This window comes from Peromyscus californicus, unplaced genomic scaffold, assembly GCF_007827085.1.
Source record: "Peromyscus californicus insignis strain IS unplaced genomic scaffold, ASM782708v3 Scaffold_10__1_contigs__length_136768540, whole genome shotgun sequence".
In the NCBI taxonomy this organism is placed as follows: domain Eukaryota; kingdom Metazoa; phylum Chordata; class Mammalia; order Rodentia; family Cricetidae; genus Peromyscus; species Peromyscus californicus.
The window spans coordinates 109,665,785-109,737,873 of record NW_026294391.1 but is presented as its reverse complement, the minus strand read 5'-3'; the positions used below and the strand labels follow the sequence as shown (position 1 = coordinate 109,737,873).

The window sequence follows — 72,089 nt, the reverse complement described above, 5'->3', positions numbered from 1 at the left end:
GAATGATTTGCTAGCTAGATCTGTTTTCTACTCTGATATATACCACTCCTGAGTCAATAAGCAAAGAGTCACTTAATTGAATGAAGGAGAAGGAGAAACTTATAAAGAAAAAGAATTTTCCCTCAACCCATAGAGTATTTTTAAAAAATATTATGATAGCCAAAGCAAAACCCTAAGAGAATAAAGGCTGTGGAAGAGATCACATCTGAAGGTAGCTGAAAACAACTAATGTTCTTACTGGCTCCAGAGATTTCTTTAGGAACAGTATTAGAATGACTTTCATGGTGTGTGTGTGTGTGTGTGTGTGTGTGTGTGTGTGTGTGTGTGTGTTTCACACACACATAGTGGAATGCAATTAAGCTATGAAAAGTAAGAAATCCTGTTATTTACAAAAGTATAGATGGAATTGGAAGTTATATGTTAAGTGAAATAATTTAGTTATCCAGGCACAGAAACACAAGTACCTCATAAGATCCTGCTCATGTATAGAATCTGAAAAATACTGATCACATAGATATTGAGAGTAGGGAGAAGATGGGTTAGGGAAAGCATGACCAGTCACTACTACGTAAAGTAGAACAATATAGTTAATGGTAATGCACTGTATATTTCAAAATAGCTAGATAAGGGCATTTTAAATGCTTCATCACAAAGAATTGATGAATGAATGAGGTGATAGATATGTTTAACTTCCCTGACCTCATCAATGTATGACATAAAAGTATATGTACAAAAACATCGCATTTTACCTCTTATATACACATGTACACATATGTGCATATACATAATTTTTATATGTCAGTTAAAATATTTTTAAAAGAAGAAAGGATAATCTTTTATCCAATTATCCACTTTAGGGGAGAATTCAGGAAAATCTTGTGTCTAGATTTAGAAAGTGCATTTAGCATTTAGTTACTTCAAAGATGCCCATTTATTACCTTCATTCATTGGCTATTTATAATAATTTATATTTTGGCTTTGTGTGTGTGTGTGTGTGTGTGTGTGTGTGTGTGTGTGTGTGTGCATGTGCACATACCACAGCAAATATGTAGAAATCAGAAGACAGTTGATGGAGTTGATTCTCTTCTTGTACCATGGGGGTTTCCAGAATTGAACTCAGGCTGTCAGGCTTGGTGGCAAGAGCCTTTGCTGGCTGACTGAGTTGCTTTGCAGGCCCTAAGTAGTTTTGTTCCTAGAGGAGGTGGCAGAAAAGAAAAGGAAGATTTCTGGTTGTTGGTAATGTTTTAAGAAAATAAATAAATCAGTGTTTCCCCTTCACTTATCCAGTGAAGTGATGCAGGGGGCGGGGGGGGGGGGACGATGAGCGTTGAGACACTTCTGACTTATAGGGGCTATCTCTTCTCCTCTCTCCCCTCTCTCTTTTCTCCTCCCCTTCCTCCTCCCTCCCCCCTCTGCTTGCTTATTGCCAGACTGTAACTATAAAGATAAGATACCAACGCCTGAGATGACAACAGGTACAAAAGATAGACAGAAAAAAGAGAGGACTTACTTTTGCTTCAAGTTTTAAAAAAGAGTACTGGGGATGGAGCACGGGGTCTTGTAACTATCACTATGCTACACCCCAGCACTTTTGTTTTGTACTCATACTTTGGGAGAATGGTGGATTTTAGATCCATAGTGGAGGGGAACAGGTAATTGAAGACAAATCATGTGGAGCAAGAGAAGAGCATGTAGCAAGAGTGATGGATAGGAAGTGAGTCCCATGAAGAGTTTGTGAGAATATAGACACCTACTTGGCAGTGGACCCCAGCAGTGCATAGTAAATCACTTATCACTTAAAAGATACTTCTGAATACCAGATAATGTTACATTCTACAATATCAGTGATAAACTGAAAGTTAATGAAAAACAAACAAACAAACAAAAAACCAAAAAAAACAACTCATCCAACCTCAAGGCAGTGAGGCTGTACCTGTAGATCCAAAAATATGTGGTGAGAGATTCAAGGACATTTAGAAAAGTGAAGTTGTTGGCTGACTAAAGTATGTTTTGTAATTGTCTTCTCTGTGTAGCTTTGCGCCTTTCCTGGAACTCACTCTGTAGCCCATGCTGGCCTCGAACTCACAGAGATCTGCCTGCCTTTGCCTCCTGAGTGCTGGTATTAAAGGCGTGCACCACCATCACCCAGCATTGTAATTGTCTTAGTTAAGGTTTCTATTGCTGTGAAAAAATGCCATGACCAAAGGAAACTTGGAGGGGAAAGGGTTTTGTTTCATCTTATACTTCCAAGTAACAGTCTATCACTCATGCTACTTCCTGGCTTGTTCAGCCTGCTCTCTTATAGTACCCAGGACCACCAGGCCAGGGGTGGCACCACTCACAGTGAACTGGGCCCTGTTACATCCTATATCCTAATTAAGAAAATGCTCTACAGGCTTGCCTACAAGTCAATCTTATGGAGGCATTTTCTCAATTGAGAATCCTTCTTTCCTAATGACTCTAGCTTGTGTCAAGTTGACATAAGACTAGCCAGCACAACAACTTTTTTTCAAAAACCCTCAGAAAACCATTCCTATCAGTCAGTCTATATTTTATTCTTTATTCCAAAATATGAACATAGACAGCATTTTACTAGATACATTTAAAAAATTGAGAGAGCATTTTGGAAGTCTATAGTACCATTTGTGAACATATTACTTGTTCTAAAAAATAAAGAATAAAGGCATAAAGCCAGTATCACAGGGATGGCATAACAGCAAAATTGAGAAAGCTCCTTTAGAAACTCCTGGCCCACCATGTGGAGAGTAACATTCAGACAGGCTTAATAGTCCAAAATTCTATTAAAGTCACAAGCATGCACCCTGTGTTTAGTAATTATGGAGTACACTTATGCTAATGAGCCCAGATTTACAGATTAGCAATGCATTTTAATGATTTAATTATAACCCTAAAGTGATATATATGGTACAAAATCGTACACCGGAATGCTGTTACTGAATAGAGCTGCTTTGTTTTCTTATTATTTCTAAAGGTGTGCATTCACAGATGGGGGAAAGGGAGATTTCTATGAGTTCCAGGAATGATTATGTAATAGATCCCTGGTTTGTAAGAAACTAAGTGGAGCAGAGCAACTGCAGCACTGTACAGTCAGCAGAAGGGATTTCCAAGAAGGGTTCCGTCTCTGAAAAGATAAGCTGAGCAAAGGGCCACCTATCTGCAAATGCCACCCCCCACTAAAAGACCATCATTGAAGGACTTCATTGAAATTAGTATTTAACCTGTAAGCCACTTGGAGTCATAGAAATTCACTTACACCACTTGCTTATTTAGCACCCACTGTCATTTAGTTGAGAGCAGAGTCTCCAGAGGAGATTGAAAGAAAACTTGACAGGTGTTTAGCAGAGAGGAAAAGATAAAGAGTTGGCAATATGAAGTCCTGTTTAGGCCTTCCTTGGACTTGGAAATCACAGCAGAAGGGTATCAGGGCCAGGAGAGAGAGGATTACAGACAAACTCTACCTCCTTCCTTCCAAATTTAGCCCTAGTTAGTCTATCATTCACTCCACCAGGAAACCTGGAGCTAGAGAGATAAGCCACTACATTTTTATAACGCTTTCTAGCTTTGTAATGAGCTCTGCTCATTATCACTTTTGATTTTCACAAGACCCTATGAAGGTTAGCAGAGTCAGGTTTTATTCTATCCACTTGGCAAATAGCCTCCTGCGTTTTTCTCCTCTTCTCTTTTGTGGCAGATCATTCTTAAGCAGGGAAAACGCTCAAAGACCTAGGTAAGTACTTAAAGAAATAAGCTGCCAACTTGAAACAAAAAGAATGTTTACTGTTCTACCTCAATTATGTTTAAAATTTTTCCCAACTAAGGTGTTATAGCATTCAAAATATAATCACACATACTGAACATGTCCTCTTTGTTAAGTTTCACACACACACACACACACACACACACACACACACACACACACACACGCATGCACATGCACACACACATTTGCAAAATCATCATGTAGCCAAGGTGTTGAATCTATCTAACACTACAAAAGTACTTTTGTATCCCTTTGTAATCCCTTTCTGTTTGTCATCCCTACTCTAATTCCTTTGTTTTTTTTCCTAATTTGGGTAACATACATATGTTATTCTTATAATTTCTTAAGGTAGAAGCTGAGGTCATTCATTTTAAATGTCTCTTTTTTCCATCTAGTTAAAATGCTATGTAATGTTCCTTTTGAATTCATCCTGATCCATGGGTTACTTAAAAAGGAAGTATGCTGTATGATTTCCAGATTTTAGAGATCTTTTTCCTAGATAATTTAATTTTCCACTACAGTAGTCCTTCTTTATCCATGGCTTTGCTCTTTGAAACTTCATTTAATCCTGGCCAAGCACATTTGGAAGATATTACATTAAAAATCACACAAATTAGTTTTAAGATTCACACCATTCATTGTAATGTGGTAAAACCCCACATGAGGCTACTTTGGATATGAATAATCTCTTTGTTTAGCATATTTACACTATATGTATGCTACTCAAACTGTTAATCAAGGCTGACTCAGTTATCAGATAAACTGTAATGGTATCATAATGTTTATGTTTATATAATACTTATTTGAACCTAAAGTATAAGATTAGTGATCCCAGAAATTTAAATATACAAAACAGTAACCATAAGGTACTCCCTTTAAGTGAAAGAGTAAAAACATGTGTGTGTATGTTCAAAGTTTCAAGTACCTAACTTTGGTCATGGAATGTATACTCAGCAGGAAATAGAGTTCTAGTGCACCAGTTTATCATTTAATTGCATTGCAAAGAAAGACTGTGCTTTCTATTACTTGAATCTATTGAGATATGCTGAGTCCCCATGGGAGGCCATACCTTGTTGAAGGAGGGAATGGAGGGGGGTAGGTTGTATATTGAAGCTCTGATATTAGCTCATATTTGTATTTATCATATCATCTTGATGGTGTGAGCCCTTTTTCATTATAAAATGACTTTATTCATGGTAATATGAAATCTAATATTTTTATATTAATGTGACTAATGCTATCATGATATACATTTTCTTATTTTTGTACTTTTGACATTTTTATTTTGATATATGACATATATTTCTTAATAGGCAGCATGGCATTAGGCCTTTTCTATTTGGTGTGAAAATCTGCCATTTAATTCATATGTTTACAGAATTTACATGCAATGCAAGTATTGATATGGTTAGGTTTAAGTCTGTTATCTGAAATTCACTTTCCATATTTTTCCCATCTTTTCTCAGTCCTCATTTCTTGTTTCTCTGCATTCATTTAAATTAATTGAATACCCTTATAATTTATCTTTATTTCTTTTGGTGGCCTGTTAGCTGATTCATTGTTTCGTTAAAAAAGTCACATTAGTGCTTATAGTCATAGTCTTTAACTTTTCAGGTACAGTGTAGAGAAACTTGCTGTGGATATTGCTCTATATGCTGTGAATGTGTTGCTCTGATTGATTGATAAATAAAGTGCTGATTGGCCAGTAGCCAGACAGGAAGCACAGACAGGATAAGCAGAGAAAAGAATTCTGGGAAGAGTCAGGAGTTGCCAGCCAGACACAGAGGATGCAAGATTGAAGGCAGAACTGGGAAAAGGTACCAAGCCACATTGCTAAAAATAAATAAGAATTATGGGTTAGTTTAAAGGTAAGAGCTAGTCAGTGGTAGGCCTGAGCTAATGGCCGAGCAGTTTAACTAATATAAGCCTCTGTGTATTTACTTGGGTCTGGGCGGCTGCAGGACTGGCGGGTGAGAGTGAGAGAGATTTGTCCTGACTGCGGGCCAGATGGGATACAGGAAAACTTCAGCTACAGAAACTTCACAATAATTTATTTCCATTTCTCTTGACCCAACTTTCTTTGTTCATTATCTCATACCTTTTGCTTGCATATAAACCTCTGATTACATTTTAATTTTTGTTTCATTAGTCCATTACCTTTTAATATATTACAGTTAAGACAAATATTTTACATCTTTCCATACATAGTTACCATTTCCACTGGTGTTTATCCATTTGTGTAGGTCCAGGTTTCTATATGTCATCATTTCCCTTTTTTCTAGTGGTAAAGTCTACCAGCCACAAATGAAGCCTCCTGAGAAGGAAAAGAGGAAATAATTGCTGATGCACATCTAAAACAATGTGGTTTGTTTTTAGGGTTCACTGTTTTTAGGACTGAGATCCTATATTTTTCAGGAAGCATGGAAGTGTCTGAGTTGTGTTTAGGGGCTCCAAATATAATCACCTTTGTGGTGCACAGAAAATAGCCTTGGATGCTTATGAGGGAAGCAATAACAAATAGATATATAGTGACAAGGTGCAAGGTTATCTTCTACTCCAAGACTTGGCCTGGAAGAGTTCATCAGTAAAAGATGATCTGTCTGGGAGCTATTCATCAGATTGTAATGTGGTAACCCAATTCCAGGAATATAATGCAAAGATTTGTATTAATTGATCCACTGTAGTAAGTATGTATGTGGTATATCTTGGGTATATGGTATTGTATAGAAAAAGACAGGAAAAATGGGAAAGATGCTCTGCTAACATCGTACAGGCTACTGCAATAGTCTGAATTATAGCTAGTGTGGTTTTAGAATGGCATTGGCTATAAAGAATATGGGCATTATTCTGATGAAGATAAAATTAAAATAACTTAGAGACAAACTGAAAAAATCTTTTATCACAACAATGATCTCTAGAAAAGCATAGGCTTCCACTGTGTTTATTTGTATTCATTAAAATTAAACCACCTCTTTGGCTTTCTATATAAACATAGTTATTCCCAATTTCAGTTATGCCATCTTCCATGGTAATAGGATTACCAATTTCCTGTTCAACTTACCCTCATCAACAAAAAGAACTGCTTTATTGTTAGATGTAGTCATAAAAGGCAAATTGAGTGACACTTTCTAAGATTCTTTGTGAAAAAAAAATTGGCATATCCCCTTCATTCCTTTTCTTTGTTTTCTCCTCTCTATTCAGTTGTGGGTAAATGTGAGGCCATTGAGCACTTGGTGAGTAAGAGCCAAATGCAAGTTTCAGATTGCTCACTTCAAGACTTTCTGTAATAAAGAACTGAGCTATGTTGTTTTAACTGCAAATATTTGGGATCTATCTTCTAACCTAGCAGCTTTAACTAATGTGCCTAGCTTTCTATCTATTAAGAATAGTCAATAGAACCTCTTATCATGTGAAACTCAAACCATCAGCCTGGAAAAAGAGAGCATCATCCTCCATACAGTGATCCTCCATATAGATCTCAACTTCATAATAACTTGGAAAGAAAAAAAATTTCCTGTTTAACATGAAAGTGTTCTTTGAAATCCTCCAAGATGAACATATAGAAAATGTTAAATAGTTTGGTGAAGTAATATACTAGCATTAATAGAAGCAGGGGCTTTAGGAAGGTTTTAGTGGGTTGCTCTGATAATTCCTATAACCCTAATATTTGATGTAATTGGATAAGTAACATTTTGGGAAAAATTATTCACTAGACACATGATGAATGTATTAGTTTTATTTTGCAGCATGTGGTAGGTAGCACAATGTGCCCTGTTACCCAGATGCCTGCATACTAATCTCCAATCATCTGTGTGAACTTGTTATGTGACAAAGTGGGCCTTAGTGATATGAGGGATTTGAAGATCTTGAGATGGGAAGATGATTTGAATTATCTGGTTAGACCTCATATAATTAATTACAAGGGTCTTGATAAGGCAGAAGTGGGAACATCAGAGTAAGTGAAGGAGGTATGATAAAGGAATCCAAGATTACTAGAGAGATAAAGGCTTGAAGAGTTTTTTTTTAACTTGTAGCCTTGAAGAGGATGAAGGGACATGAGCTAAAGAGGCCAAAGAAATAATGCAAGTTGCCTCAAGAAGCTAGAAGAGGCAAGAACAGATACCTTCCTAAAGCTTCCAAAAGAAGTATAATTCATCCAGTACATTGGTTTTAGGACTTACCAATTTTCAAATTGTGTGATAATAGATGTCAGATATTTCAAGTAATAGGTTCATGGTGATAAGTTAAAGGAGCAAAAGGAAATTAAATATACTATATAAAAATGATCCCAAGATTAGTGACATAAGTAGTATACATTTATTACAGATCTTGCAGACCAATAGTTTGGATATGGTTTAAATAGGTCCTTAACAAATTTCCTTTAGATGATCTTGGGCTGCCATGTGAAGAGTAGCATTCAGATAGACTTAATAGTCCAAAAGTCTATTAAAGTAACAAGCATGCAACCCCTGTTTAGTAATTATGGAGAGTTCTTATGCTAATAATCCCAGATTTACAGATTAACAATGCATTTTAATGATTTAATTATATTCTCAAAGTAACATATAAAGTATAAAATTGCATGCTTCAATGTTCTTACAAAGCTGCAACAAAGATGTCAGCTGCTCGCTGGGAGTGGTAGTACACACCTGTAATTCTAATAGTCAGGAGGGGAAGGTAGGGAAATGAGATATTCAAGGCCAGCCTCGGCTATGATAAGGAGTTTGAACAACCTAAGACCTCTCTTGAATTAAAAATAAATACAAGTCAGCACTTGTGTTCTTCTTCAGAGTCTTGATTAACAAGGATCTATTCACAAGGTCATTCACATTGCTGACAGACTTTGTCTCCTATATTCAGGCTCCCTGTTCCTTTCTGGTTATAGACTAGATGCTGTTTTTAGTAGCTATAGGTTAGTGCAGATCCTTGTCATATGATCTTCTCCATAAACCCTTTTTGTTTTGTGTTTTCATGTGTGTAGTGACGTCATATCAACATTGTGACATATAGCTATAATGTAGCTTAATCACAAGAGTGACAGCCATCAGCTTTGTTATCTTTGATTTAGATCCAAATTAGAGGTCACCCCCACACCAAGTAGAATGGATTTTTCAGGATGTGAGCATGGAAACTACCCTATGTTCTGTTCACCATCCTTGGTATTTAAAAAGCACAATAATTAATTAGTCCTGTCATCTGGTGTCTAGTGAGATTTGGAATCAAGCACAGCTTTGAGCTTGGCAGAGATCGAAAAATAAAGTCCATGAGAACATGCATATGTTCTTCATAATACATGTGCTAGAATGTTTGTAGCAATGCTATTTATGACAACTAATAATTGAGAATGTAAACATTTCTTCTCAATAATAGAATTGCTAAATGAATTATACCATTTTGTTTGAATGTAAAATAAGCAGAAGAATTAACATTGAAAAATTGTGTTTAACTATTTGAATGAACACCCAAAATGTAAGATTGATGAACATAAGAAATCTGAGTGCCTAGTTCTTGTCTTAGTTAGGGTTTTATTGCTGTGAAGAGACACCATGACCATGGCAACTCTTATAAGGGAAAGCATTGCATTGGGGCTGGCTTTCAGGTTCAGAAGTTTAGTCCGTTATCATCATGGTAGGAAGCATTTAGGCATGTAGACAGACATGGTGCTAGAGAAGGAGCTGAAGAGTTATACATTTAGATAGGCAGGCAGCAGGAAGAGAGAGTGACATTGGGCCTGACTTGAGCACTTGAAACCTCAAAGCCCACCCCCAGTGACACACTTCCTCCAAAAAGGTTACACCTACTCCAACAAGGCTACACCTCCTAATAATGCTACTCCCTTTAAGTCTATTTCATTCGATTTATGGGGGAAAAAAAGAACAGATAAATGTCAACCAATACTGGTACAAGTCAACATACTGATTGGCTTTGGGTGACAGAGATTGAATAGGAGCTGGTAAACTCCAGGGTATGGGGTGCTAGTAATGTTTTATTTTTGATCTGAGAATCAGGTACAGGGTATATTTAGTTTGTGAAAATGGAGTGAAGGTCACTTAGGATTTGTGCATTATCCCTCTCAATATTTTATGTTATAGTTGAAAGCTTTTAAGTCCCAGCATCCCCCCAAATAAAACAAAACAAAAAAGGCTTTGGCTGGCTTAGTGGGATCCAGTGAGATGTGCAATGTTGGCCTAAAGGCAACAAGCACTGTGGTTGAGTGGTTCTGCTGGATAATCTATTCAAGGAAGGGACCTGGAGTTACATCCAGAAGCTGCCTGGGGTTGACATTTGGCATATTGTCAGGAGATACACAGTACTTCCCAAGCCCTGAATTTAGTACCAAGTGGAGGTGGCCTTGAAAGCAATGCTGTTTATTATTTGCCCCCTTTTTACCAAGGACACTTTTGAAAAAGCAAACCACCCATGGATGAGAAAAATGGACCCCTTTTTACTCCTAGGGACTTAATAAACTAATAGTATGGAATCATAGAGTCTTCTGGGCCTATGTGAAACCCATCTTGCCTAAGTTCCTGAGGGGCCTGTCTTTTTGTGGGCTGGCCATAATCTGTCAGCTGATGCTAGGGGGAAGCAGCAGGGTCTAAAATGGAAGAAAAACCCACAAACACTCTCAGAGTCAATTAGGTGCCCCAATGGAGCATTCTGGTGTGTGGCTTCAAGTCACTGACTTCATTTTGGCCTTCATGGACCTTTTATTTACTTTTAGGATACCACTTCCCACTGGAGTCCAGAGAAAACAGCAAGCAAATGGCACAAAGCCAGAACCCTCCACTAGTGAGCTCTTTATCTTCCTTCTACAGAAGCTCAGTGCAGAAGCAGCAACTCAGCCTGTCCCTTAAACAGCTTCATTGTCAAAGGCTCAATAGAATTCTCCTTCTGAACAAAGGAAGATACATTTCTTTATCTTGCTAATTAATGCTTAGACTTTAAAAAAATGTGTTCAGTCTGCAGCCTAGAGGATGAGCTATCTGAAAAAAAGAAAAAGAGTATTTTCCTTTAGAAGGAAAAAAAAAGTTGCTGTCGTCTCCGCTGTATGGATTTTCACATCAGCCAGGGAGCTTGATAAATAGAGATTCAGAAAAAAAATTCCAGGGGGTGTAGTCTCCTCCAGCCCAGACATTCAGGCTCCATTTCCCATTATCTGGCAGTCCAGTGGGTTGAAATGGAGCAAATGCAGATCTTTGTGAGCTGCACTGAATGTGTGTTGCACCAACCACTGTTTAATATGTGCAATGCTTTCTGCCTTCACAGTTATGCGTTTTCCAGTCCTGTGCCAAAAGACCAATCATCAAAATATAGTGTGTTGGTGGGGAGCAGAAACAAGTACAGAATGCATTCAAACTTTCTGTCTCCCAGATCAATTCTAAATTGACCTTGCTGGCTTAGGGAACTTGGTACATGGATCTGCCAAAGCTTATATTCCTAAATAAATCTTTTCTCTTCCCCCTCCCTTCCATATCCCCTACCACATTCTGTCCTCACTCGTTTTTGCTGCTTCTTGTCTGGGTGCTAGTGATTTTCCACTACCTTCTGACTGACTCGGCCATGGAAATTTTCCTGACACATCTCAACTTATGATCATATCAATATCTCACAATAGCCACAAAACAGGAAAAGATAATACTACAGCACAATAAAAGGCATAATATTTAGTCTAGCAAAAAGGCATGGGATCTCTGTCACATACACTTGTGAAGAATCTAGAGCAGTGGTACTCAACTTTCCAAATGCTGCGACCCTTCAATACAGTTCCCCATGTTGTGGTGACCCCCCACCATAAAATCATTTCATTGCTACTTCAGAATTGTAATTTTGATACTGTTGTGATGTAATGTAAGTACCTGACATGCAGGGTATCTGATATATGACAATCCACAGGTTGAGAACTGCTGATCTAGAGCGTGAAGGAAATATGGGCTTATATTCTGTATTTATTATATAGAAGAACTTTGAGGGAGATTGTGAACATAAAGTGATAAACACAGAAGAAAAGAAGCCATATAGCAGAGCAAATTTTTCTGTTCTGCTCCCTTGGAAAACAGACATTAGTGTATTTGAAGTGAGGCCTGTATTCTGTAGACTTTTTGCTTCTGAGACCTAAGATGGTTCTTAGAGTCAACAAATACAGGCTATATCCATAAGGCATTATGCCTTGCCAAGGATTTCAGATCTGTCTCCATCTTCAGGTTCAAATTTCTTCTCACCAGGCTGCCTTTTCAAAGTCAGCCCTTCTGACCCATTGCTGGTTAGCTATTAGCAGACATTCCCCTGTGCACAGCTTTGGTTTAAGCTTTTCTATTGGTTTCCCTCACAAAAAGCCAATCTGGTCGAGGCATGGAGCTTTATGGTCAAGCACAGCCATGATGATTAACTTTCCAAAGAGGAAAGTTGAGAGGAATGAGGCACTGTGGAGGAGAAAAGCAGCAGTTTATCCACTGGAGAATCACCCAGAGCCTAAACACTTGGAGTCTACCACAGAGGTACTGTTCTGGGTTTACTCACTGCCTTGGGTCGAGTTTCTTTCTCTAGTTACTCATGAAAAGTTTTGGTTGCTCCCAAAGACTTTTTTTAAAACATAATTTCTTTATTGATTCTTTGGGAATTTCATATATTGTACCCTAATTCTAATCACCACCCAGTCCCCCCATGTCCTTCTCTCACCCCTGCAGCACCACCCCAAAATTAAATAAAACTAAAACCAAGCAAAACAAAGCAAGCAATTATCAAGCAAAACCAAGAACAAAAAAACTCTCTTCACTTCTCTTTCTTTCCCCCCTCCACAACACCTCTTCACTCATCCTTGTGGCGTTGGGAGTTGTGATATGGATGTGTCACACAGTATACCTTTTTGTCCAATAACTTTACTAGCAAATGTTTATTGCCGTGAGTCACTGGTCTGGTTCAAGGCTTCTGGTTTCTGGTACACCATCATCACTGGATCCTCATCAGAACTCCTCTGGGATATTTCATGGTTGTCCTGAGTCATGGAGATCCTGTGAGTATTGTTCCACAGGACCAGGCCCTTCACAAGCTCCAGCAGTTCCTTGATGGAGTAGATGTTAGGGTGGGCCAACCTAAGGCCCTGCAGCTATGGGCCTGGGTGGTAGCTGCCACCTGACTCAGATGAGAGGGCAGAGCTAGCTCCCCTACACCGATGCCATTAGGGTTGTTTCTGCCTCACCTGTAGTGAGGGGTAGGGCCATCTCTCCCAAATACTGGGACAGCTCTTCCATGAGGGTTGGGGCCAGCTCTCCTGCTGCAATGTCCAGTGAGAGGCAGGGCTAGTTTTCTGAGGGCCAGCAAAGGGTGGGACTGGCTCAGCATGGCCCTCTGATTTCCTCACACATGATTCCTATGGCCCCCTGAGGTGGCATGGGCCACAGACATCAACAGGGACTCTAGCTGCAGCTGGACCACAGACCCAGACATGGCCCTCAGTAGCAGCTCTTGGGCTGGAAGACATCTTGACTCAGATCAGGATGGCTTTGGTAACATGTTCCCCACCAGCACATGCACACACCACCAAAGCCTAGGGTTGCAGCCCCCAACCATGGGCTTCTGTGTGACCTTTGGTGGTAATATGGGACTCGGACATCAGCACAGACTCCAGCCGCCGTAGGACCACTGACCAAGACATGGTCCTCACCAGCAGCCAGTCTGGATGTTGCCCCAGATGGCAGTACAGGCCACTCAGATCAGCATGGTCCAGTGACAGCACTGCTCTTAAATACCAATATCGCCCCAGACCTCCAGCGTCCACATGGCCTTCGATAGTAACAGAAGCCTCTGGCGTCAACACAGACTCTGGCTGCAGTAGGGCCACGCAAAAGACTCTAATACTTACTCTAATACATACATGTAGATGAAATTCTAAATGGTCTTAAATCAGAAACACAGAGCCAAATACAGAGTTAAAGCCAAGAGATCAGAGCAAGAGCCACTACTACCTTATTTGACCACCTCACCACCATTGCTTCCCCCAGAGAGAGAGCTTCTTCCTGTGTGACTGTCTTTTTATTGCCTTTCTGTTCTGCCTTGTCATTGGCTCTAAACCCAACCACATGACATCCTCATCACTGCCTGTCTATACAGACCTCCTGGTCTCAATGGTTAGTATTGGGATTAAAAGTTCAGGTCATCTTGCTTGACTGTGTCCTTGACCACACAGAGACTCTGCCTGCCATGTGATCGGATTAAGGGCATGTGCTGCCACTGCCAAACTTCTGCTTAATGGCTATTACCTCTGATCTCCAGGCAACTTTATTAACATACAAATAAAATCACATTTCAGCACAAATAAAATATCACTGTGGTGGTATTTTGCTTGTACTGAAATGTGATTTTAATTATATGTTAATAAATAAAGTTGCCTGGGGGTCAGAGCTATTAGAGCCATAGCAAGTGCGTGGCAGTGGTGGTGCACGCCTTTAAGGACCTGGAGGGCGGTACATTCAGACAGTGACGAGGCAGTCACATGTTTGGGTTTACAACCAATGAGAAGGCAGAACAGCTAGACTATATAAAGACATACACACAGGAAGTAGGTCCCTTTTCAGAGAGCTCTCTTGGCTGAAGAGGATCCCTGAATCAGGAAGGGTGAGGCTCTTAGCTCTGACCTCTTTGCTTTCTTCTCTGAATCGGCTCTGTGTTTCTTATTTAATAAGACCGTTGGTTACATCTACATATCACCATACATACAGACCACTATAACAAAATATCACATGTTAAATGACATACTTCTACTTGTTTTGGTGTCTGGTAAGTTCCAGATAAAACGACCAGGAGATTTAGTGTCTAGTGAAGGCCTGATTACTGGTACATGGACTACCATCTTGCTGTGTTCTCATGTGGTATAAGGAGAGTAAAATAGAGGGGAGATGAGGGCAAAGAAGAGAAAAGGGATAGTTAAGAGACAATAGGGGAGAGAGTTTCTCCCTTCTGGTAAGGAAAGATAAAGTTCTGGGTTTTCTATCTGGGTACATCTTGAAGTGATCTCCTTTGCACTCCCAGAGTCCCTCTCTCCTGTACTTGTGTACACAGCAGTCTCACTTTGATTTACGTTTATTATATAGTGACATTCCAGAAAGTTGCATTTTCAATTCCTGTCTCTGACAAGCATCCAGGGGAGGAGAGCATACCTCCCTGGCCTCTCTGTCAGCTGGCATTGCTCCCATGAGGCCTCCTTCTGTCAGACATGTTCCAGCTACTCCCACTCAGATTTCTCTGCTCCACAGGTCCGGCCTTCTACTGGAATTCTCCTTTATATGTTCCTGTTAAAACAGTTTTCTAAATAAATAAAATTACAGAGAACCTCTATATGTCATTAGTCAACATTATTGTTCTCCCCTGTGTACTCATCCTTGCCCTCTGGAGTCTATAGTCATGTCCACCTGTAAAGAGAATTGGGAAGGACTTTAGGGACATGAATTTAGGGAGCTGGCACTATCCTACCATCATATAAGCATCACTTCATTGAAGTTATCCAATGTCCCTATGATGTAATACCATGAATTCTACTGCACAGGTAAGGAAACTGATATCCAGAAAGGTGAAGTACCCTAGCCAAGCTTTAAGTGACAGGGTCAATCATGAAAGCTAATGTGGCCTGACTGTAGATCCCTCATCTTAACCTCTTAACTAGCCTTTGCTGAAGGTGTTTGGTAAAATTTGGGGTGGGTAGCTCCATTTTTTATCCCTATTCCCTTGCGACGGCTTCTCAAGTTTTGGCCAAGTGAATGGCACTGTCAGATTTCTCCAGGGATTTCTTGCTACTGTAGGCAGAGGTTTTCATCTATTTTGCCTCATCTGGAGGAATATAAGAACTTGGAAAAGGTATCAGAAAAAGAAACTTCTGAGTGGGCTTCTTCAGGCTATAAAATTTCTGGGTCAGAGATGACCTCTAACCTTAAGGGTATTCTTTTCTCTACAATTAATAAGACAGAGAGACCAGAGCCTAATCTAGTCATGTGACAACTGTATTTTAGAACTTCCATCTTGGAGGAGGTATTATGAAGTGGCATGGGAGTACTGCTGCTTCCCCTCATGCTTCTCAGCACTCTGCCACTTGGCAATGCTCTAAATTCCCAGGGGAGACTTCTGGGCTCTCTCATGAGATGTCTATCCTGTCAAATCTTTTATTTCCTGATGGTTCTACTAGAATGCCCATTGCATTCCCTTGTGATTAAGTCTTGTCATTTTCTCACTTGCTTTCTCAATTTCTCTTAAAATCCAAAGACCACATCTGTCCTGCAGTCTAGCATGGTACCTCACTTTAATTAGATGTCCCCTACATTTTGTTAAATTGAAACGAAGTTAAATGGATGAATGCTCTTTGAAATTTCAGATTTTTCACACAGGTTACATGGAATCTATATTTGACACATGGTAGGCAGGCTTTAGTTACAAAAAAATATTGATTCTTCTTTCTTTATTATAACTCCCTGGTCCCTTGATTTTCCCACTCCAGACCAGAGCATTCTAATATGAGGTACAGAGTAGGCAAGAAAAGATAAAGAAATCCTAAAGTGAAACCTTGGCATGGAAGCAATGTGCTCTGAATTGGCTCTATACATTAATAACAGGAGCCAGTGAAAGGGCATCCTTCAGATTGAAAGGAAAGTCCTGAGATTAATAGCTCTTGGGTTCCTGATGGATACTACTTTCTCTATTTTGGCCTTGGAAAACAAACACTCTCTGGATTTGTCTGTGATCATGAGTCTGCAGATATCACATCACAAGAAAAAACACTGAGGAGCTGCCTTTGTGCAAGTATCTGGGACTCCAAAAGATTAGGGGTCATAGTAGTTAGAGACACCCTGAGGATTGCCAAAGCTGAAGATTAAACCTCTGCTAACTGCATGTTAGTCTCCAGGTACTCAGGGGATTGATAGGCTGCAGAGCTAAGAATGTGCCTTGGTTTTGTTTACATCTACAAGTTGAAAGCCTAGGGAAAAGCCTACTAGAATAATTGCTGCTTGGGCCTGAACATGCATATTTATTAAAACTTTGAAAGCCTAAAATGTAGTGGCAGCAAAAGGGCAACTGGAACCTGGCTGTTGACATTATGTACTCTTGAATTGGACTGATAAGCATTGCTTCAGCCACACTGAGGAAGCATGAGCGGATTTCTAGTTGGCATGTGCTTTAGAGGTTGAGTTGGACAATGTGGCTCACAAGATGCTGATGAAATGCATGTAATTCCGAGCACTGAATTTATTTTCTTTATGCACCACACTGAGCTTAATTTGATAGAGAATAGAAATCCCATTCAATGTCATTGTTATTCACTTCCTAGAAAATCTACCATTCTTGTTACTGCTAAATTAGAAGATAAAGGCCTAGATGTAAGCTCTCAAAAGACTTATGTATCATCTTAATGATTACTATTATCATTAATGCTATGATTATGAATAAAACTCTTGACTGTTAATCATGGAGAACTTTAGAGAGCTGGGAATAGCTCAGGCTATTTACCTTGTTTACCTTGAAAGCATTAGGACATGAGTTTGATACCCAGAAGCCAGGTTAAGAAAATCCAGATATGGTAGCACCTACTTTGAATCCTACAACTAGGAAGGATGATATAGGCAGATACATGGGGCTTGCCAACCTGCCAGACTTGCCTAATCAACTAGCCCAATGAAAAACTGTGTCCCAGACAAAAAGTGGACCTGATGAGGAGTGGTGCCTGAGAATGACCTCTTGCTTTCACACAGATATTCACATATGCATGTGCCCCTCCCAATATGCATACCCACATGAACTTTCACCCACACACAGATGCACATACTCCCACTTCCCCCTCAACAAAAAATTTAATCTTGAGAAGGAATGGTTATATATACCTGCTATTGGAGTACTTTGGAACTTGAGGCAGGAGTATAGGAGACCGTACTTACAAAGACAAAAAGAAAAGTCAAATATGTATGAAAAACTAACAATAAGCTAGGAAAGGGGTACAAAGGCTTTAACAAGCAGCCATTCCCTGAGTTCATAAACATTGCTCCCATCCCCAGTCTCTATCAGGATCCTAATTATGAGGAAGTCTTGAATAAACAACCATCCACCTGTAACTGCCTTTTGTTCCTTTTCTCCCTGTCTAATTGAACAAAAAAAATCTCTGTGCCATACACCCATAGTTTGGATTCCACTGCATCCCAAACAAGATAGGTGGGGAAAATTTGATTTATATTTCTCTAGCTTGACGAATAAAAGGTCTAGAATTTAGGATTTTTGATGTTTGGGGCAAGTGCAGAGTCCTGTCAGGTTTCATTTGAAATCTAACAGATGAAACAGGAACCACTCCTCCAAAGATGAAAAAGATGGTCTCAGAGACTGTAACGGACAAGATGTGTAGGATATGACACCAAGATAACTTATCCCAACTATTGTGGTTTCTTTCCTACCACTTCTTGGTCTGTTGTGTTTAGGAGGGGTGACATTTAGTGCAAGGGCACTGGAGAAATGAGGATTACGAAAGCTTTGGCAAAGCCTGAAATAGGTTTGAAGTGTGGCAGTTGACATTTTAATGAGGACTTTGCCACATGTCCACATTATTTTCATAGGTTTTCCTAGGTCAGTGTTGTCTAGTTCTGCTTTCACTTAATACCCTAGGACCTTAGATGCCAAGAATAGAAAGGCAATGAGTTCTGCTAGCTATGGTAAAATGAAATCTTCCTGAATCTTTACCACTTTTCTCATTATTGACTGACTTAATTTTGATCAATTCAAGCCAAGATTGGAGCGGAGATGACAAGGTAAGTAAAGTGTCAGAGTATTCACTAACTATTCACTCTTAGTATAGTGCTTGAAATGTCTGTGCTCTAGTTTGTGGTGCCCTGGGTTTGTTTTAGCTTACATGTAGTTATGATTTACAACATAATACTTTGATGAATAGACACATAGTAGAGTGATTACCAGGGTTAAATAAATCAACATAGTCCACATCTTATACAGAACTTGTGTATGTATGTAAAAATCAATGTATCCAATTCTACTCTCAGGAAATGTCTACTATTGAGTACATTATCAACTGTCATCATTATAATATATGCTGCATCTCTAGACTTATCCTTTGTACCTGGAATGGTTGGTCCTTTGATTACATCTACTTCTTTATGTCCAAATACCTGTCTCTGGTAACCAGCATCCTTTCCTCTGTTTCTGTGTATTTGACTTTCTTTTTCTTCCTTAAGGGGCCATTGGTAACTTTACCTTAAAGGTAAAATGTCTTTTGTCTGAATATAAACTATTTCCTCTTCAATTTTGGTCCCTATGCATTTATACTTTGCTTGTTATTCATAATGTGCTAGTCTTCACCAGTTTACCATAGTGATAAATGAGATTTAGGGCATTTCTTGACTGCCCAGAGTAGAAGTTTAATAAGATGCCTAATTACCTGATATACATGTAATCTGATATGGTAATATGTATTTTTTGCCATTAGTGTTGTCTGTACATAGATATTGCTTTGGATCTTTTAAATTACTGATTTATCAATAGGGAATTTTTATAAGGCACTAGTTTATCCACAACAGATGGTTTATTAAGTAAAAATCAGCTTTAAAACAAACATGTCACAATTATTTTATTCTGTGCAGCAGAATTTCTACTGTTGATGAACTCCTAATTGGAATTGGGTTCTGGCAAAGAGTGAAAAACAGAGACATACTGTGAGGACAAAATGCCAAAAATAGCACACTGATCAATATAAAGGACCAGAGCCTTCCCACCTTGTGAGTCCTTTAGGACCATTTTCTTTTCTTTCATATGGAAGAGACCATTTGACCTTAGTACAACCACATCTTGGAGACCATTAATTGGAAACACACAAGGCTTGCTCTAAGTCTCCATTGTGTAAAAAGATTAGGGATTTATGATGACTTCTACCCTGGGTGTGCTGGAATCAACACAATCCAAAAGCTCAACTGCCCTTATTGCTTGCCCTCCACACCAACCAGTACCCAGAAAGACCACTGCTGCCCTGTTTTTAGAACATCCCTGCTGAAAAGAGTGCTGGAGAGGAGTGCTGTAAGTGACAATGTTAAAAGCGTAAATGAGCTCTGATCTAAACAGTAGACATACATCATCTCAGTGAATACTGGAGAAAACCTGTGAACCTAGCTAAACACCTGGTTTGCAGATGAGAAAATGGAAGCACACAGTGGTTAAATGACTCATTCAAGTCAGGTAGCTAATAGGTAGGTGGTAGACCTAACTTAAGAACCCAGCTCTGATTGATTGTAAAGGTGATGCTACTGACTTCACATATGTGTGTGTGTGTGTGTGTGTGTGTGTGTGTGTGTGTGTGTGTGTGTGTGTATGTGTGTATGTGTGTGTGGCCACTAGGCTCCAGTGCTTATTATATTACATCAAACTAGTCTTAATTAGAAGATTAGCAATCTGTGTATATGACTTGATGGCACATAGGACAGAAGAGTTTTAGAATAAGGTTGTGTGTGTGTGTGTGTGTGTGTGTGTGTGTGTGTGTGTGTGTGTGTGTGTGTGTGATTTATTTATACATATAAAAATTATAAGTTCAGAGGGAGGTACCTATTTGCTGTGGGATGTTCTCTATGCTGTGAATGTATTGTTATGATTGATTGATAAATAAAATGCTGATTGGCCAGTAGCCAGGCAGGAAGTATAGGTGGGACTAGCAGAGAGGAGAATTGGGGGAACAGGAGGTAGAGTGAGGGAGATGTGGACAGCCACCATAAGGAGAAGCATAATGTAAGACACCGGTAAGCCACGAGCCATGTGGCAAGGTATAGATTTATAGAAATGGGTTAATTTAAGATATAAGAACAGATAGCAAGAAGCCTGACACGGCCATACAGTTTATAAGTAATGTAAGTCTGTGTGTGTTTACTTGGGAGACACTAATGGGAGAGATTTGCCCCGACTGCTGGCAGGCCGGGACACAGGAAAACTTCAGCTACACCTATTAGAGCATAATACTAGAAAATCTAAAGTAGTTTCATAGAGTTATATCAAGAGGGGCATCATGATAAATCTACAGAATTATGTTCTATTTGTGATGGTTTCTAATAAAGTGGCTTTAATGTCCCAGACAGCAATACAAACTCTTCCTTTTAAACATACTTCTTGGTTGTTGGTTCAACTGAAACATGTAGTTGGAATAATCCACTGAGGTTCGACACATCCACCAGCCCTTGCTGGGGGAAATGATGCAGTTTCCCATCCCAAGGAATGTCACAAGAAAAGAACCCCAGGTGGTTTGCGAAATTTTCAGCTTCTGAAAGGTAACCTTGTCTGTGAATTGAGGGTGCCAGGTATCTTTGGCTTCTAATTAAACATATGGTATGTGTTATTGGGTTGAGCTGCCTCTGCTCAGGCCCTGGTGTGATGTAGCACTTAATGCTGTGGAATTGTTTCCTTTCTCAATTAAAAATATCCTGCTCCATGTCCTCCTCTGTTTTTTCCCACAAGACCCCCTACCAGTAACCTAGGTACCTCATGTAGTTTCTGATGTGCTCCTTGCTTTTTTTTTCTTTTCTATTATAAATTTTTCTTCCACTCTGAGAATGGAACATTGTTGTACATTATGGGTGTGGATGCTCACAAAGCAACTAACACTTGAGATCCAGCTGTACTTTTTTTGATGAATGCCTTTTGAGTATTTCTTGCTTGCCATATTTGTTAAGATTCTACTTACATTCAAGTTCTTGGAGTCAATACAAGAACGAAAACCAAAACTGACGTTATTAAAACACTCACCGATTTTATTTCATAGCCCTTTGCTTTCTATTTAGTTCTCCTAAGTTTGCAGTCCTGTCTAGTTGTACTGTGTGTGTTCCTTAAGTAGCTTTCAAAGTTTTTACTGCATTGCTAACCTTGTCAAGAATGTCCAAGTCTATGAGTTCGCCTAAGCCTGGAAATATGCTCAGATCCCCAACTTTCTTCTGCATCTATTTCAGAGATTGACAATCTTAAAAATTCAATAATGTATCTATATGGCCCTAATGAGCCAATCAAGTGGTTCCTTGGATAAATTGTATATGAGCTTATGAACATTGAGCTATCTAAAGCTTATATCAGAATAATGTATGTATTTCTGGGTCTTACCTTAAATGTGCACAATTAAAATTTCATGGTAAAAAGGCAAGTATAAGAGCCACGAGTTTTCATTTCATAAATGTGCTTCTAACAATGTATACAAAAATTGAAAACTTGTATAAAATACTTGATCAAAAAGAGGCATGGTTAAATTTGTTTTACATGGTGATAATATGGTAATTTTCTGTCACAAAACAAGATTTGTGGAAAACATAACTTAAAAAGCTGATACAAAGGGAGCAATTACAGGGTCAGTTTTTACATGTTAGGGAAGAATTTAAAGGCATTGAATGAGTGGGTACAGTTTCTGAAACTCCATCTTCAAGCCTCTCTGCATTACTTCTATCCTATAAAGAATTTAGAAAATTATTTATTCCCCCTGTCCATTGTGGAATTTGTGCACTTGAATTGAAATTACCGAATCAAAAAGCCCAGGAGAAGCCACCAATACTCAGGGTAGCCCTGTTGTGCTTCAACTCTCATAGTAATATGTTTACGAAAAAGTGTTGAAGGTCATGTCAGAGCTGTTATCTAGCATGGAAAATGAGATGCAGTGATAGCCTTCTGAACAACTTTACATGGCTGAATGTTAGACTGACCTGCAATCTTTCCCTCTACTTTTGTCTGTAAGAACTCATATTCTGTTCTCACCATTTGTCTTAGTTACTTTTCTATTGCTATGACAAAATACAATGGCCAAGGAAACTTATAAAATAAAGCATTTAGCTTGGGGGCCTATAGTTCCAGAAAGCAAGAGAGTCCACAACTATCGTGGTGTTGAGTATGGCAGCAAGAAGTCAGGCATGGTGCTAGAGTTGTAGTTGAGAGGTTACATCCTTATCTGTAAGTAGGAGACAGAGCTAATTAGGAATGATGTGGGCTTTTGAAACCCCAAAGCCCACTCACAGTGACACACCTCCTCTAACAACCCACACCTCCTAATCCTTCCTAAACAGTTCCACCAACTGTGGAACAAACATTTAAATTTGCAAAACCTACGGAGGTCATTCTCATTCAAACCACACTGTCTTTTATCAGGATCTGCCAACACAGGCCTTGTTCACACCAAGATTATAAAGCAGGCTATCTCATACCTCATATGTCCAATGAAGTAGATTAGGAGAAGTCTTGGGAGAGACATCTTTATCAAGTTGCAGGAGGAAAAGAGAGACAGGGAGAGATAACTCTTTCCCTGAGGTTTCATCCCTAGATCAGGAGTTCATTGATGTAGATCCTGACACCAAGGAAATGCTGAAGCTTCCAAACTTCCACTCAGTCAATAGTTAGGATAAGTTTCAAAACACCACATGGAGCCATTTGAATATATTCTGTTCTGTAACATTTTCAATAAACCTGGGGACAACTAAATGAAAGAAAGAAACAAAGGCAACAACAACAACAACAACAACAACAACAAAAACCAAACAAAACAACTACCACATTACCCACAGTGCCCCAGTCAGGCTGCTTAGGCTATTCCAACCTGACAGTAACAATTTGACAATTGTGAGCCTGACACTTTCCTGCCTCTTATTTGAGAAGTATTATGAAGCACCTTCTTGTACTCTTTCACTAAAATCTTGAAATACGTTGGGGTAGAAAATATCTGGACGTTGTCCATGTTCCTTTTCCGGTCCCCCACACTGAAAAGGTATACCCAGGAAAAAGGGAGGTGTGAAGCCACCTGTGTCAGCATCTTGCTCAGCCTAAGACAAATTGTAGCGGCTGGAAAAATCCATGTTCAAGATGGTAGCATAGTGAGTTTGTGATAACGATCCACTTCCTGTCTTGTCGATGGTCATTTTGTCTTTGCGCGACCTTCCCTCTGAACAAATATGGATAAGGAGAAGGCAAAGGTGAACAAATGAAGGAGTCAAAAAGGAGCTTGCTCCCTTTGTTCTAGTGAGGCTATCAATCCTGTATGCTTAGGCCCTACCCTTTTGACCTCATTTTACACTAGTTACCGCTTAAGGGCCCCATCTCTAAATACAGTTCAATTAGGGATAGAGCTTCAATATAGAAATAGGAGCAGTGACACAATTCAGTCCATAATCATTAGTGCCACTCATGTATGCTTGCTGTGTGATATTTTTATTGTGTTCTGACAAATAAAGCGTGCTTGGAGTCAGAGGGTGGAGCTAGCCAGTAGCTGGCCATAGAGGTTTGGAGGACTGTAGACATAGAGGAGACGGGAAGTATTAAGGCAGGGCTGAAAGAGGATCTTGGCCTATTTGGATGTAGGAAGTGACTGTGGCTGCTCCCCTGCATCTCTGATCTTTCAGGTTTTTACCCCAATAAATGACTCCTGATTTTTTATTGATAAGATTAATTATATTAACACTTCATATGTTGGTTTGAGACTGATGTAAGTTCAAATCTCCTCAATCAGAATCCTAAAGTCAGATCAGAGAGTTGGGTAAATACTTCAGATAACTCAGATGGCAGCTGGTGCTTAAGAACCGCTATTTTAAAGGGTATACATTATCTGTGGTCTGTTTACCTTTGTATAATCTTAACTTTATTAGAGCTTTTATAATACCCCATACTATCTATCATATAGTCCCTGTTTCTGGTTGCTGTTGGTTCAAATAGGGCTTTCTTCCATTCATTCTAAATTGTTGGCTCCTGAACTTCAGTGTGCATATGAATCAATGGAAATATTTTAAAATTCCAATTCAACAGAACTGAGGTAAATCCTGGAAGACACAGTAGTTCACTTTTCTGTCTCTTCTACTTCTTGGTTACTACAGGGTGATCAGCTTCCTCTGCTTTCTGATGCTGCCATACCACAGGACCTAAGGAAACCTGGGAACCAACCATTGTCTGAAACCTTGAACATTGTGACCTAAAATAAACCTTTCCTATTTATAAGTGGAACATCTCAGGTACTGTGTTAGAGCAATAGAAAACAGACTCATTAAAGAGGCTACATCTCTAGCAAACTCCTAGAAGATGCCTCTTTGGATCCATGGACCACACTTTGAGTACCATGGTACTAAGGTACTAAGGTCAAAGCATATTTTTAAACTCTAAATGACTGTCTTTAATTCATGGACAACGAATTCTAATGTCTTTACTTGGCCAGGCCAGTAAGTAAATGTAAATGTGCAAAGCAATTGGGAAGGAAGTGAATACAGCCTGTTAGAAACAGTCAAATACACATTTTCAAAAACACAGTATGCTGGCCAAGTGGCCTCCAAACAGTGTCCATGTGAAGCCACTGGTTTGCCCCTGCTATACTTATCTAGCTTAACATTTTAGCATTTGTTTTTCTCCTCTACTCACTCTGTGGGCTTTCAAATTTCAAGCACATTTCGTTTTACTCTTCTTTTCTCCCCCTTAATTGGCACTACTTGGGTTGGCTTTCTGTGCATCTTCAGGGGTCATTATTTAAGACTGTGTGTCTTTTGTAACCAACTGTGGTATAAGTCTTCAAAGGCAGGGACTGGACCTTGTTTCTTTGTTTCCTCTCGGTAATGCTTAGTGCAGTGTTCAGCTCACAGTGGGCACTTGGTCACTGATGACTAATTGACTCACTGTCAACACTGGGACAGTACTTCGGGAGAGAAGTGAGTTCAGAGCTGAGATTGGGCGATAAGGCTCACAGCCTATGTGATCAGCATACTGTTCCTCCTGGTTTGAAGACAAGCCAGAGGCTTTTTTTCCCCTTTAAAGAAACATTGGTTTTCCTCGATATTAGAACATAAGCCAGACATGTTTCACTGCTATTGTTTTGAATTAAGTAGGATGTGTTGTGTTGCAGCTTCTGGACTTAGCTGATCTGCTATTTTTAGTGTTCTTCATTAAATGGATTGTTGATATGTAAATACACAAGTTGCTATGTAAAATTGCCCTATTTTTCTTGTGAACTTTCTTTCTGCAGCTCCTGGAAAGGCATTATGCTATTTCCTACCATTCAAGTATATTTTAAGTACTTGGAGCTAAATTGTGCTAAACCAATTGTCAAAACTTGGGAGTGTATCATAAAAGAAAATTGATACTGATAAAATCAACCCATTTGCATGGTCTCTCTTTGTATGCAAATGTATCTGTATGTGGCATAGAAATGTGCACACATTGTGCTAAGGATTCAGATGGAGTTAATGACTGTACATAGGGAAGAACTATCAGCAAATTAATTAAAAACCTGTCTTTTGTGATATTATAGAATTAAGTCAGTTGTTAACTTAAAGAGAAACTCATTTTCTCACTGATAATTGTGATTTGTAAATTATTCACTGACCACCAGGAGAGAAGATTTCCGTCCAAATAAATAAGATATTGTAGATGACTAGCCAAGCAGGCCAGTGCAAGCACGAGCTGAATTGAATATCTTTTGATTATGCTTCCCTGCTTCTTCATTGATTCAACAAATATTGATTGATTAGAGAGCTTTCTATGTGCTGATAAACGGGGGCTTATATTAGTACCACAGACACCCATGGTTCTTGCCTTCTTGAAACTTTAATTTCAAGTTTTAGCATCATTTAGATTTGCATATTATAGCAATTAGAACAGTTTCCTATGTATGTCATCTTAATGTATTCAAGGAATTTTAACATTGGAAGATATCTTGCAATGCTATTGAACTTATTTTGTCATCTTCTGTGGAAGTTGTGGGGTATAACAGACAATTTGTGCTCTACTCATATGTTGTGTCACTCTGTTTTTCTGTGCATAGTCACCTGACACTTTTAACCACAAGCACCTGTGGCCTACATGCTTTCTCTGGTATCTGAAGTGCATATAGTATATGCTAGGAAGTTAGCATTATCTCTTCCCATACTATCTAAGTAGCCCTCAGAAACAACTAACCTGGGCTCATAGGAGCTCACAGAGTCTGGACCAACAGCCAGGGATCCCGCATGGGACCAGCCTAGTCCCTCTGCATATGTGACAGTTGTGTAGCCTTGTCTCTTTGTGGGACTCCTAACAATGGGAGCAGGGGCTGTCCCTCATGCTTTGGCTAGCTTTGGGGAACCTATACTTCATACTGGGTTGCCTTGCGCAGTCTTAATACAAGGGGGGGAGCTTAGTCTTACTCAACTCGGTATGCCATGCTTTGTTGACACCCATGGGAGGCCTTTCCCTTTCTGAACAGAAACAGAGGAGTGTATTGAAAGAGGACAGAGAGGAGTGGGGAAAGGAATGGGAGGAAAGGAGGGAGGGGAAACTGCAGTCAGGATGTAAAATAATTTTAATTAATAAATAATAAAATAATTTGTGGATAACCCTACCCTCAGCTCCCTGCACTATCTCACGGAATTCTCTAGTGGGTTTGCCATGAGAGCTCACAGTGACTGCAATAACAGTGATGACCTGCTCAGTAATGCACCTCAGTCTACCTTTCTTCTCTCCATTGCCACACCTATATGTTTCCTATTATTCCCTCCTGAGACCACCTCTCTAACACATTGCTGACAATTCCATTATTATCTTATGGTCAGGTTCTGGATAATCCAGTCTAAGACATGTGGCAGTTCTTGGCTATTTAAGAACATGTGACAGAATTGTTCATTCAAGGGGAAGACAAGAACAGATTCATTCTGAGATTTGTAATATGAAGTATAAGTCCTGAAAAATATTTGATCATGTGTTTTTGTTAACCACATAAATGGAAATGCTTATTTAATCACATGTATTTGGAGATTCCCCTACTTTTGCAAAAAAACTAAAATTGTCTTGCAATTTGGATGATACAACTTGCCTTTGGGGTTGGTAGTTTTACAGTTTTCTATACTGGAATTTTAAGAAAGTCAGTTGGTATGTTTATTATTATGACAATTTATTTTAGGATTAGGCAACTTCATCATTATTTTTTATCTTTCCTCAGCCCTCTCCTTCCTCCCATAACCAGGATCTCCATGTAATAGTGTTGGAGTATTGGGCCAGGTGGTTCCAACCTAACATGGAACTCACCTCACTTTTTGTCAGTTGCATGTTGTTTTTTCTGTTGGCACTAGTTTCTCGCATCATAACCTATGCGTGTCTCTATCTGTCTTGAACGGAAGCTTGCCCCTAGTTTTATAGACCCGGTGTCCAGAATTTCCCATTGTAGCCTCATAAACACTGTTCATATAGTTTTTTCTTCCTTTTACTAGTGGTGAGTAAGTCATTTAGTTTTTATCAGACTTATAGTGATCCTGCCTATGAATAATGTGATATGAGAAATGAAAATAGACAAGCAACACAACAGTTGGGCCACTGGTGTGACTTGAAGGAGAGAGCATAAAACAGGTACTACTTTATATACTTGTACATTTTATGCATGCATGCCTAAGTTTATTTATCGTTCTCTTTCTAACTTCATTTTTTTTATCCAACCACTTGTGTAAGTTAAGATTATCTCAGGGCTAGAGATATAGCTCAGTTGGAAGAGGGTAGAGTGCTTTCCCAGTATGCATGAGGCTCTAGGCTCAATCTCTGGTACCATGTGAAAAAAAATAAATTAACAATGATATAACCAATCAAACAAGAGAAAGTGTTATTACATTTGTGAGCTTGAGGGTGACCATCTAGGGAATTAGAACTTGTCTTGGGAAAGGGGATGGGAAAAGCTTCTGGATTTGAAAGGGTTGTGGTGTCTGTACTCAGTTACAAAGCATTTTGGATTTAAGGCTCCCTGTTTTCTTTTCCAACTACTTTGCTTGCCTTTCTCTACAAACATTTTGGTTCAGTATGCTTGCTTCAACTTTGGACTTCAGATCCCTGTCTTATCTTTATTTTCTGTCTTTTGTAACTACCTAGCTCACTTATTGTTATGAATTTTTTAAGGTAGTAGGTGTCATACTTACCTTTATATTGCTGTGAAGAGACTGCCATTACAAAGGCAACTTAAAAAGGGAAAGTTTGTTGGAACTTTCAATTCCAGAGGGTGAATTCATGACCATCGATGGGGAACATGGCAGCAGATAGGTAGGCATGGTGCTAGAGCAATAGCTGAGAACTTATATCTGTTCTGTAACCACAAGGCAGAGAGAGAGAGAGAGAGAGAGAGAGAGAGAGAGAGAGAGAGAGAGAGAGAGAGAGAGAGAGAGAGAGAGCGAGCTGGGAAGGCTGTGAGCTTTTGAAACCTCAAATCTCACCTACAGTGTACGCCCCCTCCAACAAGGCCACACTTCTTAATCCTTCCCAAAACAGTTCCACCAACTAGGGACCAGCATTCAAGTATATGAGCTTATAGGGGTCCATTTTATTTTAAATCACCACAGTAGGTATTGAATACATACTTTTAAAATATTGACTATATTCCATAATTCTTATTTTATGGCTGTTAGTAGCCAACCACTTGACTCCTGACTGTGATATTTGTCCTAATTTTAGGCTTCTCTAATGTCACAGGACTGATAAACACTTCTCTCTGCTTGGGATTCTTCAACCTGCTTTGATTTCTTGGGATTCTCATTCCTTATTTTGCACTGTGACTTACATGCGCTAATGCTGACAGACCAAAGCAGATGACACAATCAGTATGCTCGTAGTAAGGGATCAAGTTAACAAATATGAGATTCACCAATCCTGTTTACATTTTTATTTTGAAGGATCATTATGTCTTTGCTTAAGTAAGACCCTATGTATCGAATTGAGTGCAGATGTCAGAGGGGGAAAGTGTTGACTAAGACTGGGTTCCTGCTGTGAAGTGCAAGATGCGTGAAATTCTAGCATATGTGCAGAAATCCAAACCCATCATTTACTGACAGGCAATAATTACTTTAATGAAGTCAGGATACTATTTCAAACAAACTATTAGACTTAACAATAAAATGGTAAACAGAATCCTAATTAATGAATTTTCAAACTGTACTTTCTACCTTCATAGAATAATATTAGTTGAGTCCTTATGCTGTGAGTAGTCTGTCCAACTATTTTACATGTTGTCTTCATTTAGTTTCTAAAACTCTGAGGGAAGGTACTATTATCACTCCCATTTTCCAGATGAGAACGCTGAGGTGCACAGGTCGAGACATTTTCCAAAGTCACACAGGTTAGTAAATAACAGATCTGTATTTCAAACACAGTCTAGTTGGACTCTAGAACCCCGTGTCTTAACCAGGATACAATAACACCCTATGGCTTGTATAGGACATACATAAAATAAAAGCACTTCAAACGAACATTTGCTAGAATGTACCAATAAGAAATATGATTAGAAGAATTTAATTTGGGCCTACTCATAAGGAAACTACAGAGCTATGGGTCAGTGTAAGGGAACCATAAGGAACCACATAGTAATACCAAAGGAAAATATCATTTCCAAGCTGAAGGAACAAGACAAAGGAGCATTTTCTGGGATTCAGGAAGGAGTCACATGGAAGAATCAGATTGGCTTAGGGAGGAAGCTAGATAACTACCTGACTTTATTTTCTCCTTCTAATCTTCTACTAAGCTTCCCACTGGCCAAATCCACCCAGAAGTCAGTGAGAAAGAACTGTCAAGCTTGAATGGCACTCACTGCTAGTAAGGTCAACCTCAGTTGGTTGTACAAAGCATAGTACAAGAGGAAGGCTACTGTCTCTAGAGAGACAGACAGAGGCTATCTGTCAGATCATGTATCAACAGCATGTTTTCATCTACCAGTGGACTCTGGGGAGTCTAGGTAATTTCCACAATTTTCAGATGAGCAGAAAAAATATACCCTTCATCAAATGGGGCATTTTTGCCTTTTTCAGTGATTTTAAGTGATTATAGCAACATTATCCTCTAACGTCTCATGAGCACCTGATAATGCAGTCATTATATTTTATGCTGATGAATTTAAGTCAGAATTACCTTGAAATTTAAATTTCTAGAACTATAAGTTTTCTGAAATTGATAGTTCTGTTATTTATGTTTCTAACATTTTTCCAAACTTCATTTCATTTACCACACAACACATTCCCATTTCTGTCAACAATATTCCTAATTGGAAAACAGGACTCATCTTTGTAATACTCTTCTTGGCCTTGTCATCTGAAAGCCAACCTAGTCATTAATTAATGCTATTTCATTCTCTGATTTATGTTTTTCTTGTATCACTCCATTACAAAATTATCATGTAGTGACAGAATCTATTCAAGAACTCAGAAATGAGCTTAACAAAAATTTGTTGATCACCGACTTTGTGCCAAGTACTGTGCTGAGTGTGTGCATGGTGGACATTTGTGTATGACCAACACAATGTCTTTGTTTTCATGCTCTTCACATTTTAATGGGGGAAGAGATAAATAAGATCATAAGCAAACTGAAACCTACAGTGACACTTGCTATAAAGTGTGATAAAAGAGGCTAAGGAAAAGAAGAGATTGGCAACTTAAGTGTTTTGGAGCTAAAGCTAAGTCCTATATCACAACGAAACAAAGAAATATCTAAGGAAAGGAAAGATACTTGAAAAAACCCCTGAGCTGGGAAAGAGTGCACTGTTTTAGTGTAAGTGCAGAAATGTCAAAGACAGCCAGTATAGCAAGAGGGTACATAGGTGAGGCAGTTGTAGGGTTCAAGATCACAGTCCTGTACAGTATAATAAGGCAGTATGTATTTTAGCTTTGTGTTCCTGTTTGTGCTTTAAAATTATCTTTTGGTTTACTGGGTGCGATATTATTCTGTACAGGAAAAGTAGGATGTATCAAAATAATTTTAAATAAAATTCAGAAGATGCCAAAAGAGATTATCTAGCTTTCTCTTGTTATATTGCTGGCCTTGACTTTCTGTTGTTCGGGCTATTTTACAGCTTTGTTGATGAAGGTTAATTTGTAGGTTGGAGATTATACACATACACACACACACACACACACACACATTATATATATATATATAAAATATGTATTATATATAATATATAATTATATAATATTATATATATAATCTCCAATGATTATAATTGTGGCCTTCTTAGATATTAACCCTGAGATTTACATTTAACTTAAAACTCATATTCTAAAATTACTTATACATAATTAGTCTCTCAAAGGTTAAAAATCTTCCCTGATTCTTCTCTAATTAGTGAATGACTAAGATCCTTAACATATGTCCATTTATATTTGTTTATGAGAGTCATGAGTATCCCTATTTGAATATTCAACTTTAACAGGTAGAAGGAGGTAGAACAATTAGACAGTGATTGCAATAGCCAGGTGAGCTGTGCCAATATTTTAGACTAGCATAGTATTAATAGATGTTAATGGAAAAGGTTGATTCCTTAGAATTTGGAGGCTAAATGGATTCTTCCTGTTAGTTCTGATTGATGGGAGATTAGGGGAGGAATAAGCAAAAAACATTTCTAGGTTGTTGGCCCAAGTTATTAGTAGTGAGTACCATTCAAGCTCGAAGGTTCAAAGGGAAAGCTGTAGAGTGAAAGAGTTTGCCAGAACAGGGAGAGTGTGGGGAATTCAAAGTCCAGTTTTAGATATGTTAAACCAAAAGTATCAATTAGTCATGTATATGGAAATGTTAAATAGGGTGTGGGATATCTGAGACTAAAAATCCAGTGGAAATTATTAACTAGAGATAAAGATTTAAATGTCAATAAAATTTAGGAGGTATTAACTTTTGATGGGGATATAAGTTAGTGTAGTCATAATGGAAGTCATTGTGAAAACAGAACTGCCATAAGATCCAGTTATCCCACTCATGACTCTAATGATTCTAAATCAGCATAGCACAAAGATAACTTATACCTGTTCATCAATATTGATTATAGCACTGTCTTCAACAGCCACAGTACAGATTCAGTTTGGGTGTTAACTGATGAATGAACAAAGAAAACGTGGTACAGATACACAATGGCTTTTTATTTTATTAAAAAAATGCAATGTCATTTTCAGCAAAATTGATGGAATTAGAAATCATTGTATTAAGTGAAATAAGCCAGATTCAGAAAGACAAATATCACATATTTTCTCTTACATGAATAATCTAGAAAAAAATCAGGACATGGAAGTAGAAGAGAGTCTTTTAGGGAGGTAGACCAGGGAAATAGGAGATGGACATACAATATGGGATAAAGGAGGCTGGATGTGGTCTAAGTACATTCAAAACATTTGTGACAAGATCATGAGAAAGCCCACTATTTTGCACAGATAATGCACACTGATAATAAACAATACTATGTGGGGGAAGCATTTAAGTGGTGTATTTAAATCTGAATCCTAGAGTCTTTAAGGGAATTTAGATAAATGGAGATTATTATTATTATATGCATTCAGTGGATTTGCCTAGTAAATTGACTTTTCTACCACAGGATTCACATGATGATTTTGATACTAAGAAATAGTGACTTAGATGAAGGGTTGGAAAACTTTTGTTTCATAAAGTACCAGATAGTAAATATTTTAGGCTTTCTGGGCCATGTAGTCTCTCTGAGCGTTGTTGCTATAGAAGAAAAGCAGCCACAGACAGAAATGGCTGAGTATGGCTGTGCTCCAATAAAAATTTTATTTATAGACCTGAAATTTGAATTTCATGTAATTATCACATGTCAAAAATATTTTTCTTGTGACTCTTTCCCAAAGATTTTAAAATGTGAAGATCATTTTTAACTCATAGGCTGTACAAAACAGGCTGTGGACCAGATTTGGCCCATGGGGTGTAGTTTGCTTACATGTGACCTCTATCTGTAGTCTTTCAAGAGATGTATAGGAATATTATATGAAAGATTTTCTTAATTTAAATTTTTTCTTTATTCATATACTCTTACCCCATTAAAATGTTCAACTTTTGTAACTTCTGAAATATATTCTCATGATGACACAAGTGTAGGACTTAGCATGTACCAGGCACAGTTATGTGGCCTCTGCACATATTACAAAATTCATTATACTAATATTAGTTTAATAATGCTCTAGTGTCACTGTGTTATAGATGGTAGAACTGAGATATGGAAAAGTTGAGTAACTCACACAGTTGGTAATTAATAAAATCAAAATCAGTCAGTGTGATGTCAAAATCTGTCTCTTCTGCTTTTACATAGACTAGACTAGTTTTCCCCATGCACCTCCCATCTCTCTCTCTCTCTCTCTCTCTCTCACACACACACACATATAAACACACACACACATAAACACACACACACAAACACATATACTAATACACACAGAACCACACAAACACACATACACACATAAAAACACACAAACACACAGACACCTCAGACACCCCCCCCACATACACACATATGAACACATACAGACACACAAACATACACACACAAAACCACAAACACACATATACACACAAAGCACAATTGCACATAAAAACACACATATAAATACACACAGTTGGCTCATATGATTGTGGAGGCTAAGAAGTGCAAAGATCTTCAGTTGGAATGCTGGAGACCCAGAGAACTGATGGTATAAGATAAGTCTGAAAGTGGAAGCCTGAGATCTAGTGTTTCAATTCATAATCTACTAGATCTAGAGATGCCCATATAGATACACCCACAATAACATTTAAGCAAATATCTGGGTATGGCCCAAAACAGCTTGACCATATAGCTGCCATGACAGGCTTAGAGGCCCAGACACAGCTTCTGGCAGGCAACACCTTGACCCAGGAAAAGCCATAAGCTCACCCCACCCAGGGAGGGGCTGCATCTAAGAGGAAATACCCGACATTCCAAACATTCCCTATACCCCTAGACAAATATCAACCAATCAGGGTCCTGAACCCTGGAAATCCCCTGACCCCAACCTCTGCTATGATAAAATCCCCACTAATCCTGGGCTCAGGGCTCCCTGTTCTCCCTGTTGCATCGGACAGAGAGTCCAAGCTCCGAGCTTGAAAATAAAGGCTCTTTGCTTTTGCATACGGGATTTGGTCTCTGTGGTGGTCTTTCGAGGGTCCCTGTGATCAGGACATAACATAAGCTAAGAAAAAAATCATCATCATGAGCACCATATTTTATCAACTAAACCTCGTTCGTATTTATTCTCTGTGCTATTGGGAAATATTACTGCTTTGAAACTGAAGTGTAGTTATGGCATTGAGATGGTGGTAGACTTCTAATTGTTGAAACTTTCTAGGTCTTTTGAATCTTTAGCTTTAGAAATTTATTATTTATTTATTCTAACTGAAAAAAATTCTTTTCATACAATGTATTCTGATCACATTTCCCCTCTCCCAGCCCCTCCCAGCTCTTCACCACCTCCGTGCCCACACAAATCCATGCCTTTCTTTCTCCTTCTCACTTTAAAAAAACAAACAAAAACAAAACAAAACAAAACAAAAAAGGCCAAACCAAGAAACACCTTCCCAACCCACACAAACACAAAAATGGATACCAAAATCTACAAACCAAAGACCAATAAGACAAAAAATGTTCAAACAAGGCAGTATGTGACAGTCTACAAAATTCCCATTAAGTTTGTTTATTCCTGGGCATGGGGCCTACCCTGATGTGTGGTTAATAAACCCAGTAAAAATTCCTTTGGAGTAAACTTATTTTTCCTTTGCAAGTAGGTATCAATTGCTGTTGGCTTTTTGGTTAAGGGTGGGAGACTGCATATTATTTTATACCAATCAACTCTGCTAGTTAAACTCATCCTGGTCTGAGGAAACAGGAGCATGGTTGACAAATATAAACATGGTGAACCAGTTTTGCAACAGAGCAAACTGGATTTAAGGACAAAGTATTTTAGAAATCTGTATTTCCTCATTATTTTGCCTAAGGGGAGACATACCTTAAGCCGCTTGCTTGTTTGCCTTGATCAGTCAGGATTTCTGCTTGTTAAATAAGTGCAAAATCTAATTGTGTTTATTTTCTTATGTGCTGTGTTATGAAAGCAGGGTGAGTTTGGAAGTTAAACTATTTTGAGGTATATGTGCATTTAATTGTTTTCTATAAATCCTTTTATTATTTCTGATTCTAATCGGTTGTGTTGTCTAAAAGCTATGTTGGTAGGAGGGAAGAGAATGGTTAGTAGGCAAAGGGCAGTGTGGGAGGGTGGGGGCTGGGTTCCTGCTCAGCATTGCTCTCCTCCTTTGCCACTGCTTTATGGCAGATGGGGAGAGGTGCTTTGTTGCCAGGGTGTAGTCAGAACCCCAGAACTGTAAAGTCAGCAGGAGGAGGCAGGACCAATACTAGAGAAGATAATTAGTCTCAGCCTGAGATCTTACAGCTTTACAAGCCTGATCTCTCCGTGTACTGGGTACTGGTGTGTATGAATGGCTGAGGATACAGACAGAGGTGCCTCTCCAATGCAGTGTGTTTGACATAGGCTGGTCTGAAAGAGATATGAGTGGAGGTTTCACTAAAGAAGGAGAAGGGCCAAAGATGATGTTTGCAGAACGGTAAGCAGTGGAGCCCTGTCAGGGAACCTGAAATTAGAAGAAAGTGACACATCCTCAACTCTGAAATGCTGTTTGCATTGCATTTGACACACAAACACACACACTGTCCTTTGCAAGGGCGTGTGCCTACCCCTTGTTCCTATATCCCAAAGTGATCTGGGTTATAAAGCACTCACTGAAGGCCTTGACACTAGAGGAGCTGAGGATAATGCTCAAAGGTCTGCACCACAGATCCCACAGAGTGTTGTTTGAATAACAAGGAGAGAACCAGGAAACAATAGAAGCCCAACAATAGGGAATGGGCCAGAAAGGAAGCACCTGGCACTGTGGAAGAGAAATGCAGGAGCTGGCATAGAAGCAGCTGTGGTTTCTCTAAAAGGGAGCTATTGCTTTAGTTTTTATCTCTCATAAGGTGTCAGCTTAAGAAAACCTCACAGCTCCTGTGGGCTGCTTGTTCTCAAAGGGAAATGAATTATTTAAGAATGTGATGAATAGTTCATCAAACCTCCCTCCAACAGAGTTGCTGCTTAGGCCCAGAGTAATTGGCCAGGAGCAGAAGAGGGGGATGGCCCTAGCCTCAGTGATTCTTTCTTCTCTCTCCGGAGGGGGCCATGAGTAGGAGGGTGAGGATGACAGCCTTGGGTGAATCTTTTATCTCCAGTGGCAAGGACAGCAGCAGAAAGAAAAACAGGGGTCATTTCCAGGACAGACCGGCAGGAGGAGCCAGCGTCCTTCAGTGGAGCAATCAGTGTTACAAAGGGAGGGCTCTTCTCTGGGAATGCTCCAAGGAGACTGAGAATCCCAATCTTCTGTCCTGTAGAGAAGGCAGCAGGTGCTCCCAGGCCATTTCAGCCTCCACTTTCCTTATTGCAGGCCCTGGGGGCTTTGGTGTCTGTACAATAAAAGGTTATCTAACAGAAGAGACATGTGGTGCGTCATCCAGCCACATAGCTGTGCTTCCAAGCCTGAACTCTCTGAAGTCTTAACTCTTGCTCTACACCCCACCTTCTCCTTCTCCACCTCAACCTCTTATAGCTGCCCATTCCTGCACACTTAATGGAAATGGTCAAAGGGATAGGCCTATGGTGATATTTTATTTGTGCTGAAATGTGATTTTATTTGTGTGTTAATAAATAAAGTTCCCTGGGGATCAGAGCTGAAAGCAAGCCATTTAGCAGAAGTCCAGCAGTGGTGGCACATGCCCTTAAGCCAATCACATGGCAGGCAGAGTCTCTGCATAGTCAAGGACACAGCCAAGCGGTGACCCTAACCTTTAATCCCAGTACGACCATAGAGACCTGGAGGCCTGCATAGACAGGCAGTGACAAGAAAATCATGTGGTTGGGTTTAGAGCCAATGAGAAGGTAGAACAGAAAGGCAATAAAAAGACAGGTCACACAGGAGAAGGTCTCTCTCTCTCAGGGGAAGGATGGCAGCGAGTGGTAAGCTAAAGGCTAGTGCTCTGATCTCTTGGGCTTTTAACTCTGTATTTGGCTTTGTGTTTCTTATTTAATAAGACCGTTTAGAATTTTGTCTACATAGGCTCAAACTTACGAAGTCAGATTTCCATATGAAAAGGCTACAGTTTTTTATTTTTTGTTTTTGATATGCATTTAATTCTTTTTTATTTTGTTTTATTTAATTAACATTTTTTCATTTATTTTACATACCCACCACAGTTTTCTCTCCCTCCTCTCCTTCAAGTCCTCCCCCATTTCCCATCTATCCCCCTCCCCATCCTATCCTCTTCCTTCTCTATTCAGAAAGGGGCAGGCCTCCTTTGGGCTTGAACAAACCATATCACATCAAGTTGAGGCAGGACCAAGCTCTTCCCCTTGAGTCAAGGCTGAGCAAGGTAATCCAGCATGGGGAATAGGTTCCCAAAAGCCAGCTAATCACCAGGTCCAGGTCTTGATTTTACTGCTATTAGGCTTACAAACAGACCAAGCTGCATAACTGTCACACACATGCAGAGGACCTAGGTCAATCCCATGCAGGCTCCCTAAGTGTTGGACTAGAGTCTGTGTGCACGAGCTTAGGTCAGCTAACTGTCTCTGTGGGTTCCTCTGTGATGACCTTGAACCCCTGGCTCCTACAGTCTTTCCCTCCTCTCTTCAACTGGACTCCAGGAGCTCGGCCTAGTGTTTGGCTGTGGATCTCTGCATCTACTTCCATCAGTTACTGGGTAAAGGCTCTCTGATGATAATTAGGGTCGTCACCAATCTGATTATAGTAGCTGGTCAGTTCAGGCACCCTTTCCACTACTGCTAGGAGTCTTACCTGAGGTCATCCTTGTAGTGGGTAGCTGTTCCAGCTTTGACCTGGAAGTACCACCCGATTGAGGCTTCAGTAACTGTCATACCTACAAGGCAGAGCCGAGAGAGAACACCTGAAGACCCAAGATCCAGATGGGCCGTCTCTCTTGGTTCCTGGATCCTGGGTGCTGGAGGTAGACCAAGCAGAGTTCTCCAGAGAACACTGCTGGACTGCGCTTCACCTTTCCCAGACCCTGTTACCTATCCTTTCACTTGTAAGTTACCCCACAAAATAAACCTCCCTTTTAACTACATGGAGTTGCCTTAATATTTAAACCAATTCATCCTTGTGGATTTCTGGGAGTTTCCCTGGTATCAGGCTTATCTCTTACCCCAAAATGCTGCCCCCTATCAAGGTGTCTCTTTCATAGCTCTCCCCCTCCATCCAGCCCACAACCACTTCCCTCACCCAACCCACCCAGCCTGCTCCCTCAAGTTCCCATCTCCCACCCCTGCTCCCAGTTTACCCAGGAGATCTTCTTTTTCACCTTCCAAGGGAAATCCATGCATCCCTCTTTGGGCCCTCTTTGTTATCTAGCCTCTCTGGGGATGTGAATTGTAGGCTGGTTATCCTGTACTTTACTCCTAATATCCACTTATGAGTAAGTACTTAACATGTTTGTCTTTCTGGGTCTGCGTTACCTCACTCAGGATGATTTTTTTCTAGTTCTGTCCATTTGCCTGCACATTTCATGATGTCATTGTTTTTTATAGCTGAGTAATACTCTATTGTCTATATGTGCCATATTTTCTTTATCCATTCTTCGGTTGAGTGGTATCTAGGTTGTTTCCAGGTTCTGGCTATTATGAATAATTCTGCTATGAACATAATTGATCAAGTGTCCTTGTGGTATGATTGAGCATCCTTTGGATATATACCCAAGAGTGTTATAGCTGGATCTTGAGGTAGTTTGATTGCTATTTTTCTGAAACACCACCAAATTGATTTCCAAAGTGGCTGTACAAGTTTGCATTCCCATCAGCAGTGAAGGAGTTTTCCCCTTGCTGCACATCTTCTCCAACATAAGCTGCCATTCTGACAGGTATTAGATGACATCTGAGAGTCATGTTGATTAAGGCTGCATCTTTTTAAAGGAAAAAAATCCTTAGCTATGATCACAGTTTAGAGTTCACAAAAATATTGTCATAATTGGCAGAAGATGGACAAGAACTACTCTTAACCTTAATCTAATCAGTTTTGATGAGATGGGTGGCAATATAATGAAATGTTTCTTAAATATAAGTTCAATTCAGGGGTCTGCTTCTAAGCTGTTTGATGACAACTTCTTTGTATAACCTCCAGAGCCTCAGTTTCCTTAACTGTAGATTGGAAATGATAGTATATAGTAATAGATTTTTCTGCCCCCACCCCCCATAATAAGTTTTTCCACCAACACAGTAAGCCAGATCAAGCCAAATTGAAAAAGCATAACAGGTCTATTTGAGCAAATCAACTCCCAGGTGGGTTCTACAGGCTCAGAGATTGAGACTGGAAAAGCCATGCCCACAAAAAAAAGCAGGGAGACTTTGTAGGTTGTAGGTGAGGCATGATGACGTGTCTGTGACAAGCTGGGTTTGTGCCCAAGTATGATGAAAGCTGAGCACTTTAGGTGGGGACTTGGGCTGCTGGCAATTTCACAGGGAGAAGCTGCCTTAGCCTCCAAGAATGCAGAATTGGGCTTTTTGGTGCCTTCCCTTTGTTTGGAGATTCTCTGAGTGGGTGGGATTTGGAGAGACAGGAATGGAACATCTCAGACCATGCAGGAGTGAGCTGGAGGTTCCAACTGAACATATATACCATAAAGATATTGTGAAAATTAAATATGCTACTTCAGTAAGGTATTTGGTTAATAGTAAACACTAAAAGAATGCTAGCTTTTACTGCTATTATTAGTATGATTATACACATGTCATAGATTACATGAGGAAATGAGAAAAAAATGGCTATGGGGAAATCTGCTTCTTATGATTCAAGAGAAATATCCACATGTCCATGTCAAACATCCAAGTTTTCTTCTAGCAATGGGCAGCTTTTCCCTAAAAGTGCTGTTGCTAATGCTAGTGGCCACAACTCTCTTGTTTCTTCTGTTGATTCTGATTCTGTTCTCACGCTCTCGTTCTTGGTCCATCATGTTCCTTCTGCTTCATTCTCTGCCTCTTGACCATTCTTCCTCCCCCTTCCCTTTTTGCTTCCCTCTACCTCTTCTAGGAGATTGTTTTTGAAGCATGAACTGTCAGCTTGCTAACAATATGTTCTGCTTTTGACAAAGTTGCACGATATAACCAAACTCACTTGACTACAACTTCACTAACTCCCATTCATACCTAACCTGACTTCATACAAAGAAGAGTAATTTAGCTATACATATGCACAAATAGCAGTAACTGTCCCAGTTGACTTCTGTCCTTCCAAAAGATTTAGAAAATCATTTAGTAAATTATTTCTAATATGCTGCCCACCAGCTCTGTGCAAAACAGCTTCAGTCATTTCACTCAAAGTAATAGATGAAGATGAGAAGTCTGACAAGCCTTGGTACAAAGTTAGTACTGAATTAACTTGGTCCCTTCTGTGATTTGACATTGCCTTTTGTGTAGGAAATGTTCTGAGCTGGAACACGTTCTGCTTCCAAATAAGTAACCCAAGTCGCAATTTGGGAGCCACCATGAATCAGAAGCTCAGAAGCTCAGGGAAATGCTTTTGACAGGCATGGTTGATTGTTTTCTTCTCAATGCCACAGTGTGTTCAGTGGCTGAGGAGCAACAGGCTTGCTGTTAGCTAAAGAGTTCAGCAGAAGTGCAAGATGCTGCATGGGAGAAAAGAAGCAAGGTATCTGTGGCCAGGAGGCTTTCAAATGCCCACTAACAGGTTACAGCAGTATGATCAACCACTCATTTGCTTGATGTTTATACCTCACATCCATGTAACTAGGCAATGAAACTACAGGAAGAATTAAACCATGGTCTCTGCTCTCAGGGAGCTTACTGTGTAGTTGGGAAATAGGCATATGAAATGATTCTAAATTAAGAGGCAAATACTGGATATGTCTGGCAAAGTGCTGTAGTGGGTCCTCTATGCCATCTGTCTTTAATTATCTGACCAACTTCATGTGGAAAAATGATTTGATTTGCTTACTTTAGTTGTTCTAAGAACTAAGAATAAAAATAATTATGCTTTGAATGCTGGACGCATGCCTGACACTTTATACATAGTGCCTTGTTTAATCCTTACAGTACCTATATTAGTTTCCGGAGGCTGGTTCAAGATTAAATGCAGCAGGAAATTCAGTTTCTAGTGAGAGATCTCTTCCCAGCTTGCAGAAGGTTGCCTTATAGCTGTGTGTCCACAAGGCCTTTCCTAAACACCTATTGTAGGGAGGGGATGGAAATGGAGCTATCTTCCCACAGTTTTGTAGGTTAGGTCCCACCCTTATGAGCTGACCTAATTTTATTTTCCTCCTAAAGACTGTCTCCAGGTATTACTCAGCTATAAAAAAAACAATGACATCAGGAAATTTGCAGGCAAATGGATGGAACTAGAAAAAAAATCATCCTGAGTGAGGTAACCCAGACATAGAAAGACAAACATGGTATGTACTCACTCATAAGTAGATACTAGATGTTAAGCAAAGGATAACCAGGCTATAATACACAATCCCAGAAAAGGTAGGTAGCAAGGAGGACCCTAAGAGAGACATGCATGGATCCCCCTTAGAAGGGGAAATAGATAAGATCTCCTGAGTAAGCTGGGAGCATGGGTCGGGGGAGATAAGAGGAGATGGCAAGAGAACATGAGGGAATAGGATGGTCGAGTTGGGGGAGGGGGACAGAGTAGGAGAGCAAGAAAAGAGATATCTTGATCGAGGGAGACATCATGGGGATAAGGAAAAACCAGGTGCTAGTGAAATTCCCAGGAACCCACAAGGATGATCCCAGATAAGATTCCAAGCAATAGTGGAGAAGGTCACTGAACTGGTCTTCCCCTGGAATCAGATCGATGACTCCCCTAATTGTCATCATAGAAACCTTCATCAAATAACTGATGGGAGCAGATGCAGTTATCCACAGCTAAGCACTAGGTGGAGCTCCTGGAGTCCAGTCTGAGACGGAGGAGGGATTATATGAACAAAGGGATCAAGATCATGATGGGGAAACCCACAGAGACAGCTGACCAGAGCTAGTTGGAGCTCACTGACTCTGGATTGATGGCTGGGGAACCTGCATGGGACCGAACTAGGCCCTTTGAATGTGGGTAACAGTTGTGTGGCTTGGGCAATATGTGGGGCCACTGGCAATGGGACCAGGATTTATCCCTAGTGCATGTACTGCCTTTTTGGAGCCCATTCCCTATGGAGGGATACCTTGCTCAGCCTCAATTCAGGGGGCTGGGTGGGGGGCTTGGTCCTGCTTCAGCTTGATATGCCAGACTTTGTTGACTCCCCATGGGAGACCTTACCGTCTGTGAGGAGTGGATGGGGGGTGGGATGAGGGGAAGGTAGGGGGTGAGCAGGAGGAGTAGAAGGAGGGGGAACTGTGGTTGGTATATAAAATAAAAAAAAAACCTTTTAAATAAAATAATAAAAAGAAAAGACTATCTCCAGGTGTAGATGCATTATGGTATAGTGCTCCAGTATATGCAGTTCTGTTCTGGGCAACAATCCTGTTATGGTTTAATCTTTGGTGTACTCTACCTTTTTGACTCTTATTTCTGTAGCACTTCCCATTCTCCTGGGTGGTAAATTTTGAATCAGTATAAGAGAAAGCTTTGATGGCTGGAATAGAGTTAGTGTCATTTAAAATTTCACTTTGTCTCTCTGTGTATGTATGAATGTGATGCATGTGTGTATAAGGGCTTATACCCATGTACCAGAGAAGGATGACAAATGTCTAACTCTAACACTGTCCACCTTATTCACTTGAGACAGTCTCTCACTTAACATTGAGCTTGTGTTTTGTTTGGGCTAGTAGCCAGTAAGGCCCCATAGTCCTCCTGTCTTTGTTCCTCCCAGTGCTGAGTTGCAGGCACACATGATCATACCTGGCTTTTTAGATAGGTGTTGGAGCTCCAAACTGAGAACCTCATGTTTGAGCAGCAAACACTCTTTCCAGGAACTGAACTATCACTGAGGCCTGACATCTTAAAGTAGCAAAGTTTTAAGATAATGCAGTTCCCCTCAATAACTGTGGTAAGTGACGATCAGATTCTATAGAGTTCTATATATTCTTGGACAAGGTAGAAAGTTGAACTGGAGCAATGATTTCCAAAGTATGCCACAAAAGGGGAGTGGGCTTTAGGATACCAATAGCCATGACTTCTTTTAACAACAGCCACTCATAGCTCATCTACTGTAACATAAGAGAACATTTATTGAATATTTATCTAGTAATTTTAGAAACTTCCTATGAAGCATATTTATTCAACTATCACAGGAGCAGCATGAGGCAGGTACTGCTATTACCACCATTTTACAGATGGCAAAGAAACAGAGGCATGGAGAAGTAAAAAAATTTGTCCAAACTTATATACCTGCAGGGTAAGTAGAGGAGTTGGTATTTTAACTCAGTTGCTTGGTGTGACAATCTATTTCCAACAAGCAATATGCTTACTACCTTCTCAATTTTATTAGAAATAGAGTTTATTGTTGTGAAACAGTTTCCTCCCAGACTGAAACATTCAATCCTTCGAGAAAGCTCCTTAAGCCAGAAGGTAAACAACTCAAAATAGCTTCAGGAAGTCCACAAAACTGACAAGATTCACTAGGCTCCCCACCTCTCAGAGTAAGAAATAAAGAAAGTTTAGAGTCAATCTCAGAGGAGCCAAGCTGCTATGAAGACTCAGACCAGGCTAGAAGCAGAAACTAGCAGAGAGCTGCTTGGAAGAGATTTAGATTGACTGAGTCGCTTGGAAGGGACACTCTCCAACCTGTTGAACTGCCTGCAGGCTGTGTAGTGTGCTTCAGGTTCCCAGCTTTTGTAAGTTGTCACCCATTATCGGTTGGATTTTGGTGACACAGTTGTCTGAGTCATTTCTACTCTTGTAACTAACCCCTCACATAACTACCTCCAACAAAACTAATAGGTTCACCAAATTGAACTTTGGGGGTATTCATATGTTGTCCAGTCATGGGCACCCTATCTGGGGTGAGTAGCTGTGTGTGTGTGTGTGTGTGTGTGTGTGTGTGTGTGTGTGTGTGTGTGTGTTAGGTCTCTCCAGAAAAAGTCTTGTCATGCAATGTTAATGAACGAGAGAAATACAAATAAAATTTTTGACAAATTATTATTTGTTCTGGAGTTTTTGCTGATTCAATAATTGGTCTCTAGTTTGAGTTGGTCAGTGTGGCAGGGTCCGGTGCTGTTATTCCCTTTGGGGGAGGGGGCCAAGTAGCACAGAGTCAATGCCACAGACTCTGGGAGAATGTCGAAACAAGAGGCTCAGTTTAGTCAGGAAGAGGCAAGCCTTATATACCCTCTACCCTGCCTCAGGGGAAGGTCTGATGAATATGAATCTGCTGGTGTGACACGGCTGTCTCTCATTGGTCCAGGTCATCTCCAGATCATGTCTCAGCTGCTGTTGCTAAGGCCCTTAGGCAGATCCAGGTTGGCTCTCAGAAAGTATCTTATTACTAGTTTGAGCCGGCTGGCCCTCAGGCCTGTTAGGGATGAGTCATCCCACAGGTAAGGAATGCCTTGTGATAATTTCTATTCAAGTAAGATACAACAAGCAATTTATGAATAATTTGTTTGACCCAGGTGATTCATATATCACATCAAACTTAGTCTTAATGACAAATGTGTATGGGATATTTGTCAGTCTATTTTCTGTCTTTTTAAGGAATATAGATGGCATCTATATACTTATACAAGGTCACATAACTAAGAGGTGGCAAAGGTAGGATCTCAGGCCTATTTGGATATAGGATACTGCTTCTGCTGTAACATCTTGTTGCATCATACATTAATGGCACTTCTAACTTCAATTGGTACATTAGTTTGTGTGTTTGGTATTTGGGATCCTTAGAACTACCTAGTAACTTTTAAGAATGATTATCTTGTTGTTGAACATGGTAAGTGGAAGTCATACTCATATTTTTTATAGATAGTACAGAGGGTAGAGAAGACTCTTGGGCTGGATGGGCTTGTATGGAAACATCTTTTTCTTAATGATTTTAAATAAAATATAAATACATCATTTTACCCATTTCCTTCCCATTCTCCACCCCTCTACTCATTCCCTCATTACTTTCTTTCAAATTTGTGGTCTTTGTTCTTTGATTTTTATTGTTGCATATATAAATACCTAAATATATAAATACAACCTGATGAGTCTGTTTAGTGTTGCTTGTATGCACATGATTTCAGTACAGACCACTACAAGCACTAATTTTAAAAATTTGCCCCCGAAAATCATAAGAATCCAGTGAATGTCCTTGGAAATGGTCATACCACAAATTGATAAGCATCTCATAAATACTAGACAATTTTGGAAGTTTTAGTGCTACTATTTCATTTAATCTTTATAGTACCACATTGAAGTACTACTATTGCTTTCTTCCTCTTACAGATGACAAGAAGAAAAACTGCAATAAAACACCAGAAGCTGAGAGCAATGAAAAACTTCGTACATTGTTACATAGGTGAGTAGAAGGTTGAACTAGAAAATTTGAATTCAGTTTCATTGTTTTTTTTTTTTTTTTTTGAAGCTCATTCAAGTTTATTCATGGTATAAGTGAAAGGTTAAAAAAAAAATACTTAACAGTTCTGCTTATGACATAGCTTAATCCTAAAACCTTAGTTGTCATTTAACAACGTGTGCTTAGGAAAAGTCACACCAACCAAAAGAATGCCTTCATTTTACCTTTGAATATCAATTACTAGACCTCTTGCCTATTGGATACTGAACAATTTCTCAAAATTCTATCTATTAAGTATTTCTGCCTTTATTTGCTATCCTATTATTTTTGGTATCTAAAATACAAAGAAAAAACACAGGGAGCACACCAGCCTATAAAAGCACAGCAAAGGGAAACGGGAACCAACGGTGGGTGACCAGGTGACCGGGTAAGTTAGCGGACGTGCTGGTACTTCTATCGGCATCGCTGTAACTACGCCAAAGGGAAACGGGAACCAGCGATGACCAGGTGACCGGGTAAGTTAGCGGACGTGCTGGTACTTCTATCGGCATCGCTGTAACTACGCCGCCGGGAAGGCGGTGTACTGGAGGGCTGGCTGCCTGTGTGGATCAAGGCCGCACTCGGAACATCCTCTTCTTCAGCTCGGCAGTCTTCTCTTCTGTTCTAGTGCAGCACTCCTCCGTGGTCTTCTCAATGCTCTCATGGTACTTCTCCAGAGCGCTTTTCAAGTTGACAAAGATTTCCTGAGACTTCAGTTTCTCCCTTTTCTCGGTATCTTTTAGTTGCTGAATCCCAGATTTAATCTTCTGGATCTCTTGATTAATGGTGGTTACCTGCTCACAGACAGCATCTCTTTTTTCCTGAACTTTATTGCAATCTTCGATCACTGTCCGTTTGTACTGCTTCACGTCTTCCTGCTTCTTGTTTATCTTGAAACGTGTGGTGGCAAGCTTCTCCTTCTTCACAGTCACCAGTCTTTTGAGTGAGTTTTCTTCAGTCTTCAGTTTCTTTAGTTCTGATGAATCACTTTCAATCTGGTCCTCCAAGTTCAAGCACTCCTTCAAGATGCTGCTCAGTTTCTCCCTGTTATCTGCAAGGTCCTGGATTTTCTTTTGATATAACTGCACCTCCAGCTGACAGGAAGGCAGGCAATCCACAGAGTCTCTATAGAGTTCATACTTCTCCATCACTTCTTGCCGGGAACTCTGGAGCTTCTGGACGGTGTCTTTCATCTTCTCTTTCAAGTTCTTGACCTTCTCGGGAGAGTCCACAACTTTGCTTTTCAAGCTGTCTTGAACTTCTTTCAAAGAAGCCAATGACAGTTTTAGTTCATTCAAACGCTTCGTTTTTTCTGAAATAGCTGATTTCTTTTGGGCAATTCCCTCTTGCAGCACTGCCGTTTTCTGCCTAAACTCATGGTTCAGCAAGTGCTGCAGCTCTTGAATGTCATCCATAAGCTGCCTGAACTCTTCCTGCTCTTCAACTGGAACTGACTCGAGTTTCTCCACTTTCATCGATGCTTCCTGGTGCGCACTCCTTAACTGCTGCATTTTGTCTGCAGAGGATTTATTTTCCAAAAGAAATTCTGCATACGTCTCCTGGCATGCTTCTCTGAAGTGAATAAAGTTGATAATGGCACTCAAAAACCGCATTGTCCGTTTGCCTTTTGGATACAGAAGATCAGAGAACTCAAAGTCATTCACTCGGCAGATGGGCATAAAGGAGGCCAGATGAGAGTATAAATTTGTGATTGGTAAAAAGCCCTCCATTAGTTGTGGATACATGACTTCTACGTTCACCGGCATCATGTAGAAGTGCTCCGGCCGGATCCCATACACTATCTGTAAGGCTCTCATGTAGATAGTGTGCAAGACCTCAGGCTTTGGGTTTGGATAGAGATCATTCTTAGAGAGGTTTTTGCCATCAGCTCCCGTTAGTATTTTATTTCGAATATGAACCACAATCTCAGTTACATTGTATCTGGGGAACGACAGGGTCTCCATTCTGAGGTCTCCTCCACAGGTACAGTAGTTTGGTGTGTTTCAAGAAACTACAGACCTCTGCAGACTCAGGAATGGCTCGGCAAGGTCCTTCTGCGGTCGCAGCAGCTCTCAGACGACTGGAGACAAGCGAAATAACAAACCAAAAGCCTCCAACTGTTGTCACTTTTCAAAACCCGTTCTTTTTGTTTTTGACATGAGAGTCTGTACTCCTTGAGAGAGGCCAACAAGCCTCTCTCCATTTCAGTGTAAGCAATGAGGTTACCTTTTTTTAGATGAATTCATATGAATATATTTTATTTATATGTTTTGGGCTAGTAGTCATTGTATAAAATGATAGCTTCATATGACATCACTAAGTATATATTATGTTCTTTGATCTTATTCACATTCCTTTATTCTTTTTATGTCTCTTCTTTCACTTTTCATTGGTTTCTTTCTATTTTCTAAATAGACACCTCTCTGGTTCAATTCTGTAAAACACTGTGTTTGTTCTCACTATCTATATGAGTGTTTTGCCTGCATGTTTATCTGTGCACCACATGAATGCAGTTTCTGCAGAGGCAGATGAGTGCATTAGACCCCTTAAGAACTGGAGTTACTGATGATTGGGAGCCAACATGTGAGTGCTGAGAACCAAACCAGGGTCCTCCGGAGATGCTGTTAACTACTGAGCCATCTCTCCAGCCCCAGGTCTAAGTTTTTGAAAGTCTGGATTCCCACATATGAGAGAATGCATGTGAAATTTTCTTTCTGAATCTGGTCTTCTGGTTCTGAGTTTTGTCCTATAGCTCATAATGCTTAGCTGGAGTTCACAACACTTTTACATACTAAGTGTATGTGATTCATTGATCCCACTTAGCTTGGATATAACTGGAATTAAGGTTAATTTAACACAGTTGGTAAAATGGTTGACTATATAAACCTGAGGAGGGAGCATCTGGGGAAAGGCTCTTCCCTAAACAAAGAGGAAGCCAAGAGTAGTGTGGCTTGACCATGTAAGAAAGCCTCAGTATCAGAGTGGAGGTGATAATCACTATGCAGTGCATTTGACTATGTGTCAGATTCGTCTTCTGGCCAAGACTGCTATGGACATAGAGACAAAGAGGTATGAACGTTAAGACAAGTCAGAACACTTGCTCTTATCTAATTCTGTAAGGCACTAGAGTACCACCAGTGCTGCTTATGTATGTCTCTGACAGCCAATACCGAATGACAAAGTCACTTAGTTAGTAATATGGATTGAACACCCAAAGCATTCAGAGGCCAGTGTTTTGTTTCCTGCTGAGTAAGGAACATGAATTTCTATCAGAAAGGGGATAAAGAATAAGACAAGAACATGCTTTATCAAGAAATGTCAAAAAGGAAGGGGATGTGAATAATATTAAATAGAGGTACTCATATCCAGAAAACACTGAAGTGTGTATTGACCTCATATAACTTTGTTATAATCAATTCAGTTTTCATATCTTCCAAACAGGAATGTGGGGTAGATTATATACGAAAAGGTATATAAATGGACATAAAATGCTTAGTTTAATCCCTATCTGTGTTAATTTAAATGAGAATGGCCTCCATCCTCCATAGGCTTATATATATGAATGTTTGATCCTAAGTTGGTAGACTATTCAGGAAGGCTTAGGAGATATGGCCTTGTAGGAGGAGGTTCTCTCTCTCTCTCTCTCTCTCTCTCTCTCTCTCTCTGCCTCCATCTTGCTAATAAGATGTAAGCTCTTAACTACTGCTTCAGCGCCATGCCTATTACCATGCTTCCAACCTTGATGATCGTGGACTAATTCTCTAAAACTGTAAGCAAGCCCCCAATTAAATTGTTTCTTTTATTAGTTGCCTTGGTTATGGTGTCTCTCTATAGCAACAGAATAGTAACTAATAGTAACACTGTCACTCCAAGGCATTGGTAAACAGAAGATTCTCTTTGTTGTTAGTGGCAGTAGTAGTGGACATATAATATCACATAGTAATATAATCATTACTATCAGCAACTATAAATACATTATTTTGCAGGGCAGTGGTGGTACACACCTTTAATCTCAGCAATTGGGAGGCAGAAACAGGTGGGTTTCTGTGAGTTCATGACCAACCTAGTTTACAGAGAGTTTTAGGACAGCCAGGATGCTTACAGAGAGAAACTCTGTCACTAAATAAGTAAATAAGTAAATAAATAAATAAATAAATAAATAAATAATATTATTTCATGTAGTAGTGCATATGATTAGGCACAGTCTGTTTGTGGTTATGTTTTGTTTGCCAATACCAGTTTCAGGAACTTACTGGATAGGGAGTTCTTTAGAGAAGGGATTTCTATCTCATCAAATTAGATATCTGATATAGAAGAGAATTGCAGCCAGCTAGTTTGACCAGAGAGCCTACCTGCCATCAGAAAGCCTGGTGCAAGCCTCCATCTCTGGACTTCAGTTTTTCAGTCTGTGGTCTGGAATACAAAAGAGAGTCATTTGTAAACAGTATTCCTGAGTGCAATGAGATCATTGTTTTTCTTCCTAAAGATAGTTAGTGGCTTAGTGCTATAGTTTGCTTAAGTTGAAGTCAAAAGATAATGGAGGGACTAGAGTAGAGAAGGGTCCAGAAGCACAATTATAGTTGACATAGTTGAGATCCTGTGGAAGGTAAAAACAAATTTTTCTCCAATACTTTGCAGTAAGCAAATACTCCCAGACTCCACACTAAAGATGTTTTCCTTCATTTTTTAAAAGTCTGGGCACATTTCAGGACCTATTGAATCTATGTGCTTCCAATTGATTTACATTTAACACATCAAAATGTTGTTTTGCAGAAGAGATTTGATATACAGGAGCCCACTGAGCTGCTTTTATTAATGTTTTAAAGCATTTTTCTTTGAAAGGATTGAAACGTGGGTAGTGCATTATGGTGTTTGCTGCCTCAGAAGGCCATAGGGTGCCAGAATAGCCAGAGGTGGCCTGGGTTGGCCTGGCTCATGGAGACTGACTGGTAATCTGGGGGAAGGCTAGAGACTGAAGAGAATTGTGGATGGAATGTGGCTAGAACACTTTCTTTGTGCAGGATGTCCAGGAAGACATGTGACATTCCCAATAACTGCCTATTAAAACACAATTCGAGTTATAACATTCAAAATTAATCTTTCTCCTGACTTCAGACTTTATATTTCTCAGGCTCTTAACTTTTATTGTCGCAAAGCAGTTTTGGTCACAGAGAAGTTGCTTGACTGAAATGTTATTGTGGCCAGGGGATGGAGAGTAGCAGGTGCCTGTTGAAAGAATAACAGTGTGAAAACCATAAAGAGCAACCAGGGTTGAATGAGTATTAGTCACAAGAAGCACATAATTCAGCAATCCTAAGAACAAATGTCTGTGTGGGAAGTTGGGGAGTGGAAGGCATTGGGGAGTGGCAAGTACTTTGAAGAAATAGAGCATAGAGTTTTCATCTAAAATCAGTTAAAAAAAACTTTAAATACTGTGTCATTTAAAGAAAGTCTACCAGTAGGACCAGTTCTCTACACATATCTCCTGTTTTCTGAACTTTGCCCAAATTCAACACTGTCAGTGAGGGCTGAGAACTACAAAATGACCTGTCAAAATGCACTGAGCCAGTAAATGGCAGAAAGAGACTTGAACTTCAGCTTTCTGACTGGAAAGACTTTAACTCCAGTGCTTTTTGTTGTTGTCATCACACTATGCTGCTTCCTTGTGTTGAATCATATAAATCAGGAAAAATGAGAGGCAGACATGGGAAACTAGTGAAGGAAACACAGAAGAGCACGAAATCGACAGAGGAGAAAGTATGACAGAGTGGCCTGGGTGTTAGAATGGAGGAAATGCACTCTTGGGGCAAGCTCATAGTAATTGGAGATGGTTAAGAGAAGGTGGGCTGTAGAATCATTTTTGGACTGGAGAACTAAAGAGTGCATATAGGAAGATGTGAAGACATCCATTACTCTGAAGAGTTAAGTGAAGAAGTCCAAAATGAGCAGTTCTTAAATCGTCTGCACTTGCCATTTGAGTTAGCATTTTAAAACTGTATCTAGAACTATCTAAGCTAAGTGGAGAGAATATCTGTATTCATCTGGAGGCTTCAGTTTTAAGCAATGCCATGCATACACATGTGCGTATGTGTTTGTGTGCATGTTCCAGTGTGTGTAGAGTTGCAAATGAAATACTACCCAGTGTCTAAGATCAGATGTTTGACAAACAGGAAAATAAATTGCACTGCACAAAAATCTGTTGTCACATATAAAACTATATATAAATACATATAAATTTGACAGGCAGCTTCTCCTGGGGAAAAATGTGCCATCCACAGGAATCACAATCCTTATTTAATTGCTTTCTAATTTTTCCCATAGCTAGAAGTTGATATTATGCGCACCTGTATGGTGCAATTACAGGCCTCTGCTTTCCTAGCTATATGTGTGATACTATTTTAGGGCATAGATACTCTTTAATAATATCCCCAAAGAAACAACTTTCATCTCAGTCTAAGGAATAATAATGTTGATCATTTCAAGGATATTATCTTCTTCTATGTATTGGGGTATTGGGGTGATGGGTTCAAATCTCATTCATTATTTGAGGTTTTCATATGTTAACTTTTATTTGAGTCCCTAATACCCTAGGGTGACAGAAGTTAAGGTAATTTTATTCAGTAAGTTTTTTTCCTGCTGTTGTGTGGATTTTTTTCATAAGGCCATCTTTTAGGCCAGTTGTGTATTTGCCATCCTTCTACCTGGCCACTTCAGTTCTAATGACTTAGTATAATTTGGAAAATCATTCTGCTTCTTCTTAATCATTACCAGACAGAAGTTTCTTTTCTTCTCCATTCCTCAACCTTTTGATCAGGAGACAGATCTCAGGCATCATCTTCCTGGGTTCTTATCACCTTTATATGCTCAGATTTGCTTTCTCTTTTTTTCCTCACAATGAGGATAGAAACAGTCTGAGCAAATAGTAAACATTTCATTCTTCAATAAACATGTGTTCAACCCCTCTATTAGCTACTATTTGCAGAATGTAAACTTACAACAGGCAAACTCACTGACTTTATTTTCTTCTTTTAGTCAGTCATATCCCTCTCCAGGAAATGAACACAGAAATGTTTCACGGATGGAACTGGATGGAAAGTACTGGCCTTTGTCATATAGGCTGGACTGCCAAGATAACAGTAACTTCAAACAACATTATCCTGATCTAAACTCGGTGTGGGGCTGGTAAGATGGCATAGTAGGTAAAAGGACCCGAGTTCAATCCTTGGAACCCATGTGATAGAGTGAGAGCAATAATTCCTGAGAGTTGTCCTCTGACCTCCATGTGTGTAACACGGGAAATAGATAAATAAAATCTTTGTGATTTAAAATTGTCACTAGTCATCATCGTTGTCATCACTTGTATGTACTTTGGGCTCTCAAAGATTAAGAGTAAGTTTCTCTTGAGTTAATCATATCACCCTTGTTTCTAGAATCTGCTAGAATTCTGGCATGTGACAATAGTAGCAGTTGCCTAAGAACCAGGCAAAGCAGCCTACAGGGTGGTAGTTGGACAAAAACAAGTCTTCCTCTGTATCCCTTCCCCTATTAGTGTCTAGTTCAGATTGCTATGCATATATATGTCATTTAATGAATTCCTTTTTAAAGAGATGCTGGGGTTTAAATATTTTTTTTTTTTTGATATCTAGCTCGTAAATTTTTTTTTTTTATTAATTTATTTTGCAATACAATTCAGTTCTACATATCAGCCACGGATTCCCTTGTTCTCCCCCCTCCCGTCCCCCTCACCTTCCCCCCAACCCCCCCCCCATTCCCATCTCCTCCAGGGCAAAGCCTTCCCCACAGACTGAGGTCAACCTGGTAGACTCAGTCCAGGTAGGTCTAGTCCCCTCCTCCCAGGCCGAGCCAAACAATCCTGCATAGGCCCCAGGTTTCAAACAGCCAACTCATGCAATGAGCACAAGATCTGGTCCCACTGCCTGGGTGCCTCCCAAACAGATCAAGCCAATCAACTGTCTCATCCGTTCAGAGGGCCTGATCCAGTGGGGACCCCTCAGCCATTGGTTCAGTTATGTTCATATCAGCATTGTTTGTAATAGCCAGAACATGGAAACAACCCAGATGCCCTTCAACTGAAGAATGGATAAACAAAATGTGGTACATATACACAATGGAATACTACTCAGCAGAGAAAAACAATGGCATCATGAGGTTTGCAGACAAATGGATGGATCTAGAAAAAATCATCCTGAGTGAGGTAACCCAGACTCAGAAAGACAAACATGGTATGTACTCACTCATAGCAGGATACTAGACATGAAACAAGGATGACTTGTCTGCTACTCACATCACCAGGGAGGCTACCTGGAAAACAGGACCCCAAGAAAGACACAGGGATCACCCAATGACAGAGAAATGGAATAAGATCTACATGAACAGCCTGGGGTTTAAATATTTATCCTTTCGAAAATTCTGGTTGAAATCTAATTACCATCGTGACAATGTTGGGAAGTATCTAGATCATAAAAGCTCCACAAATGACTGGCCTAATAGTTGTCATGAGAGTGGGCAAGTCTCTTCTGCATTCTTTCTGTCCTGTCTCTTCTCTCTTCCATCTCTCTTCTTTCTTCTCTCCCTCCCTTCCTCTGCCTGAGTTGTTTTGCTTTTGTGCCACATACTTGCTCTGACTATGTTATAACACAGAAAGAAAACTTTGGAGGATGCTAGCACCTTGATCTTGGATATCTCAGCCTCCAAAACAGTGAATTAATGCATAAATATTAATTATAAATTACGCATCCTGTGGCATTCTGTTGTAGCCACATAAAATGAATAAAGGAATAAAATAATCCCTTACCACTCTGAAGATTCACTGTGTTTACTTTATGGCCTGCTTGATATTTCTTGTTGGGCATACAGATATCATTGCAAGTATTTTCAAATCTGATTACCAACTGTGTGTGCACATATAAATGTATTTACATAAGGAGGTAAGGTCCAGAAGGGATACAGACCACCAACAGAGAGAAAGAAAAATAATCACTTAGGGCAGCCTAGTGTGTAGGGCAATAAAATACATTCAGTTTCAGAGAACAAATAAGCACCCAAATTATGCATATAAGAAACAGGAGAAAAATGGATTCCTAGAGGGATGAAATAGAAAGCTTGGCTTTATTTTCAATAAGAGAAAGGCTTTCGGGAGAAAAGAAACTGCAAATGTTAATTTGCTCTTATTGCCCCTCTCTTGCTTTCTTCCCCACCCACCTCCTCATCCCATGGTGAGAAATAATGACCATGTTCTACACTTGGAAGATTGGGTAATGAGAGTCATGGTGAGAGGAAATGACTTCCTCAGCTAATTGTCAGCAGAGGTTGAAGGACCCACAAGTAGTGGCTCCCAGGGTGCTCTCTTATACTCTTCCAAAGCAGACTCTGGCAGGTTAACTCAGCTGGCCAGAGCCCTGTGGTAAGAAGAGAAAGGCAGCAGTTCTAATTTGGGCCAGATAGATTTACTTTGTTTCTGTATTATGGACTAAAAGCAGGACATACAGTTCTATCTCAGCCCGAGCACTACCCTGGGTCCCATCAAATCTCAGATCCTAGACACAGGGTCATATGTAGGTTCCTAACATTGCCTATAGGCTAAGACCCTAATCTTGATCATAGGCTGAGTCTCTGTCATGTATAGATCCCTTAAATTTTAGTTATTGATTAAAGCTTTGACCATAGGCTACATGGTTACTGACCCTTCTAAATGTGTTATGTGTCATCAAAGAAACCAAGGGAAAATGTATCTCCAATCCTTCTAAGAAAAGAAACATGTCCTGTCTTCATGTGACAACAAATGATTCAATCATGTGCTTATACTAAATGCACAGGGAGAATCTTTTTGGAGCGAGAGTATGAGAACTGTTGCCCCAAGCTTTCAGGCTAGAGGCTAAAATAGAAGTGGCAAGATCTCTTCGGAACTGTGTCTACCATTCTTCTCGTTTGTTAGGCTGACAGCACTGGTATTTGTCTCGCTCCCGCTCTTTCTTGTTTAAGATAACAAGGCTAATGGCCGTAAGAGGCCTTTTTGAAAAGGGCACACAGCACTGAAACCTCTTTATCTTCTGAATCCTGTGCCCCACTTTTGCCAAAGTATCCAAAACTTCCAACATTACACATATCCCTGTCATTTTTGACACCTTCAATTCTGGTTTAATTGCAGATCTTACTTGTGAAATGTCACATATGTAGATACTGAGAATGAAACTACGTTTAGGAAAGAAGTTTCCAATGAGTAACCAACAGAAGCTTTCTAGAATTCACGATCATCCTTAAGTTGTCTGAATCCATGTGTCTATGGGATTTTTAAACTACAAACTAGACCAGTGCAACCTGCACTGAAGCAGATTTCACTTTATAACTCAAAATAATGAATGAAAGAATATCACTCAACATTTGTATACATACAGGGAGTAAGTTGGTAGCTAACACCACGTACCCAAAAGGCAGTCCCATCAAAATCATGGGAAGAAAGGATGCTTCCCTCCGTTAGGCAGTGGGCAGGTCCTAGGTAATTAAATAGAAGTTCGCAGGAAGGCAGATTATTTCACATAACTCTGGCCAGAGACACACATATAGCCTGCTCAAAATTTCTGGTTGGAAACTTCCCTGTCTTTACAAATATTTTTAAAACCTACACTTCTCATTGTAAGGGGACTCCTATCAATATAGGAAAACATAAAACTTAGATTTCTGGAAAGGTTGAAGGAGATTATAGACAGGTGCCTTCTACTGTTCGCCCTCTTACCTCACCAGGTGTTACTCAATCTCAAGTAAGTTGCCCCCTTAACATAAAAGAAAACTAAGTTTTACTTTTAGTTCCATATTCTCTTCAGCATTCTGAAACTGCCACAGAACAGGTTGAGCTCACCACCTCTTCTTTCTCACCTGTATTGCTATAGTTTGTACATAGTTTGTCTCTCAAGGGTTCATGTGTTAGAAGCTTGTTTGCCAGTGTGGCAATGTTAAATATGTTTGGGACCTTTAAGAGGTGGGTCCTAATGGAAGGTCCACAGTAATCTCTGGGAGTTCTGGTCCCTGTAGAGATGAAAATAGTTCTTGTGGTACTCTGGTTGCCCCTTTGAGAAGTACATAGTTATAAATGAACAAGACTGGTCATTCCTTGATCTATTTGTCTTCTTCTTGTACTATGAATCTCTCTATCTGGCATAAGCTTCTGCCATTACACTATCTGCCGTGAAGACCCTGAGCCTCCAAAATTGGGAACTAGATAAACTTTTCTCTTTGTGTGTGTGGTGATTTCTGTCTTAATTAATATTTTTTGTACATAATGTAGTCTTGTTACTCTTATTCTGCCTTTTCATTACTCTAGCACCAATAGCTTTCCTTTATCCACATTTTTTTTGTTCTGTCCTTTGTTCAGTTCAATCAGGGTTCAACCAGGGTAATCTGTGTGACCATGGAATTAGAACTGTCCATCAGAGCCTGGTGGACTCACTAGTGGGTATACACCAGTGTACCCTATCTCCCTCTCTCTAGGAATCTTTTAGTTCCCAATAGGTCAAGAATAAGGAGTAAGGCCCTCTAAGTCCCTTTGCCTTACAGAGCTGACTGCTGCATAGGCCTGACTTACATAGGTCTAGTAATAGTAGACCAACTGCTCTGGGTTCATGATTGCCATGGCTGTGTTGCACTAACAAGGTGACATTTTACAGCCCTTCTTATCTTCTAGCTCCCATAATCTTTCCAGACCCTCTTTTGGAAAATTCCTTGAGCCTTAAGTAGTTGGTAAAATGTCTTTTGGGGGCTTGAATCTTCTACTAGCCCTTGTTCTCAGCATCTTGTATAGCCATGGGTCTCTGCATTTGCTTCTGTTTACTGCAAAGAGGGTTCTCTGATTAAAAGTTGGAGTAACCTTTGTCTGTGGGCTACATAAACATTTAGAAAGCAGTTTGATACTATTCTATTTAGCTAAGCAGCTATAGTAGGTTACCCTAAGGCCTAAAACCTCCTCAATCATAGTTGTTTTTTTAATTTTATTTTACTGGACTTTCTATAATAGGCACGGTTTCTTATTATGTAGTAGACCTCAAATCTCATTAGGGAGTGGTTGTTACCCCCATTACAGTTGTTGTACTGTTATGCCAATGGCCATATTTTGCCTGGTAAGTTGGTATTTTATTTCATAGAGCTCACAGCTGGGTAAAAACACTGATGCTCTCTCACACCCACCTCCAAGCAGTCTGCATCCATCATATTATCTGTCACTATGAAAGCTAGCTATTAGGAAGGATGCTTCCAGCTCTATTCCAGCGTCATTTCTGTTTCCTACATAGGAGGTGTGTAATGCTTTCTACAATAAGGTCTTATAAAAACATTCTGGTGGACAGCCAAGAGGAATCGCAAGAGTCTGCATTATTTGAAGGGCTTCCATAGCCTCCCTGAACACTCCTATGTAAATTTGTTATACTTGACATTGGAGTGTTTTTGTTTTTGACCCATTACTACTAGGGCCAGCATTGTCTAGCATTGCAGGCAATCTGCCTTCAAACTCTCTTTTATGACTTTCAATTGGGTTACCAAATAGTAGCTGTTCATGTGGCTTTTTCATGTTCTCTTTGTTTTGATTAATCTTTTCCTGTTGTCTGCTAGTCCCCCCTATCTCACCTCTTCCCATTTGAATACTAGGGGAAAAGGCTCAAAGTTTCTTTTCTTTTTATAAGTTAGGCAGTCTCAGATATTGAAGTCAGACTAATATATATTTAATTTAAATTTTTAAATGTTTAGATTATAGACTATACAGCACACATTTTAAAAGAGTATGTTAATGACTTTCAACATATGTATACACCTGTGTAACCACCACCAAATTATGATATAGAACATACCCACTAACCAAAAGTTAATTGTTTCTTCCTAGTTGAGCCTCTATTTTTCAGCCCCAGGCAACCAGTTAACTGCTTTTTGTTATGATGGATTAGTTCCCCCCCCCGGCATTTCATATTAATAGAAGTAATTGAGTATAATGTGTCCTTTAATTATTTTATTTCCACATAATTTGTCCCCTCTTTTATTGAAGTATAATTGACAAATAAAAGTTGCATAAATTTAACTTGAACAGTGTGATGACTTGATGTATGTATACATTGTGAAATGATTGCATAATCAAGCTAATTGGCACCTCTATCACCTTACATAATTACTGTTTTTTAAAATGTGTAGTGAGAGTACTTAAGATTTATTTTCTTAGAATAGAATAGGATTAACTATAGATACCTTACTTTGTATTAGATCCCCCAAGCTTAGTCATATTAAGAATAAAAGTTGGTACCCTTTGGCCAATATCTTTGCTTACTCCCTGTTCTTTTTCCCTATACGCAGCCTCTAAAACCCATTCTATTTTCTGAGTTCAATTTTTTGTCATAAAATGATCCATTTAATTGTGTAAATGTGTATGTACATATGTGTGTCTGTCTGTCATGTGAATCTGTGTGCCTTTGTGTATGCTTGTTTACATGTTCAAATGTCAGAAGAGGGTATTGTGTGTCCTGTTTTATTCTCCACATATTCCTTTTAGGCAGAGTCTCTCCCTGAATCTGGAACTTGTATTTTTTTGTTTTTGTTTTTGTTTTTGTTGTTTTGTTTTCTGCTAGGCTGGAAGCCAGTGAAGCCCAGACCCCAGAGATCCCCCTGACTCACCATCTTGAAAGCTGAGGTTTCAGGCATACACTAGATGACTGTCTTGTTATGTGGATGATAGGATCCAAACTCTGATCCTCATAATTTCATAGCAATTATTCTTAACCACTGAGCTGTCTCTCTAACCCTGTGTCCAACATTTTTTTAACATTACATTTGTGTTGTCATGAAATATTTGTTTTTCTGTATTTTGCCTATTTCACTGAGAATGTCCTCCAGGTTCATTTAAAATATTGTAAGCAAAATGCCACATTTTACAAACCCACCACATTTTTTTCTTTATTCTTTTTTCACCTCTCAGTTTCTGTATCTTAGCTGCTGGATGTAATGTTGCAGTGAACATGAAACTATAGATACCCCAAGGTACAATTTGAATTTACATAGTACTGGGATTACTAAATCATGATAATTCTATTTTTAATTTTCTGATGCCACCCTACACCCTTTTCCAAGTGACTATGCTGATTTGTTTCTACCAACAGTATAAAGGGGAACATTTTTCTTTGCACTGTCCTCAACTAGTTATATCTTATCTGTTTGATACTATCTAATAGGTGTGACATGCTATTGCATCATGCTTTTGATTCACATTTCTTTGATAATTATTATATATATAGTAATTATATATATATATATATACACACATCATCTACTGAGCTGTATGAGTCCATTTGCACTTTTATATATCTGACTTTCAAGCATGAAGCTTATGCAATTCATTCATGTTCTATGTGTCAGTAGATTGTCAGCTGTAGGGGTTTCATTGATGCTCTTCATTATGTTGAAGAAGTCTCCCTGTATGACAACCTTGCTAAGAATTACTTTTAAAAATCAGGAATAGATGTTAGATTTTTTTTTCAAACAACAACCATTTGTATTTTATTTTTTGAATCTCCTAGTATGGTGCATTAATTTGATTGATTTTCAAATATTAGCTCAACCTTGGACTAATGAGATAAATAACCCTTGTTCGTGATGTAGTATTCCTTTTATTTATTGTTGGATTTGTCTTAAGTAAGAATGTGTCTGTTTATGAGAAATATTGATCTACAGTTTTCTTATAATTCGTTGTGTTTTTATAATGGCCTTGCTGACTTCACAGAATCAGTTGAGTATATTCTTTCTTCTCTAGCATTCTGAAAGAGTGTATATTGAATCATTTTTTTAACTGTTTGGTGGAATTTCCAAGTGATACTATATGGGCCTGGAGTTTTTTGTCTGGAAAGGATTTTAATTATAAAATTCCAATTTCTTTAATTGATACAGGGCTAGCTATTCAGGCTATCTGTTTCTAAGCATTAATAGTTTCTATTCACTTTGGTACTTTCTGTGTTTCAAAGATTTTTTTCAGTTTTTCCTTGGTTATTGCATTTATTAGCCAGAGCTATTCATAATATTCTCTTAATATCCTTTAATATTTGTAGAATCTATAGTGATATCTCATTCTTATTCCAGATTATGCTAACTTATTTCAAATATTTTTTTCTGTTGACCCCAGCTACAGGGATTATTGATTTTATTTATCTCCTTAAAGAACCTGTTTTGATTTCACTAATTTTCTCTATGGTTTTCTACTTTCTGTGTCACAGATTCCCACAATGATATTTATTATTTATTGGTTGAAGTATTAAGGCAACTCCACGTAGTTAAAAGGGAGGTTTATTTTGTGGGATAACTTATAAGTAAAGGGATAGGTTACAGGGTCTGGGAGAGGTGAAGTGCAGTCCAGTGGTGTTCTCTGCAGAACTCTGCTTGGTCTACCTCCAGCATCCAGGATCTGGGAACCAAGAGAGCCGGTACATCTGGATTTCAGGTCTTAAGGGCTCCTGTCTCGGCTCTGCCTCATAAGCGTGACAGTTACCAGTTACTGGAAGCCTCAATGTGGGTAGTACCTCCAGGTCAAAGCTGGAACAGCTATATACTGCAATTATTTTCTTTCTATTGCTTATTATTTTGAGTGATATTTACTCTTCTTTTTTTAATAGGTAGATTTATTATCTTTTCGAACAGATACATCTAATGCATTAAACCCCTCCTAATTGCTGTATTAGTTTTATCTTGAATGCTATGCTGTCTTGGAACTTCTTTTACCAACCAAATTAGTCCATTACTTTTGAATTTAGCCTGTCTTAAATTCCTAGGACATGGCTAAAACATAGCCATGTTCTTTGCTAAAATTGAACACGAATGGCCTCTAGCCTGGTTCCTGATTGGTTTCTTGTTTCCCTCTGAAACCTCGTAAACCATCTTCACTGTCTGTCTTTCTATCAGCACTCTGATCTTCTGAATGTGTCAGACTGGCCCATTAATCTCTGCTTAAGGCATCCTTGAATTTCTTTCTAACCTATAGCCACAAACTCTTCCAAATTCTTCTTGCAAACAAGTTGGTAAAATAACCTGTGGACCACTTGGTCAGCTTCATCATGGCCACATTTCTCAGTACCAATTTTTTGTATTTTATGGGTTTTGTTGCTGTGATAGATCATTTGAGAGAAAGAAATATGGTTGGAAGATGGAATGATTTGGGGGAAGACATGGCAGCGCCTCCTGGAGGTGGTTACATTATACTGGCAGTCAGAAAATGGTGAACTAGAGTGAGAACTGTTTTCAGGCCACCATGTGGTTCCTCCATTTTGCATCCTTGCAAAAGAAGTACAAAAGTTTGCTACTAGATGGAGATGTAGACAGAAAATCTTTGTGCTTTCATAGATAAACCTGTAATGAAAAAAAAAACCACTTCCATGGGCTTCTCCGCTACAGCAGGATGCCCTGCAAGCTCTAAGTTCCCAGGCATTCTCTTTTCAGACTGATCATTTCAAATACATTTGCATTTTTATGCATTGAAACCCTTGATGGGTAGAATATTGCCCTCAAGGCACCATTCCTTTGGTTCCAGTGTAGAGTGCGAGATGTCTCTTTAATTGTACTCATCTCTTTTACTGTTGCCTCAGCTCTGTCCATAGCAGCTTTTCCATAGCTTTAAACATACCCACACTTTTTTTCCTGGTCAAACTATACAATTTTCACATTTTTGTGGCTTAACAATAAAGCATTAGCATTACATTTATTCTTAAATATTCACCTTCAAGTATAGACACTCCCTGCTATCACACGCAGTTTTCACTTGTGTAAGTGGAATCAAAGGTGAATTTTTTAAGTAGTCACACACATATATGCTTGTTTAGTTGTTGTTACTTTTTTGCACAATCTAGTAGCAGGTGTTCTGGTCCTCTGATTTTCTTACTCTTTCTGGGCCTGCTTCCCTGGTGTTCCTTGAGCCTGAGGAGTAGGTATGGTGATATTTTATTTGTGTTGAAATGTGATTTTATTTGTATGATTTGTATGTTAATAAAGTTGCCTGGGGATCAGAGCTAAGAGCAAGCCATTAAGCAAAAGTCTGGTAGTGGTAGCACACACCCTTAATCCGATCACATGGCTGACAGAATCTCTGTGTGTTCAAGGACACAGCCAACATGGTAACACATGCCTTTAATCTCAGTACCAACCATAGAGACCTGGAGGTCTGTATAGACAGACAGTTACGAGGAAGTCATGTAGTTGGGTTTACAGCCAATGAAAAGGCAAAACAAAAAGACAATAAAAAAAAACAGGACACACAAAAAAAGATCTCTCTCAGGGAAAAAAATAGCAGCAAATGGTAAAATAGGATGATCTTAGCTGTTGACTACTACTCGATCTCTGGGCTTTTAACTCTTTATTTGGCTCTGTGTTTCTTATTTAATAAGACAATTTAAAATTACAAGTAGGGGTTCTGTTGTAGATGCATCAATTATGAATGACAAAATAGCCTTCAAACAAAACTGACCAGAAAACATAAAAGATACTTCATTCTAATCAAAGGAATAATTAACTAAGAAGACACTATAGTCCCCAACATATATACACCAAAATCTGGTGCATCCAGTTTCATCAAAAGCATACTTACTGGAATTAAAGACATTAATTAACCTCAACTCATAAATAGTAAATGATCTCCACATTGTCCAATAAACAGGTAATCTGAACAAAAACTGACCAGTTTTCACATATTTTTTGTGCTCATTTTCTGCCTTCTCACTGTAAATGTAAAAGCAGTGGTCAATACTAAAGTAACACAGTGAATGCTACATTGTCTTTAAAATATAACACTCCTGCTTAGAATTGTTCATGATTCCATCTTATCCTTGTCTTTAAAAAGGTATTGTTATTGTGTATGTGGTGGGTGTCACACACAAAGCATATCACATGTGTAGAGGGCAGAGGACCACTTTGTAGAGGTAGTTCTCTTCCATGTTTACATGGGTTTCAAAGGCTGAGCAATTCTTCAGGCTTGCACGGCAAATGCTTTACTTGCTGAGCAACTTCAGTGGTTCTACTTGTTATCATGTAAAGATTGTGTAAAATATTTAAAACATTAACTAGATGTTTCCTGAATATCAGATGTAGGGTAAGTGATACAGGAACTGCAAATGAGAACACTGCTCAAACAAAGCCCATCTTCCCTCAACTTCACACCTTGACCTCATAGTTTGCTTACTTTATTTTATTGCTTCTTTTCTCAAAATCAATGCTATCCACTGTTTGCAATTAGAAACTAGGGTTAGACCTTCACTTTCCCCTCACCTTACTATATGCAATCAGAACTATCCCTGATAGTAGGGAGCAATATCAATAAAATAATATTAGAACCATGGAATATGAATAGGGGCTTAACTGGCTACAGATAAAACTCATATGTACAGGAGTTTTGCCTGTTTGCCATGGATAAAGAGGACCAAATAATGTTTTTCACTGAGACTTGTGGTAGTACCGTTACTATCCAATCAGTTCTTTTATTTTGCAAGTTTTACCTGTCATGTTCTTAAAACTGTACAGTCTCTATTAATTATATCTATAGAAACCTCCTTAGTTTAGCATAAATTGCTAATGATGAGTTACGTGGCTCCACCCTGACAAATGAATCTAATTATCTTTTCTCAAAGGCCCCACCTCTGAACACCATAGTCAGATTTAGTTTCTACCCTTTTAACATCTCACATTGTGAATCAAAATCAACATATGAAAGCTTAAGGGACACTCAAATCATCCAAATCACATCACTGCTATGAGAGGTTTCCTAGGGATGCCCCTGATGACACTCTTTTACCATCTTTTCCCAATCCATTCTCAATTCAGCAGTCAAAATTATCTGTGAAAAATGTAAATCAAATCATACCTGCTTTAGGGTCCTCTTCTGCCTCTTTACATTTGCAATACAATCAATACTCTATGTCAGAGTCCTTAATGCCATGCATGATTTGGGCATGACTCGTCTTTCTACTTTTGTCTTTTGCCATTCCCCTATATTCATGACTTTGTTTAGATAAATTTTATTTATACTTAAGATTTCAAGGCAGGTCTTGGTCATTCCATGAAGTTAATCTTTCTAAAACTGGCTTTAATGACACTCTACTTTAGACTTGCCATTGTTATACTTATCATAATTTACTTATAATTACCTTCTAAGGGTTTTACTTCTCTAGTGTGACCATGAAATCTTTGAAAGCAGAATCCTTTCTAGTTCATCATTATGTTTTTAGTGATGAGCATAGCATATTGCAGGGATAGAAAAATTAAATAGATAAAATTGAGTTGCATAAAAGAGAATATAGTACTTTATGTGTTTCCCACAATGGCATCTATGTTGTCTTCAAATTCTTTTCTCTTCCCAGGGATGTACATGGGAAGGAGAAAGTATATCCCCATGGAATATGCAGGGGATATATAACAGTAAGATTTGAACTAGATCTCAGGAAAATAGGGTTTTGAACAAGTGATTATGGAGAAGGCTCTTTTCAAACACAAGGAACAGTATGAGCAAAGACATGTAGAGAAGTCTAAGTGTATATTATATGTTTAGGAAATAATTTAGAGTAATTTTGAGACAAAGGTTGATATATGTGATATAATAGGAAATAGATATAGAAATCAAGGCTGAATCTTGGATGTGGGAAACACTGTATGGCCTACTATGGGTTGTAGAATTTATTCTGTAGACTTCAGAGTATTTTTTCTGGCATGCATCGTGTGTTAAGACTTCTTGATAACTTGGAAGTATTAAACTGTCTTGAAGACACAATATGTTGGGTTTGTTTTGTTTGTTTGTCTTGGAATATGTCCAGGCTGTTTTTTTTATTTATTTTAAATTTTATAATTTAATTTAATTTTACACATCAGCCACGGATTCCCCTGTCCTCCCTCCTCCCGCTCCCCACTCTCCCCCCAGCCCACCCCCATTCCCATCTACTCCAGGGCAAGGACTCCTCTGGGGGATTCAGCTCAGCCTGGTAGATTCAGTTGAGGCAGATCCAGTCCCCTCCTCCCTTCTCCCAGGCTGAGCAAAGTGACATCATGAGGTTTGCAGGCAAATGGATGGATCTAGAAAAAAATCATCCTGAGTGAGGTAATCCAGACTCAGAAAGACAAACATGGTATGCTGTGGGATGATCTGTATGTCAAATGTGTTGCTCTGATTGGTCAATAAATAAAACACTGATTGGCCAGTAGCCAGGCAGGAAGTATAGACAAACAGAGAGGAGAATTGCGAGAACAGGAAGGCAGAGGGAGACACTGCCAGCCACCGCCATGACAAGCAGCATGTGAAGATGCTGGTAAGCCACAAGCCACGTCGCAAGGTATAGATTTATAGAAATGGATTAATTTAAGATGTAAGAACTAGATAGCTAGAAGCCTGAGCCATTAGGCCAAACAGTTTAAATAATATAAGCATCTGTGTGTTTATTTTATAAGTGGGCTGTTGGACTGCCGGAGATTGGTGGGACCTGGAGAGAAAACTCTCCAGCGACAATGGTATGTACTCACTCATAGGTAGACACTGCATGTAAAACAAAGGATGACTAGACTGCTACTCACAACTCCAGGGAGGCTACCTAGAAAAGAAAGACACAGGGATCGCCCAACGACAGAGAAATGGATGAGATCTACATTTTTTTAAAATGTCAGTTTGATATGACACAAGCTAAAGTAATCTGAGAGGAGGGAACTTCAATTGAGAAAATATCTCCATAAGATAGGGCTGTCTATATAAGGTAGAGCTATATGTGGGCAAGCCTGTAGGACATTTTCTTAATTAGTGACTGATGGAGAAGAGCCCAGCCCATTGTGGGTTAGAACACACTGGGCTGGTGGTCCTGGGTTCTATAAGAAAGTGGGCTGAGCAATCCATGAGGAGCAAGCCAGTAAGCAACAACCCTCCATGGCAGTTGCATAAGCTCCTGTCTCCAGGTTCCTGACCTATTTGAGTTCCTGCCCTGACTTCCTTCAATGATGAACCGTGATATGGAATATAAGCCAAATAAATCATTTCCTCCCCAACTTGCTTTGGTCATAGTGTTTCATCACATCAACAGAAACCATAACTCAGATAGAATATATCTTTGAAATATTATACAATAATAAAAGGAGGAAAAAGTTCAACTTTAGAAACCTCTATTTTGCATAGGAGTACGGGAGTTCCTGTAAGTGATCTGAATTTGCATATTTATTAATAAGTGTAAGTTTCATATTTCACATATGTATATCATTACATTTTGACTATATTTCCCATATATACTTTCCCTCATCTGATTTTCCTGGTCCCCTTCCTCTTACCTACTACTATACCTTGTATTTTCATTGCTTTTTAAGGTCAGATTCACATATGAGATAAAAACGTGACCTTTGTTTGTTTAAGATTCATTTACAAGAGGAAAAGCAAGTGATTTTAAAATGTATTCATTGTTTTGAAGTAGCCTTGCTGTAGTTCCCTTGCTAGCAAATGTACAGAGTAAATACACAAGTTTGAATCTGCTACACCAATCTTAACCATGCCAAACACCTACAATTATAGTTGTAATTCTTAGAGTCTGATGCACTAGTGGACGACTCTGATTGTTAGTTGTGGCAGGAGAAAGCATTGCAGATTAAGGGTACAGTGTTAGGAGAAAAGAATCCCTGAAAGGATCATACATAAGAACTGGCTGCTAGCCTTTCCATCACTCTGGCTATGTGATTTTAGAGGACACAACCTCACTTCTCTGTACTTTAGTGTCTCCAACTGTGAAATACACATTTTTGTCAATATAGTTCAATCAAAACATCTGTATGTGTTGAGAGAGCATACTCTTTAGCACAGCAATTTGTGTCCAGTGAGTTTTTCCCATGATCATTTGCTCGACTTATTTGCTTTGGATTAGTAGAAACAAAACCCAAAATAAAATCAATTTGCTGCTTCTATTGAAGATGTGAGTCAGTTTCTAAGATAACTGTTCCTCATTTGGAACCTTTATCTGAGTCACCTCATAAAATTTCCTCAGTTACTCACTCTGGAGGAGATCTAACCTACTGTGGATCAAACCTTTTCCAATGTGTATATTTTAGTTTTGACTTCTCTCCTAAAATTGGGATTTGAATTTCCAAATATTTATAGGTTATTTTCATGTAGATATCATGCAGGCATCTCAAACTCAAAGTGTCTTATAAGATAACTTTTTCCTATCAAACAATAACAACAATGACAAAAATAACCAAAATCCCAAAGCAAATCTCTTGCTGTTCCCTAAATCACTGAATGGTGCAGGACATGTAACAGTAGCAGGGCTTCTTTTGAAGCTTTAAACCTAATCAATTACAGATGCTTTAACATCTCTCATCTGTTTCTTCTTTTCCCTTCTCGTGTCACTACCCTTAGACCTTAGTTGTCTACACTTTAGTCATTGCAGATACTTAAATGGCTCTACTCTTTCCACTTCTATCCAGACTCTATGTTCCCATCAGAGTTATCTTCTAAAGCAAAGCTGTCATCATTTCATCCTCCTCCTCATAAACTGCTCCTGTCTCTATTCTCATTGCTGACAGAATAAAATCTAAACGTCTCTACTTGATATCGGAAATCCTCCACAATATGGACCCACTGTACCCCTCCAGACTTATCTCCCTTTTGCATCCTAAGCTTGGCATATCCTATTAAATCTTTCCCCTGTGCTTTTGCTGATGTATTACCTTCTTCCTCCACTGTATTTTATTTTCTGTCACTACTGATGAAAATCCTTGCCCTTTATTATAACTGTTGCTCCTCAAATATTTGTGATTCTTGATTCTGAATTTATCTTTATAGACAAAATCTCTTGCTTCATCTGTTGATACCTCCATTTATGCTATTCTCCATGAAATGCCTGTATTGTTTTCCATGCAAGTAGAAATTTTGTAGCAATTCCTACAATGTGTTGTTTGGGAGAATATTTTCACAGTCTGCAGTCAGGACACAACCACTCCTCTTTCCTTTTGGAAGTTACCAGCCTGCAAGGAGACTATTATGCATTTGTCTGAAGCTAGGCATCCCCATTGCTGTTGCTTGGCTCACAGTAAGGAAAGGACAAGGGGATACACAGAGCTTGACTGCTGTAATCACTTCACTGACCTTTTAAGTAACCATGTTGTTTTCCCCTGTGTCAAGTTCCTCCTCAGGGTTGCTGGCTTTCAAATGTGGAGTTTTCTTTTTGTTATTCTTACCTTATGTGAAGACAGCTTATGATACTTAATTTGTACACATCCTAGGCTGTCATTGCCCGCTTAGTTTGATTTGTTGACTTTCAGGTTTTCAGAAATTCCTTCAGAATCCAGTCTCCTCATGACGCATCTTCTGGTTTTGAGCACAGATATGTATTTACTTTATACTCATTGAGACACTCACATACATCTTTGCTTTGAAGGAGAAAGAGGACAGACAATGGATTTAGCAAGCAGGGAAACTACCACGACTGTTTACCATTTTGAACCTCAGTGGTATTCCTTCTTTCCTCCGTGGCTTTCCAGCCATCTCCCAGGGTCTTAAAATTCCCCCTTTTCCTACTTTTCTGTATGGATGCTTTGGGGATACCTGAAAGAATACAGCTATTACTGTTGTACTGGTTGTAGCAGCAAAGAGAACATAGCTTAGATCATAGCAGTCTTTGGGGTGAACATTGAGAAGGTTGGTCATGATGGTAGGGGACAAGGGAGGGTTGAGCAAGAGGTCCTACTATACAAGCAATAGGATGTTGTGGATGCTAAGGAACCAGAATTGGATAGAATGGAGAAAAACACTGGTACCACAAAACAGGCTCCATTTACAAATAAGTTGAAGAAATGTCCGTACAATTGTGGCTTGTATATGAAAATTTGTTCACAAAAACTGGAGCTTTTCTTTTCTTTTCTTTTTTTTTTTTTTTGTCTTTTGCGGCGAAGGAAAAATTTTACCTTTTATCAAATGACACTATGAGATTTATAATTAGATAACAGTGGCTGTCTCCAGAAGGGACTGTCAGTTTGCAAATGATTCTCACCAGATTATGGTGGGATCAATAGGAGCTGAATAATTAAAATTCGATACTACTATGTCTCTCTCAATAACACTGTGGAGAATGATGTATGACAGATTTAATTGAATTTGTCAGACACCATGGCTACATACATAGATCACGGGGGATATTTTTAGAGTTATGTATTTGATTTTCTGATGAGACTTGCAATAGGCCTTTTAACATTCGAGGTTTCTCCTGTGCCCTGGGCTGCTGTACTCTGTAAGTGCTGACAAGGCCAGGGGGCACTGACCTGACTTGGTGCTGCATGTCAAAGAGTCGAAGTGTAAAATGGCATTGTGGAAGTGGCTTCTAACCAAATGCATGGAGAAAGTGGATTTAGGGAGGAAAGGTCATCAAAGAAAAAAATTATCTACTAACGAACAGTTTTCTTCCTTATAGCATTTGGTTACCACTGAAGATACAATTGGAGAATAATTCTGGCAGTCTGAATTCTAGTCTTGATGGGGTATTGTCATCCAAATGCCACTTCCTCCTCACAATTTTTTATCAGGAACAAATTAGATAGAAAGTTTTAAAGTAGTTCGTAAACTGATGCAGCATGGCATACTGTGAACATGGAAAGTGTTATGTCCTGTGTTTGTTAACATTTCAGCCAATCCTTCTTTGTTCATTCATTCTTTTATCCATTTATTTATCTATCTAACCGCTTACCTACCTATCTCTTAATTCAGTGTATCATTAATAAGAATGAATTATCTCAATGTCATGCATAGTCACTGTTCTTAGGTGGTACCATATCTATTGGGGCCAACAAATACGTATACAAGAAAGTACTGCAGTTATTGTAGTAAAAACATCATGCCCTAGCTGAAGGGACACAAATTTGATAATGATAATAATGTCAGGGCAGGTTACAAAATAAAGGCAAACATGATCAGATGGTGAGTACTGGGGTTCATTAGGAAGATGGCAGGTCACAAAAGAATATTTTGGGTAGAGGAAGCTGCATGACCAAGGACAAGTCCATATCCAAATGTGACCTAAGACCTCCAAGAAGTTTGGTGTGCAGAGAGATGTAGTGCTCATGAAGTGCTTGGATATTATATGAGGGTGCCAGGTTTTTATGCTTATGGCAGTGAGGAGTTACTGAAGAGTTTGCAGTAAGGAAATTCTGTGGAGAGATTTGTGTTTGGGCTGCAATTCTCTGGCAACAGGATAGAGGATAGATTAGGAAACAGAAAGACAAAATAGGTTATTATATTAGTTCTGAGAAGTAATTATGTAGTCATGAATTGTAGATATAAATGCTAGATGAGTGATGCCTGATAAGTCATTTCAATAGATATGCCCAAGATTGGGATGGAGTTTCAGATTTTTCTATGATAGTCTACAAATTTTTCTTCATCTTTGGCTTTATATCCTATATTCATTATTGTGGGAACTAATTCTGTCATTTTTCATTGTAAGAGCCAGAAACCTTCCCCTTTGTAACTTTTTGAATCCAATTGTGTTGATATCACTAACGTCTCCATCCTGGCACAATTAAATTTCAGACTCATGATGCTACCCTGTCACATTAGTCTAATCTGAATTTCACAGTATGGCTTCAAAGGCACAAGAGTATTAGAGTAAGAAGGGAATACATGTTTATACTGTAGGAAATAAAGTAAACAAAATTAGAGAAGTGTAAGACTTTTGATTCTGATGATGGGAAAAGTTAGCACTCATTTTTGGCTCATTTAGCTGCTTGAAGATAGACCTCTTTCTTCTTCTATTGAAGGAGGAAGGGAGCAGTGACAGAATCTGGGCATCCATGTAGCTTTCCCCCTTCCTTTCATGGAAAGTAGGAGACTTTGCCTACTTTTTTTTTTTAAATTTAACCTAAATGGTTTCCTTTAATGATCACTCTGCTCTGTCTGTCTGTCTGTCTTTATTTCTCTGTGTATGTGTGTGTGTGTGTGTG

General features: G+C 39.2%; 1 protein-coding gene across 1 annotated transcript; it reads right to left on the bottom strand.

Annotated features, from left to right (window-relative positions):
• Positions 1-46,195: 46,195 nt before the first annotated feature.
• Positions 46,196-48,250, bottom strand: LOC128115893 (kinetochore protein Nuf2-like). Its single transcript, XM_052747051.1, has one exon. The coding sequence runs from the start codon at positions 48,083-48,085 to the stop codon at positions 46,691-46,693; it is 1,395 nt and encodes a 464-aa protein (XP_052603011.1). The 5' UTR covers positions 48,086-48,250; the 3' UTR covers positions 46,196-46,690.
• Between the last annotated feature and the right edge of the window lie 23,839 nt (positions 48,251-72,089).

Bases quoted from the DNA above. Each gene is read 5' to 3' on its own strand.
- LOC128115893 (XM_052747051.1), bottom strand. From the start codon at position 48,085: ATGGAGACCCTGTCGTTCCCCAGATACAATGTAACTGAGATTGTGGTT.